This window comes from Fragaria vesca, linkage group LG2 (assembly GCF_000184155.1).
Source record: "Fragaria vesca subsp. vesca linkage group LG2, FraVesHawaii_1.0, whole genome shotgun sequence".
Taxonomy (NCBI): Eukaryota; Viridiplantae; Streptophyta; class Magnoliopsida; order Rosales; family Rosaceae; genus Fragaria; species Fragaria vesca.
In genome coordinates this window covers 9,152,256-9,203,468 of record NC_020492.1, presented here as the reverse complement: position 1 = coordinate 9,203,468, position 51,213 = coordinate 9,152,256, and the positions used below count along the sequence as shown (strand labels likewise).

The window sequence follows — 51,213 nt, the reverse complement described above, 5'->3', positions numbered from 1 at the left end:
AAAACACCCCGAAAAATAATACCCGAATAAAAATTACCTTTTTCTAGCTAAAATTTACTATTTTTACCGTCGTCGTATTTTCTTCATACTAATAATCCTCCGCACATAATCGTCCCCGAAACCCCTCTAGGGACCAATTAAACTATTTACTCAATGATCGAGACGGTAAAATTCTTATTATAATCACGCTAGTAAATAAGGTAAAAATATAAGGGTCGGGATGTGACAGCCGGTGACTGGAGAATGGTGAGGCTTCGACAAAGTCTTTTCTCTCTTGCATTTTCTCTCTCTCTCTCTCTCTCTCTATGCATATTTAAGAGATGAGTGTAAAATAGTCTTAAAATAATATAATTTGTTAAAACTTTAGTAAAGATTTATGCATTTGGGCATAAAAAATGTTACTTTATATTGGAATAGACTCATGAAAAATATTGTCATTGGAATGAGAAATAAAAGGTTTAAATTAGTACTAAATGGGCATTTTTCCTTATTTAAATTTCTTATCTGATAGTGTGCTAATTAGTTGTGTGGAGTATGATCAATGTGTTACGATGAAATGACCTTGGTGCGAAAAGTATTTATGGGATGAAACTGTATCAATGTCTCTAGAATTTATAATAAAAGGTGAGGTGTTGTTTGACTAAAGTTTCCAGCAATAGAGTTAAATTTATTGCTAAATTTGTCAACATTTAGATTTAAAATAACAATTTTTGAACTTTTGCTCCAGCAGTATTGCTAAATTGTATACATTAGCTAAGTTTTAGTTAATTGTTTCTCCAAGATTGATAAATTTATCAATTTTCTCTATAAATTTATCAACTTCTTAAGTATACTGTTGGAGTAAAAATTCATTTAAAAATTGATAAATCTCTAATTTTTTTTTAATTTATCAATGCTGCTGGAGATGTTCGTCTCAATGTTTCTTATAATTTGTCTATTTATTTGCTCTTTTCCTAAGTAGAATTGCTGCTTAACACGTAAATAGTTAAATACGGTTCCTAAAATAGTTAAAAAGTCAAAATAAATAGTCTGTTAAAAATGTTCTTAGTTTCTTTATTATTACCACATATTTTCATTACAGAACTCTTATATTTACTACCACTATATATAATTGAGCACTACTCGAGGATGAGTGCCACTCCATTAAATTTCGAGACAACTCGAAAGTTCACATTTATGAATGAATGCTTGGAAAATGGAGAATGAGTGAGCTAGTACACACAAAAAAGTCACATTTTGATTAGCATCTTTGAACCAAGTCCTATTGTATTAAGCCTCTTTTCAACCATGAAAAAGTCATATTTTCCATATAAACAAATGTCATCTTTTCTTGTCGGTGAGCCGTGACTTGGTTGGTTAAACCAATGTCATCTTTTCTTATACTTATATATGAGGAGTGCTTTGCTCGTGAAAAGAAAATTTGTTTTTTTACCATCAAATGACCTCGATTGTAAACTTAGTAAAACAAAGAGATTAGAAGGGACCTTGCATCACATATATTGCAATAAGAACGAAACACAAAAACGGTAGCATTTCTGCTGCAGACTGCACTGTAGTTTGAAGAGGGGTCTATTATATACCGGCAGCTAGCAGTTGCCCATGGTTAGTTTAAATCTCCATTTTCGCACATGTTATCCTGGTCTGCCTAGGAATAATCAACATACTTTGTAAAAGTAGAAGAAGAACCGAGCCATTTCGTATTGGTGATTGTAAGAAGAACCTCACGATCAAGCAGTGTTGATTACAAACCCCGTGAGGTTCATGTACTAATGTTGTTGTCATACAATGGACTTCTCTTTTGGTTAGCAGAATGTACCTTATTGTCTCATCGATTGCATGGCACACAATTACATATCGTAAGCTAATAACTCTTGGAGTCTAGAACGAGTGTCCAGCCCCTCTTTAACCAAGTACATTATAGTCTTATAGACTGCCTGTGAGTTTGTCTCTGCAACTACTGTGTATCATTACGATATAATAATATGTGTAACATTGCATGATTGAATTGAATTAGTTTTTCATGAGAGGGACCCTAGCTAATTGAAGGCATGATTAACATACCATTAACGTTACTATTAAAGCTAGCTAGCTCAACCACTGCACAAAGCATCCAAAGGGTTCTGTTAGCAGTGGAAGCCCTACATCACTACTTTACTAGAAAGGGTGATTCACTAGTCAAAACTCAAAACCCAAAAGCATATAAGAACGAAAGGTTGAATCTGCCAAATTGACTGTCGGTAAACATATATGATCATATCGGATCATTCATCATCATGAGTAGAAGAGAGTGACTACAGATAATAAAAGAAGGGTCCATTGGTTTGTAAGGTGAAAAAGCTAGAATACCAAGACTATACATGGCACATTGGCATGGCAAGCACTTGAGTATCCATGAGTGACTTCCCATGTGCACCCAAGCTTAGCTATCCCTTCCTTCCTAACCTCCCATATCACATATCAAACTCCTTTCATACAGATTGTTGATTTTATTTGTCCCCTCAGTGTGGCCTTTCCTAGATTGATTTCTATGACTTGGTTTTGAAGGAAGCTAGTAACTGTGGGAGTAAACACCAGTCGGTGGTGGGTTGGTGTTTGTTTGAGTTAATGAGTTTTACACAATGCTTTAATTTCCCGTGGGCATTTGGTTCTACATAATTCTTGATCTGTGCTAATTATTCTTTAATATGCATGATTAGCCTTAACAGATATATTGGTGAAATAGTTTTCTGGGGGGTAATGTTCTATCTCTTGCAAAAGATCTTGCATCCTAGCAGTCGAATAGTCATTAATTCTATTGATTTGCATTGAAATATCACCAACCTATAACTTCCCAATTTATGTCGTATAAATCTAGCTAGACAAAGAGCATTTCACTGTCTAAACCCTAATGCCAATTAAATTTTCATGTTATGACTACAGTTGGGTGGTTGATCAGTTACAGCGCTACCTTCATGATTCTACTAGTTCATGTTTAAAACATCGAAAATTATACAACGCACCCGGGTGAGTGGCGCACCCGTCATCTCCACCGTCTATTTTGAAAAAGTCAAAAGGCTCTGTTAAGTCCGCGTTAAAATCGACGGTGGAGATGACGGGTGCGCTGAATAGGCTCTCTTAAAACATCTCCAGGTTCTTTCTGCTTACCTCATTGGATACCGCTCGGTCTTTAGTTTTGGTGTAGCAACACCATGCATCAGTTAATTAGATATAAACACAGAGTAATAGATACCATCTACTTGCACATGAATAATTAGTCTTCAATGATCTGATGAGGGCTAAAGTTGCAGAGAGGGTCAGTTAGGTAAATCGGAATTAGAAAAGGAGCATCATTTGGTGGTTGTGGTTGTAGATGGGACAAGGAAAAGAGAAAGAAAAAGAAGAAAGTTTCCAAAACATGTTTTCTTCTTTTGGATTATTAATCCGAAGTAGCTTTTGTTGTAATCCTACATTGATACTTATTCAGTCAATTTCCTATATTCACGGCGCTCTCGCTTCCAATTTCACACTTTTCCTCTTCTGTTTGCTACAACAAACAGAGTAGAGCAAACCAACCTTCCCCCACCTCCATTCTTCTTGATCACTATCTCCACGTACCCTTTTCATTTCTCTTTAGACCCCCAAGAACATCAACATGTCTGAACTTTCTTTCTCCTCCAAGAACTCAAATTTCTCTAGCATTGATCTCCTAGCTGACTTCTTCCGTGTCTGTTTCTTCATTCTGTCCCATCCTTTGTACTTTTCTTACTTCATATTTTTCTCACCATACCTCCTCAAGCTTCTGTCTTTCCTATCTCCTCTGTTTGTCACCACTGCTCTACTTGTCCTAGCTTACCTCACTGTCTCTCCCAACTCCACTTCTGATTTGCCCAAGATCAAGGTGGGTACTTGTTGCCTTGTCACCACTTACCAAACTGTTGTAGCAAAATTGCAGTACCCTAAGGTGGATCACAGCAATGGTGATGATCATGAAGAGTTTGGATCTTTTGAGGAGCTTGAAGTGTATAAGATTGTGTTTGACACATCTAGCTTGGAAGTTAGGGAGAGCCCAGTTGAGGAAATGAGCTCAGAAGAAGCCTCTGATGCACCAATTGATCAAAGTTACAGTCTTGGAGGTAATGGCAGTATTGGTTATTTCTTGGAAGCTGCATGTGCAATTTTAGAAGAAATTAAAGAGATATCAGTTGAGGAAATGAGTTCAGAGCAAGCCTTTGATGCACCAATTGATGAAAGTTCCAGTCTTGAAGGAAGTAGCACAACTGGTCATATTTTGGAAGGTGCAAGTGCAATTTGGGAAGAAAAGGAAGAGAACCAAGATGAGAAAAACAGCTCAGCACAAGTGTTTGATGCATCATTTGATGAAAGATCCAGTCCTGAAAGCAGTGAAAGTTCTGGTTATTTCTCAGAAGCTTCAAGTGCAGCTGTGGAACAGAACCCAATTGAGAAAAAATGCTCCTCACAAGTCTCTGATGCACCAATTGATGGGAAGTCCAGCCCTGAAGGCAATGGCAGTACTGATTATTTCTTTGAAGCTTCAAGTGCAGTTTTAAAGGAAACTAGAGAGAACCTAGTTGAGAAACAATGCTCATCACAAGTCTCAGATGCACCAATTGATAAAAGTTCCAGTCTTGAAGGCAAAGGAAGTACTGGTAATGTGTTGGAAGCAGCTAGTGTAATTTTGATTCAAAAAGCAGTTGAGGAAGAGAAAGAGGTCAAGCCCCTGAGCGCATACTTCGATAAAGTTGAAGATGGAGAAGAAAAAAGATTAACTAGGAGAGAATCCAAGGATAGAGATTTGGGTGCTAATGATGGAGGATTTAGATCCAAATCCATGGTGATTAAGTCCCAATTTCTAGGATCAAACCTTGGAAGTCCTGGTGAGAAAGCTATGGAGGATTCTCAAATTATGGGTCCAAATCTTGGGAGTTTTGGTTCAATGAGAAAAGAAAAAGAGTGGAGGAGGACATTGGCATGCAAGCTTTTTGAGGAGAGGCATCATAATGTGGATGGAGGAGGTGAAGGAATGGACATGCTTTGGGAGACATATGATGAAACAGAATCAGGTAAAGCTCTGCAGGGAATCAAGAGCAAGTCAAAGAAGCAGGGGAAGAAGATCAATGGCAATAAGATTGACCACAATGAGGTGGATGGCGATGATGGTGAAGAGGAAGAAGATGAAGAATTGGATAACGGGCAACTGTGCTGCTTGCAGGCATTGAAGTTCTCAGCAGGGAAGATGAATTTGGGGCATATGGGAAGGCCAAATCTTGTCAAGATTACAAAGGCACTCAAAGGGTTTGGATGGTTGCACCATGTAACCAAGCATAGCAAGAAAGGGTACCATTGATTTACCTTTTTTCACCTTTTATAATGCTAAGTAGTAAAATTATGTGCACCGAGTAAAAATCATGCATAAGTAAATATGTCTTATTTGTTTTTACCACAAATGCATGTTTTTCATTCCACTCTAATTAAGATATAAACTGTCTTCATCTACATGTTAATTAATTAAGAAATAAGAATCTACTTTCCTGCTTCCATTCTCCATTTCTCCTTGATGCATTTGTACCGAATGAGTGACCGACTCCGTACCATGGCCTAATTCATTTATGAAGAGAGCTACTATGATCTAATTGGCATGATTGAAAGTCAACTGGTCTTCGCGCACCCAACTTTGTGCACGAGAAGGCATAACGATCCGAAAACTCGCTCGATGCATCTCTAGCAAAGTTGCCCTAATTTGTTAGAACAAATGGAGAATCGGAGAGTTAGTACTTTGTAAATTGGTGGTTAATAATGGCGAGTCCCCTTTGGATTACTAAGTCACATGGCGTGCCGTAGTTGTAGCTCGTTTGCGAGACAAACCAAATAGGAGTTGCACCCCACAATAATTTTATGTAACTTTAACCATACCTTATAGCTTGATGATCTTCTCACGGTGTGGGCATGAGCAAGCACGACAATGACATGCCCAGCCAGCCAAGGCTTTCAAGTAAATGAAGTAATTATGAAACCGACACTACGGACATGGTCAGTAAAACCAACACAGTAACAAATACCTGTTATTTTTCTTTTCTTTATTCTTTTTCATTAAGAAAAGACTAATACAAGAAGAAGAGAAGTTAAATACAAAAGCTTGTAGGACATTGTGTGTAAATCTCTAAAATAATATTAGACATGTCTATAGAATTTATGCATTTTAACACACACCATTTAGCACAAAGTGCATCATTGCTACTCCATTTGTTTAACTATTTTAGCGACATACCAGAAAGATAATGCTTATGCAGAGCCATAAATTACTATGTCTATGAGTTTTCCCACTATGTTGCCACATGAAAATATTACCGATGACACCAAGTTTTATCATACCACTAGGTGACTATGACCAATTGACGAAATAAGGAGCTCGTCATCTCATTAAGACAGACAAGACAGTGTTTGCACCTACACAGACATAGTCCAACCATCTCTACCCAAAGTTGGTACGGGTTTATTAAGAACCTAAGTGCAAAACAATTGTAAATCCAAAATAAAAGAAAATACAAAACATAAATTAAAGTCAGCCCGACAATGACCCAATGAAACGGACCAGAAAAATAAAACCAAAATTATAATTGTCCTATATGGATTTATTTCCTTAACCCAGGCCGAGCCCAAAAATAGGGCCCAAACCCAAAGTCTCACCCCATGAGAGAAGAGAAACAAGCTGGTCTAATCTGACCAGAGCCGTCGCCCTCCGCCGAAGAACCACCACACGAGACACACGATACCACCATGAGCATGTCGTCATCGAAGCACCATTGACCTGCTCCGCTGCTACAACTAGCAGCCCCCTTACTAGTGGGGGTATAACAAAACGCTAGTGCGTACCTCTTTTTAATAGCAGGTACTGTAACAATGAAAATGACCCCTTTTTAAGGAAAAAAGATCTCTGAGAGCTGTTTCCCGAATCCGATAGAGTCCTTGGGTTCTCCTAATAACTAAAAAGTGTATTTCCGAATAAACAGGAGTTACATCTCTTTTCCATTTTCATTCAAGAGTTCTCTATATTAGATTGTGACCATCCAAACCTGAGCAGATGCTGCAATTCCAACTTAAATCCCACAGTCACGGCTTCGGCACCACCACGCGACCTCCAGTCTTGCGCTTGCACTAATAAAATTCCGTTATCGACAACGCCAAAACTCGACCATCGTTGTGATCTCCCTTCTCCTCTCCTCAACTATCGCCATAGAAACCTCCCAGATTATGACATAGAGAAGATGATCCTTCTCACTCCAGTCCCACAAAGGACGTCAAATGCCCGTTCGACGACAGCAAAATTGCTCGTCGTCGGACTGGAATGTTTGTTCAATATCTCTCTTAGCCGCTCTAAGGTTTTTGGCTCTTTATCAGTGGTCCATTATTAGACAATATATCCCTCTTAAACTTGTTCACAAAGTCTCCCAATTTGCCGACAGCCACCACCACCACCACCACCTGCTCCGCTGCTCCTGCTTTAATAGACCGCCACCCATCTTCCGCCTCCATAGCCGCACCACCCCATGTCTAGTCCTCACCACCACCACAGATTTGCCCCATCTCGGATCTAGAAGCTCTACCCTAGATCTGGACAAAATCACGACGATAGATCAGACTCGCCGACGACACCACAACATCCTTTCCCGACCGCGTCCACGATCTCATCCATAGCCCACTCCGTCGACCAACCAGAGAGGAAATTCCTGAAATCCAACCATCGAACTGGTCTCCCTCTCCCTCTTCTCCTACCTTGCTATTCGCGACTCCTCGAAACTACTGAAGTGCCTCGTCGATGTCAGACCCACAGAGGAGTTGATTAGCACCCGTCCGACGACGGCAAAACGGCTCGCCGCCGGACATGATGAGGGCTTTGCTTGCGGCCGCTCTCGCTCTCGCTATAAGGTTTTAAATTAGTGTTTGCTAGTTTATATCCAATAATTTTCATATGTAGGTTTCTAGGAACCCTAGATAGGATTGTCAGCCTGCAAATTACGAATGTTTCCTTATATCTAAATAGTGAAAACTTCTGACGCACCGCAATTGAGCGTCTTGGCAACGGAAGTTTTCATGCAAAATTATCTCTATGTAGGGGTAAGATTATTGTTTTCTAGGCTCATCTTTGATGAGCGGAATTGCTTTAATGTAATGGTATGTGAATCACCCTTGGGGTCTGTATCGGTGCCATTCTGGCTTGCGACTATTAATACAACGGGTTTTAAACCCACCTTTGTTTCAAAAAAATAAAAAATAAAAATAAATAAATAAACTCTCCCAGTTCGATTCTCTACTCACTAACACCATCAACGATTGAGAACTTAAGATTAAGCACGCTATGATGTCAACTATTGCTATTAAATTTATTATTAGGTGACACAATTTTTGGATCACCAACTGCACACTACCAAATACAATAAATGACGTTGTCAGCAAAATATTCACCAGCTGACCAAATAACAATATACGTTAAAAGGTCGCAATGGTTTAGCTCCCGAAACCTACATGTGTGTGCTCGATGATCCAAATGCAGAGTCGAGGAACCCTCTCCGCACCTTGTTGTCTAATTTCTACTCTCCAACGCTGGCTTTTCCCGAAAGCCACCAAACAAGACCAAAGATTTGAAACTTTCATGGTCCTTAATCATTGCCGGATCGACTTCAATACAAATTGGCTGGTTAAGATCGGGTGTTTGAGGCCCCAAAGAGAGCAATTAAAACTATACATGTGGCTGAAGATATGGAGAGTGAGGATGAGCGAGACCTTTATTTGATGGGTTGGCGGTTTGGAAGGTCTGGTTGACCAGAAATGATGCGGGATACAAGGGGTTGGGAAAATTTGGCATAGCTTTGGAGGGGTTGAGTGTGGCAGCTTGAATGATCAACTTATAAGAACTGCTCCAGACTGGAAGCTCGACGAGCCATGTTGGTCTTGCGGATTGTGCTGCGACATATATGGCAGTTTTCTAAAATGAGGTGGGGGACATAATTGGTGTAGGTCAACTGGGGTTGGGTGTACTCATCAATTTTGAGGCCTAAGCATGGTTAGGATTAAAAGTCTTCCAAGAACCCAATAGAGATATAGACTAAAAGGGGAAGGCCTCAAAGCAGACTAATATTGAAAATTTAGTTAGAAATGTACTCTCTTGTGAGCCAAACTATTAAACTCTAGGCTGCAAGGGTTTTGCATTTGGGACCCTGAAGGTTTTGATTTATCAAAAAATGTTTACCACGACAAATTTCACATTATTGAATTGTCTAGACTCTAAAGTAGTTACTGAATCATGATTCATGTTATTAAGTAGCGGGGAATGAAATATGAGTGCACACCGAGACATTTAATATTGTGTGTACTACCGTAACGTCTTAATCTGCATGCAACATATGAGTATTTTATGGATGTCTGACCTTAGGCTAGCATACATTTCTCGTAATTCGACTACACTCCACCTATATTATCTGGATGTGTGATTAGGCTCTTTTAAGCTTTTATATATAAAGTTATAATATACCTGGAGCGTAACTCTAATTTATGATTACGCTCTTTTGAGCTTCTATCTAAGCACATATAAGAAACTAAAAATGTCATAGAAATATCTCTTTCCTTGTGAGTGCTTAATACCCTAAATTAGGGCTCCGCTTGCCTTAACCTGATCCCAAGCCCGTAAGCCCAAGTCAAAACCTACCTCCCATGCATCTCCTCCCTTTGATGCCCAAGATTGAGCCTAAGCTTCAAGACCTAGGCCTAACCTCAATTTCACAAGTGTCATTGTTGGTTGATCCTCCTAGGGCCTTCTCTTCTACTTCCTTGAGTGCCACCTACTGACCAAAACTTTGACAAAGACCATGTACCTAACGACTAGACGGTGACCCTGATGCCTTTACCTCGATGACCACTGCCTCCATCCCAACGACTCTCCCACATCTTCAAGACGACATAAGCTTGCTCCACATATTCACTTTGACGAGAGAAACTCTGCTGACACTACAACCAATGGCGAAAAGAAGCACCCATCCCACCGTGACACTATGCTCAAGCCATATGGCAGGGCAGAGCCTCTACCATATTTGATGAAGAGAGCTCCTCGTCGATTTATGTGCTCGTTATCCTAAACTCCTAAGTCGAAACCTTAAAGAAAGAAGAAAGAGCAAGTATATTTCAATACTAGATGTTGTATTGGCCTTGTTTGATTCAGAGAATGGAAAGGAAAATATATATATATTTTTTTTTACTTTTTATTTATTTTACAAATATACGGCATTACAATTAATGAAATCTCATAATATAAGATGAGGGGACATTGAACGTAAACCCCATAATCTAAGAACACCTAAAAACAATAAGAACCATTTAGCAAAGAGGGCATTATCTGGCAAGTCCATTTGATTTGACTAAGACATGACAGAAAGTTAATACTCATGTGGAGTCATAAAACTTTGTATATTTGCTTTCCAATTATGTTGAGATTTCACCCTTCATTTTCAAATAAATGTGGCGCCATAAATCTGTACCTGATGGCCGGTCAAATATTTGGACCCACTATCCAACTTACCTCACTATATATGTGTACAACATGTAAGTGTAGCAACAGTGTCCAAAAATGCCCTATCGCCTAGAAGCAGTGCCACTCCACAACCCACTCCACAAGGGATGTAAGACACTCTTCCGTCCATAGAGGCCCCTCCGGAGGTTTAGGGGATCGAACCCAAGGTAATCGATATGCTCCTCTCACTCTGAAGCCATCAACATCTCATAACACCGGTTATTATATTTTTATCGGATAACTAGATCATGCAATCTCAGATATGCATAAACATTTTATAAAATGAATAATCAAGGAAGTTCCGGGTCCCCTACCTGGAATCCGAGGCTTTCCTCACGAACTCCGAGAATCTCGAGCATTTAGCTCCTAGATAACTGGAGTCCCTAATGTCCAACATTTCAATAACAACTTAGGAAACAAGTATACGTAATCTCGATGACTAATTAATATTCGTCGAATCACCTTTCCATGTTTTGATCATTTTTACAATCCCAACTCAATTGGTTAAATTTCCAAACTTAATCTTAAAATCAAAGTCTCATTGAATTCTCATCCCTTTAGCATATCAACCAATTTATTTCACAATTTCGTCACATAGCAATGCAACACACTACTATGGACACCCATAGTGTTACTGAAGACCATTTCATAATCATGTAGTCATATTGGTCTTGATGAGCACCAATACACATACAATTCCAACTAAGACATATCCTTGCAATTGTCATATATCATCCCATCATTACATATATAACACCACAACAGGTCTATGGACATCTCACGTCCATACTATATTTTACTGTATAAACATAAAATTTCCTCTAGGACTTCAAGTCCTAACGTAGGCATACTTACCTACCAAATCAAAAATCAAGTCCTTCTAGACTTACCGACTCAACAAAGAATGAGTCAACGTCGTCGTCAATATTTCACAATTTTCGACGACCAATAAAAACAGAAGGAAATGCATCCCTCTATTAATCAAACAGTTGTAACCAACAAACGACTCACAAGCACAAAAGAATCACATCCTCGTAAAAGATCAACATACACAAAACAGGCTATACTTTCAGCCTTCCAAACCTCAAGTATGAGGAAAACACAATGGAACTCTACGATCATTTGACTGAGCAAGGAACTCGTTGTCTCAGTAAACCAGTCATAACACTTAGTGTGCACTTTCCAGGACATAGCCCACGTCGCCCTACAACATATGGGTTTATTGACCATATAAAGCCACAAACTAACCAACCCTAAACCCAAAATACATATATATATATATTGAACTAAAAACACAATTAAAAGTAAATAAAATAGCCTAAACACTTAGTGTGCACTTTCCAGGACATAGCCCACGTCGCCCTACAACATATGGGTTTATTGACCATATAAAGCCACAAACTAACCAACCCTAAACCCAAAATATATATATATATATATTGAACTAAAAACACAATTAAAAGTAAATAAAATAGCCTAAACTGGACCAAGAAAGAGGGCCCAAGCTCAAGCAACAAACCTAGGGAGAAGAGGATCACGTGCAACCAGCTACCATTGACCTGACCCTACTGTCTCCGCCGACAGCTTTACGCTTGTGCTGGGGACTTGGATCCTCTCCTCATGTTTGTGTGCTCATATTGCCTCATAAGACAGCCTCAGCAGTCCATTTTAAATATATGGTCAAGATGTCTTTATTTTAGGTTTCTTTCATCTCCTCTCTCTCTTCCCTCTCTTTCTAAAATCTCGTCTGATCTAAACTATATCGAACAAAAAAAAACATTTTCTCGTCTCTCTTCCTCACATCTATACCAGAACCCAGAAGCTCATGTCTTTTCTCAAAAATATAACTCGTGCCCCAATCGAGGCTAGAGCGGGACGGGCTTTGACAATTCAGTGTCGGAGAAGAAGAATCCAACTAAGAACCGGATAATATCATCTTAGACGACCGGAGCAAGACCCCAAAATTCGGCGTCGAGTCACCAATTAAGAACCACGCCTGATCTGAAGCCGAAATCGAACACGAAATCCTATCTCAGAGTGAGATTTCAAGTGGTTTTGGGGTTCCGAGTCATGCGAGCAGTCCTCCGATGAGAATTGTAGGGAAAGGACTAGCACTGAGGATGTGGACTTGAATTTGTCAATTTGATGTGGTGAGGGAGTAATGGGTTGTTTAATGGGTTTATGATGGGTGCTTTAATTTGAGGTCTGTGTGAATTGGCAACTCAAAAAGAAGAATCTGATTTTAAGCGAGGCTAGATAGAACTTCATTCTTATCCGCATAATGTTAGCAGTAAAACCATTTCAGCCTTTCAGGAGACTTTTTGAAGATAGTTGTTCGTGTAATTTTAACATCGGAGGACATGCATATGGAGATTATGTTCGAACATAATTGAAACTACAAATTCATTTTATGTAATTTCAAGGAGCTTGAGAATGTTGGATTGATAATTCGCTATGCTGAGTAAAAAGTACATATGAGCTCAGCCGCTCAGGTATGAATGAGAATAGGTTGTTCTTTTTCAATTAAGTATAGCTTCTCAGGAAAAAAAAAGTATAGATGAGAATGGGTTATCTCGGAAGAGATTTTGAGGAAGAGACAGAGGAGATGAGAAAAAATCATTCCAATCTAAAAATCATTCCAATCTGAAATAAAATCATCCCAAAACCATTTGAAATCTCACTCTGAGATAGGATTTCGTGTTCGATTTCTACTTCAGATTAGGCGTGGTTCTTAATTGGTGACTCGACAGCGAATTTTGGGGTCTTGCTCCGGTCGTCTAAGATGATATTATCCGGTTCTTAGTTGGATTCTTCTTCTCCGACACTGAATTGTCAAAGCCCGTCCCGCTCTAGCCTCGATTGGGGCACGAGTTATATTTTTGAGAAAAGACATGAGCTTCTGGGTTCTGGTATAGATGTGAGGAAGAGAGACGAGAAAATGTTTTTTTTTGTTCGATATAGTTTAGATCAGACGAGATTTTAGAAAGAGAGAGAAGAGAGAGAGGAGATGAAAGAAACCTAAAATAAAGACATCTTGACCATATATTTAAAATGGACGGCTGAGGCTGTCTTATGAGGCAATATGAGCACACAAACATGAGGAGAGGATCCAAGTCCCTTAGCCGGACCCCCTTCAACTAGAGCTTGTTAGCCACATCGGTCCTCAAGAAGGCCACAACATAAGTTGGGCTCGTGCCTATATCAGACGCAAAGAAACCAATCCAGATCGAAAATACCTAGTTCGATCCGTGCCAAGCCGTCCTGATCTCTTTCCCATCTGTCCATCTCCGGATTTGTGGTAGCCTACCAACCCGCCGACCAGCCCTGCATGTAGTGAGTGAAATCTAGCCGACCACCACAATCCCCATCTCCTTTACCTCACTTAACTCACTAGCAATTTCTTTCTCATGTAACAACTCATAGTCTCACAGTTACTCCTTGTTACTTGTTTACAATATCTCTATGCAAGTCTAGTTTTTCGTTATGATTTTTTTTTACTTAAGCGTAATTAACAGTATGATAATTAATATTTATTGACCTTTTACCATATAATTTGTTAAAGCCCTTATTGTCCGATCGTGTGATCGTGTGCTTTCTCTAAACTAAGAATTTCTAGTTAAAATTTACCAAAAAAAAGCAGCAAAAGATAACAAACTAACCAAAAACAAACCCAAATTTTCTAAACTTCATACTTCTACCTTAAATCCACAACCAAAAATCATATAAATAGTTAATGGCTTATAGTCTTTACCAACATTAAGGGAATACGATAGAACTGTGTATGTTATAGCCAAAAGAAAATTCATGGGGTTCTCAAACATGAAGTCAATGATCTTTTGTTTGCTCATAATTACTATGGTGGCGTTGAACCATGGAGTCGTTGCTGATAGGAAATTTCTTAACCCTGGAGTTCTTGATCCGTGCCAAAGACCCGGTGGTCCGCACCCAGGTTGTCAAACTAACAGTGAGCGTACGCCTGCTAATGAGTACAACCGCGGTTGCTCAAGAGCCAATCGTTGTCGAGAAGATAAACCGTGATGGTGAACATATAAATGTCTTGTCTAATGTTGCACTAGGTTATATGGAGTAAGATTGATGTTTTACAATAAACCATTTTTTTATTATTATTATTATTTTTTAGAATGGATGTTTTACAATAAACTGAAAGGTATATGTGTGATAAAAATAAAATTTCAAGAAGTAGTAGTTTTGAATCTTCTGAGTGAAGAATTATAGAGCACTAAAAGTCTAAAACTGTGTTCTGTCCTATTATTGACTTACGTTTTTAATTTTTTTATTTGACTATTTATTTATTTGTTTCCAATGTACAGTACATGTGTTATTACCATGTATTGTTGTATACAAGTCGTTGCTTTAATTTTTTTTATTTATATATTTTTTTCAATGAGAAGAAAACTAATTACAAAGAACCCCTAAAACAACCTAGGTTAAGAAAATCAAAATCTACAACATGAAGAACAAAAAGAGGTAGGCTGTTATGCCAACTAATAACATGTGAGGTGTATGCGTCCATGAGAAATGACCGCATTAGCTAAGAAGTTTGCTTCTCTCCAGATGTGTTGGAAATTAACACTTTGAAGTTGTGAAGCTTGCTAGTAGCTTGATGTCTTGAACAATAGTGTGTATATGCCAAGAAGTGTTTGATGCTTTAGTTTGTTTCTAGTCATTTATTTACTCTCTAGTTTATATATGGTTAGCTCTGCATTCTCTAGTTTGAAATTTTTAACACATTGCCAAATACATCAAAATCAAATTGGCAACAATCTTAGGATTACCTTCTAGATCTAATGCTAATGAGTGATGACAAAGAAAACTATGGTGTAACACAAAATATAGTCATCTAGTCTACATCTTGAAATCCACAATAAGCCTGTTTGTTGTCTATTATTAATTTGCATTTTTATTTTTTTTCCTGATCAAGGACGTCAAGCCTTATATTTTATGAAAAAAGTAGGAAAACAATATGAACATAGTCTACCCTCACAGGCCATGGTATAAGCAAACCATGCAAAATTACCTAGCAAACTTAGACAATTTCTATGTTAAACAAAATAGAATGTAACCTCAAATATCCAAGAAAAACAAGTAACTTGTTAGGAAATCTTAACTCTTATTCCATAAGCCGGAACCACCTTATATAGAAAGGGTCGAAGACGCAGTCACGTTCACATGATCCTCCATTGCTCCAGGTTGAGCCATACCTGATGTGTCTGCATATTGACCATCCACCATGTCAGTAGTGATCCAAAGGAGTCATACAGCACTAGAGACCTTATAGATCCAAAGTTCCTTTTCTTAGCTTTCTTAAGGCCTCCCGAGTTCAGCTTCCAAGGGTTTACGTATTAGCTTCTTCTTGTTCTTAGAACCGATAGGGCGCCCCACTTTCCTCTTCTTTACAAGTGATACCTTGATCTTCCAACTCTCAAATGGAAGAGACATCTCAGGTGCAAAGGCCGGATCATGTGGAATAACACCCAAAGGAGCTCCCTCACTTCGAGCATGAGTGATAGATTAGCATCTCGTTTCACTCCTGTTTTTGGTTCACAACTAATCACAACATTACTATTACCCATATTACCAATGCTAGTAAGGAGGAGACTTGAACTTGTCCATTTGCTTAGCAAGTTCAAATAGCAAAAGCCTAGGAATTGTGAACATGAATTCAGTGCTCCCTACCCTAGTTGAAGAAGACGCCGACGAGTAACCTTGGAAAGGATTAACCAGAGTAGGAGGAGAGAGCGCGTTTGTTGAGATTGGCCGCAAACTTGTCCTATAAACCACTAAAATTACCATCAAATCAATAAAGAGTCTTCATTTAGGCAATTAGCATGATTATAAACATTCTGCGTACTTGAAAATTGTTTTTCAACACATCAACAAGTTACCACTAACGAACAAGTGAACAAGTCAAAGAAAACACATATCTACTTGGGTCACCCCACTCGATTGAGATTATAATAAGCACCGCCAAATCTCGCACTCTCTCTAATCCGCGTTTTTACACTTCATAATTTGATTGATCATAGATACAAATTTCATGTCTTCTTCTTCGTCTGAGAGTGTGGAAGTGTGACAGCCAAACCCAAAACCCCGAAATATGGCGTACCCTCGACTCTCCGGCACCGCCACCAGAGGCGGAGCATCCTCCTCTTTCAGACTACTTGCCCTCGCCATTACCGCCTCCGCCGTCATCTTCTTCTTCTCCTCCCTCACTTTCGTCTTCACTCCCTCCACCGGCGACTCCTCCGATCTCGACTCCTTGGTAAGTCTCTTACTTCAACTGCTCTAATCGGATTTCAAGTTTGGTAGAATTTCGATTTTTCCGGTGAGCATTTCTGATTCCGGCGCTGTAATCAAAGTTTGATTCTTTTGTGGTTGGTTTGGGGATTTAGGGTTTCAATTCTGGTTCTTTTGGATTGGGATCGACAAGAAGGTCGGTGCTGGCTTTGAAATCCGACCCGTTAAAGCCCCGGCTGGACCAGATCCGGAAGCAGGCCGAGGATCATCGAACTCTAGCCCTAGCTTATGCCAGCTATGCTCGGAAGCTGAAGCTCGAGAACGCCAAGCTGGTCAGGATCTTCGCTGATCTCTCTCGGAACTACTCCGATCTCATGAACAAGCCGTCGTACCGGGCTCTTTTCGAGTCCGATGGGCTCTCCATTGATGAATCGGTGTTGCGGCAGTTCGAGAAGGAAGTGAAGGAGCGGATTAAGGTCACTAGGCAAGTGATCGCCGAGGCGAAAGAGTCTTTCGATAACCAGCTCAAGATTCAGAAGCTGAAAGATACTATTTTTCAAGTGAATGAGCAGCTGACCAAGGCCAAGAAGCAGGGGGCTTTCTCCAGCTTGATTGCCGCCAAGTCGATCCCCAAAAGCTTGCATTGTGTGGCAATGCGGTTGATGGAGGAGCGGATTGCGCATCCGGAGAAGTATACGGATGAAGGGAAGCCGACGCCGCCGGAGTTGGAGGATCCGAGTTTGTACCATTATGCTATATTTTCGGATAATGTAATTGCCGCGTCTGTGGTGGTGAATTCGGCAGTGAAAAATGCCAAGGAGCCTTGGAAGCATGTGTTCCATGTGGTGACTGATAAGATGAATCTTGGAGCGATGCAGGTTATGTTCAAGTTGAAGGAGTACAATGGGGCAAGAGTTGAGGTGAAGGCTGTGGAGGATTACAAGTTCTTGAATTCTTCGTATGTGCCGGTGCTTAAGCAATTAGAGAATGCAAAGTTGCAACAGTTTTACTTTGAGAATAAGCTCGAGAATGCAACCAAAGACACAACAAACATGAAGTTTAGGAACCCTAAGTATTTGTCCATATTGAACCACTTGAGGTTTTATTTGCCTGAAATGTATCCAAAGTTGAACAGAATTCTGTTTTTGGATGATGATATCGTGGTTCAAAAGGACTTAACTGGGTTGTGGAAGATTGATATGGATGGGAAGGTGAATGGGGCGGTTGAGACATGTTTTGGGTCCTTCCATCGTTATGCACAGTACATGAATTTCTCACACCCATTGATCAAGGAGAAGTTTAATCCCAATGCCTGCGCTTGGGCTTATGGAATGAATTTCTTTGATTTGGATGCTTGGCGAAGGGTGAACTGCACAGCGGATTATCACTACTGGCAGAATCTGGTACGTGATGATTTTCTTAGTTCTCTTGCCAAAATCCTGGCATTTTAAATCAATGTTTTGATATCTGTTTGGTATAGACGTATTTGTTTTATTCTGCAAATTAAGGTGCATTTGTTGGTTTTGCTGCTTTACAAATATGAACCAGTTTAGTATACCCAATGGAATGATGAAGAATGCTTCATTAGCTGTAATGGTAACACAAGGGAAAGTTATGCTTTGTTGATGATATGTGTCATTTGGTTATTTGTTTCAGGATATCTTTCAGTTGATTTTGTTTTCATTGCTTTAAATCTTTGGTGGTGCTGTACTGAGAAGATCTAACTATGGATGTTAATCTTTTTGCAGAACGAGAATCGTACCTTGTGGAAATTGGGGACTTTACCCCCAGGTTTGATCACATTTTACTCAACTACAAAGCCACTGGACAAGTCATGGCATGTTCTGGGACTTGGCTATAACCCAAGCATCAGCATGGATGAGATTCGCAATGCTGCAGTCGTGCACTTTAATGGGAATATGAAGCCTTGGCTTGATATTGCCATGAACCAGTTCAAGCCAATCTGGGAGAAACATGTGGATTATGATTTAGAGTTTGTTCAGGGCTGCAACTTCGGGATGTAAATGACTCAAGTTGCTGAAGCGCTAGTTAGAGGATATGCAAAAGCTATTCCTGAAGCTAGTAAGCTATTATCCCACTTTTGGGTTCTGTTGCTGCTCCTTGCAGGTCCAATTGTTCGTATTAGATATAGAAAAGATCGGCATCAATCTAAGTGTAGCATATACTTGTTTTCTATGTCAATCTTAGATTTATTTGGTGAATACAACCTAAAGCTTACTTGGGATACTAAATTATTCAATTGGTGATATTTATCAGTAAACTTCCTTGAATTGTTTCTCTTGGACCCTGAAGATGTAAATCTGCTTAGCGTCTCTTATTTCCAAATGTATCCACTAAAACATTGTAGTTAATAATATTATGCACTTTTGCTTGTCAAAAACGATTATGTACTTGCCAATGCATTTAGCGTCTCTTTTTCTAATGGACTTGCAAGCTCATTGCATTTCTACAATGCCGAACACATCATAACAATCACCAAGCTAATCTATTTCTTTCATTGAGCTCATTTGCTTGCTTGTTCCGAAAGAAATGTTAATAATTCGTTGAGATGTCTAGCTTCTTGTAATGGAGCAATGCATGGTGTTTCTGGTTGCTGCCTGTTGACATAGTTGGCCTTGTCATAGAGTCATACTTGATTTGATGCAATCTGACCAAACTCCTAAATCCCATTTAGGCAGATGTTCATGACAAGAAACGCGTGCGATGAATTGTTTCGAGTATTTTATTTCTTCTGTATCAGACAAAACACGTAAAAGAATCAGAATATTGTTTTGGAAAAGACCCAGAAGCAGGAAGAGAAGCACTTGAATTATTTGGAATATATTGTCGACGTTGACTTAGCTGTATACGAAGACGAAGACTTGCTGGTTTAAGTTCCTACTAGTTCCTGATTGAAAGGAAATCAAAGTAGAAGCTGAGTATTCACAAGTGTCGAGACCTTTGAAAATCCCATCACCAGTCGCATATTATTCTGCTGTGTTTCTAAGAAAATAGGAGAAAGAGATTCAACATGACTCGTAACCAGTAAGTAAATTCCATCTGTTATTTTGTTGGAATTTGTGAGCTTTCATTCTTCTACGTTTTTGACTTCTGTCCTTGATGATGGTAGATTCAGTAGCGGTTTAGAATCTGCAAACTTGGTGGTGACGTCTGATCCGGTACACCAAGCATGGAGTGCGATTGAGAAACAAAAGCAGATTAATCCAAATGCAGAACCAACTTTGTGCAATGTAATCCAAGAATCAAATCTTACCATCATAGCTTTTGGCAATCCACTTGACTCTCTTCAGGGACAAGAGAGCTTGGTTTCATCATCAACCCTGAAAGCCAGCAGTTTCACTGACTTTGAGTTTCTAAGCAACAAAAGCAACGAAAGTTTCTCAGTCAATCAAGCGGCAATGAAGCTCTTTCGCTCCAACTACGATGAGTTGAATCAGAAGAAAACTGAGGTTGGTTGTGAGAGCTAGTAACTAAATTTGTTATTGTTATAGAACTTGCTTGGACCTGTTAATTCTTTGTTATCATTTTGATTTTCAACTAGCTTTCTTGTAACATTGTCTAATATTGCAGCTGACAAAGCTTAGCGAGAGTTCACTAATAATCATCACCGGACAATCTATGGGAGGCACTGTGGCTACGCTCTTCACCTTATGGTTGTTGAAAGAGCCCGATTTATTGAAAACCAAACGTCCCCTTTGCATTACTTTTGGCTCACCCCTTGTTGGCGATGAACACCTCCGACAATGTGTGTTACAATTCACAACATTGAAATCTTGTTTCTTACATGTAGTCGTCTCTAACCAAGATCCTGCACGTAAACTTTTTGTAACCCAATATAGTGGTGCTTATAAGCCTATAGGGTCATTTCTATTATGCTCTTCATCCGGATGTGCTTGCTCTGAAGACCAAAATCTCATTTTGGAGCAGTTGATGACAATCAATCTTCAAAATGGAGAAAACCAAGACTCTAATTGTGAATGGCATTATGGTCAAATTTTGGAAGAACTCAAGCGTAAGGCGTTATTTAACCGCAGTACCAGGTTTATTGAAGGGGAAACAGATCCACTTCAAGCAAGCATTATCACACAACTACTTGCAATTGGAGTTCTCGCACAGGTACAAAGTTTCGTATGGTAATTTCATGCTCTAAGATATATGTTTGCAAATATTACCACTATGCTATGCTTTGTATAGTATTTTTTTAGTATTGACGATTAAAATCAACAATCAAACTAGACAAAATAATGTTGATATGAAAATGATCGTCTTGTACTCGTTCCTCAGCTTATTGAGTTGTGTTATTGTAACAGCAACAACCAGGTACAGAGATGAAGATTCTTATCGGAAGAATGAAAAAACATGAAACAGAGTTATTAATTCAGAAGAAGAAGAATTCGGGTTCAGACAGGAAACTAAATAAAATGAAAACGTGCTTGGCCTTATTCGAGTGGTACAGGAAGGAGTCGAATATTTTGAACGTCGGATACTATGACATGTACAAAAAGCAGTGCAATCCAAGCGACATCAATGTCAATGAGTACAAGAAAAGGCTTTGGAATTTCTGGGAGGACTCGGTTACAGAAGCAGAGAATAAGCCTCAGCTGGAAGGAGCTCCCTTTATGGTTCGTTGGCTTTGGGCAGGTACAAACTACAGAAGGATGGTTGAACCACTTCACATTGCAGAGTTCTACAAGAAAAGTGGTGCGAGAGATTACAAAAATGGTGGGAAAAGGCCTAAACATTTCATTTTGTTGGAGAAATGGCTTAAGAAGAAGGAAACAGAGAAACCAAAACCTAAAAGACAGATGCCTGCCACTGTAACCGAGGATTCTTGTTTCTGGGCAGAAGTAGAGGAGGCCATTATCTTATGCAACCTTTTGCAGAATGGAGAATCTATTACTGATGCAGAGAAAATAACATACAAGGAAGACTTGAAGAAGTTTGAGGACTATGTGTGGGATGTGATCGACAACTATACAGTGTGTCCCGATATTTTCCTGGCGAAGGGCACTTTTATGCGATGGTGGAAGGAGTACAAGGGAATTGTTGGAAGTTCTTACTCGTCACAGCTCGCCGACTACATGAATACTCGCACGTACCTCAAGTATACATAATGAAAGGAGCTTCCCTGGGTTCTCAATGAATTGTACCTTGCTTGGTGTTATCTTTCTTGTTGTTGTGTCCTTAACACTTGTATTTCTTTCTTTTTTTTCTTCGATAGAAAATTTCTCTGATTTCCTCTTATTACCATAGTGATGGTCTTAGAGCCTATTACTTTGTAGACTGCTTTTGTCCAAACGTAATATTTGCACCATTGGCTGAAAGAGAAAGCAAGGATATGTACTTAGCTTGAGTTGGTGTTGCAGATGATCAGATCCACTTAATAACCATTTTGGTTTATGTACTAGTGCCACCACCAATTTGACAGGAAAACCTGCGCTGCTCTTGATGTGTGCATATATATTTTTTCTCTTATCGAAGAAACTGTAATCATCCTCTTCTCTCAACAGTCGAATGTTGATTCACCTAGTATCGAAACTGTATCACCGAGGTGAGCAGAGTGCCGCTCTTCCTGCTTAAAACCCTCTGCTGAACAAGAATTGAGTCAAACACCTTCATTGTTCCATTTTGTGAAGCCTCATGATTAGGAGAATAAAAAAATTGAGTCACTCAAGTTGACAGAGAATGTGTAAACTCACGCAGGAATTAACTGCTTGTTTAGACATGGTCTGACACTAGAAGTGTGACACTAGAAGGTCTAGAAGTGAGACCAAACATTGGAATCAAGCTAGCGCAAGTTGTTCTGGTAGACCTTTCGGAAAGGAACAACACATTCAGGCTGATTCCATCAGTTCACTCAATAATTTTTCTTGAACACTTGAGCTTTATAAATTCCTTGACAATATAGCACCATCCACAGACATTAGACTTAAATGAACATAGAGACCTACAACACAGTACAGTAGAACCTAGAAAGGCAAACTGCTAACTAACCTAAATAATTCTCACTTCCTTCGCAAATAAAGGGAATAGAAACCCACAAGTAGTTCATAAGGGAACACTACTTGCAGAAATCTAAGGCCACTATCAAACCCAAAAAGCAGCTAAAATATGAAAACCGCAAACAAAAAATGGTCCAAGAAAATCCTATGGTTTTTACTAGGTGGTTCACTTCCCCCAAACGATCAGAAACAGCCCTCTTAATATGCTATCGAACAACTTGACCATTAACATACTTCCAAAAAATCATTTGTATCCCTCAGAGCAGAAGCCAACACTCAGGGGGGCTGAACTTCTTTCTCAAGCAGAAGCAGACACCCGGGGAGCTGAAGTTTTGGGTGCTGCATTAACAGCCGGTCCACCAGCACGATTCACACGACCACCATTCTCAGACCTCTGAAACCCATCACCTCCACGGCCCGATGATCCTCCCCTACCTGTATTCCTTCCTCCAAATTCGGACTTGAAATCGCTGCGGCCATAACCTCTACCACCTCCATAGCCTCCACGTCCTCTTGGTCCATCCCCCCGGTACCCATTAGGTGCATCATTCCGGTATCCAACATTAGGTCCATCATTCCTGTACCCATTAGGTCCCTCATTCCTGTACCCATTAGATCCTTCGTTCCTGTATCCAGTCCCCCTTCCAGATGAAAATCTTCCCCTACTCCCCCCTACATAAAATAAATAAATAAATACACATATTAAGAAGAGAAAGGAAAAGTGAAAAGATTGTCAGATCTCAATAAAACTTTATTACAAAAGAGTAATTCCCTATTAATGCTCAAATTAGAAATTAGCATGCGTGCCAGAAAATTGGACAGCTTCCATCAGCGTCCATGAAACCAATGAATAACACAGAGAACTAGTGTGTAAGAGGAGCCATGGGACTGATTTGTGTAACTCTGACTGTGATCATGTCAATGCAACTCACAATATATATAAACATATGCACTACCAAAAGAGAGATATACTCACCACCTTGTTCTCATACTCAGAACCCTATACTAGTAGAGACATTAGTCAAACAAAGATGTTCATGTCTATTCAACTCACCTCGACTTGTAGATCTCTTTTCCTCGACAACAACTTGACGTCCATTAATCATGATGGGTGAAGCCTAAAACACAATTCACATCAAAAGTTAAAAATAACAGAACAGATGCAAAACCAAGGCATTTGACTATCAACTACATTCTAATTGCTTTTCTTGGTGAGGAGGGAAACATGGCCAAGTATACCAAGAGCACAGTAAAAAAGAACAGATTGGTAGAATCATTTTTTGTTAGAAAGATCACAGTATGAAAAAAGAAAGAGTCAGCACACCAAACTAGTCAAGTACCTCTAGTGCACTTTGTACAGCACTTGCATTCTCGAATTCCACAAAGCCAAAACCAAAGCCCTGTAATGTGAAGGTTATCAGATGATAAACATATGTTTCTGGATATCACCAATCAGAAGATAAGAAAAGTTGATTGAGAACAAACCTTTTGACTTCTAACTTGTATTCCGCCGTTCTTGATGGATCCAAACTTTTTAAATTCATTCTCTATTATATCATGTGTGGCATTATAAGGCAGACCTTTGATGTAGATAGAGTGCCCTTCAACTGTTCACAATAGCAATCATATTGTTGGACAAGCATGACAATACACAGCAAACAATAGAAGTGAGATGAACGAATTGCACACCTTCGGCCTCTAGTTGGTTCCCATCTTCTTTAGCATTTGTGCTGGAAACTACTGTTTCGGTAACTGGAGCAGGTTGTGGAGCAGCAACGGCCCGCGGCTCTTGGGACTTTGAAATGGCTCTCACAGTAGCATGTGCAGGAGCAGAAAATGGTAGAGCACTCTCCTTCATAACCTTTACCTGAAACAAGCAGTTAATAAGAGCCCAACACAGGACAAATGAACAATAAAGAAGTGTTTCTTTTTCTTTTTCTTTTTTGGACACACTTATCATCCAATTAACCACATATGGAATACCATAGCTGCATCTAATGACAGAAACATCACTGATTTAAAATATTTTCAAGGATAATATACTGCATAACAGCCACTTACAATTGAGGCATATGACTTCTTAGGCACTTCTTCAGATTTAGGAATAGCTCTGACCACCACCGGTGCCGAAAGTACAGATTCCGCCACCACCGGCACAGACTGTTCAGCTTCAGCGACCACAGTTGCTGAGTATTTAGCATCGTCCACCACCGATGCGGGTTTGTCAGATTCCACCATGACCACAACTGGTTCCGAGTATCCAGATTCAGGCACAACCTCTGAATCATCTGGGATTTCATCGACGATTTCAGGTATTTCCTCTACTTCAATTGGGACTTCTCTCTTCTCCTCGGTGACATCTTCAGGAACAGCAGTTACAGGCTCAGAAACATGACTGTCTGGCAAAGAAGGTTCTGCGAGGGAATTACTCTTGACATCAATAAGAGCACACAAAAGCTGTAAATTTCACATAGGAATCATTATAATACACACCTTGCTCCGAATTAAGAGGAGCTTCAACATCGGCAACTGATCCATGGTCTGTATCTTGGTTAACAGAATCATCCACATATCTGAAGACATCATTCAGAACATAGAAGCCGCCTTTGTCTTGTGGTGCCAAGAAAAAGCTTTGGGTAAATTTCTTCTTCAAACTGTCCATTCCAATTATAAACCCAGTCACAAGGACAAATACACCCCGATTAAAAGATTCTTGAGCATCCACAGTTACAACATTTGCACTGAGCTTCCCATTCTCAACTATTTTCCTGTTGATTATCTGACAAATAAAATCAGAACCCACAGGAGTCAGATTCTCTGAAGTTAATATGTTCCACTGAAAATACATATTTCATATTGTTCAGTAGTTGATGAAAAGTCTCAAATCTTCCACTTTAGAAATACTAAAGAAACAATAAGCCACAATCTCCTGGCTCTAACAAATAAATGGTCTAAAAATTGCTGAATTTCCCAGCTACTCAATCAAGATACCAAAAGAAATTATATGCACATGTTTCTGTTTTCTCTATGTTTCCAGATAGGACATCAGTATAGCTCAGCACTGCACAAAAGAGAATTTAAAAATGCACCGTCTTTAGCCTTCTAGGTCCCAAATAGGAGGACCCTTTGATAATATTGTGATCTTACATAGCACAAAGGTTAACACTAAAAAGAAATCAAGGATAAAAGATGAGCTTACATCCATGGTGGTTACAGTATTCATCATCCCATTACCCTCGGGGCGACCAAACTTGCTATCATCTTGATAAAATCGGTAAACGTGCTCTGGAGACTTCTCCAAGATATGGTAGTACTGAAGGACAAATGCATTGCCAACCTATAGGTAACCGAATGTTTCATTCAAACATTAGCAACCTCGAGTGACTCCAACATAAAAACAGGTAATAAAAATTAAAGAAAAGAATATAAACTACAATATCAATACATACCACATCGGCGCTAGGGGCTACTTGCTGCGGAGACGCCATCTCTGTTCAACCTCCAGAATCCAAAACAAAACCATTAACCACAACAAACAGTAAATTAAAAACCAACAATTGTACAAAGATGAACACTAAATTCCAAAACTCTCACATTTCAATCGAAACTTCCGAGCATTTTTCTGACATAATTTAACTGAATTTCAATAAAGATGACACCTTTTTTCTCCGACTAACTAAAACACTAAATATTTCACAAAAAGAAAACTCTTTTGAAGCTAAAATTTTCAGTACAACTCGAGGCAGTGATTTCAGATTTCGGCGAAACCAAGCGAGATCTGGAGGAACCAGAAATTGCAACAACAAATTTGAAAAAATTGAGAAGCGCATGAAGGGGTAATGTGTGTGTGTGTGTGTGTGTGAGAGAGAGAGAGAGAGAGAGAGAGAGAGAGAGAGAGAGAGGACGACCTGAGTGGGTGGGTGGATCGGAGGGTAGAGAGGTGAGAGAAGAGGAGAAGATTGGTGGTTGAAAGTGACTTCTCTCACCTCCTGTAGAGATCCGGCGGTGGTGTCTAGGGTTTTGCTGGATCTTCAAGAGGCGCGAGAGCGGTTGGTTTAGGGAGGAGTAGAGTGGAGGACAGAGAGAGCATAAAAGAAAGGGTTTTGGCCTATTTATATTATCAACAATTATGTTTTTTCGTTTATTAGAAAATTCCAGAAGGTTATTTTTTCTTTTTCCTTTTTTTCCAAATTCTCTGGTTGAGTTTTTTTGTTCTTTTTTACATAAAATATTTGTTGTTGTTTCCTTTTCAAGTTTGTAAGTTGGCGTTCGGTAACGCTTTTATATTTTCGTATTTCAAGATGAAAATAGTTTCAAAATGTGTTCGTTAGTTTGTTTTTAAAAGTGATCAAAATAAAACTTAAAATTTGATTTTCTATTTTACATGTAAAATGGGCACATTTTCATATTTTTAAACACATGAAAATTATTTTCCAAAATAAAGACAAAGTATGTGTCGTTTTAGTCGATTCATACTCGTTAGCATCGTTTTGCTAAGGTGTGGTTTTTAGGTACACTAAAATATTGAAAATTGAGACTTTGAAAATATTGTACCTGAATACATTTGCAGTGTTCTTTGCATTTTAATGTGGTACTATCGTACGCGTTTTGTCATTTTCGGTTTCAAAATTGTTTTCTAACTAATCTACCAAACACATTTTCAGATCTAAAAGATACAACTTTATTTTCTCGTTTTCATTTTAAGAATTTGTTGTTGAAAAATTATTTATTAAAACGTTACCGGACATGATTTAATATTCTTCTAAACTATCATTCTTTCTTTAGAGTACTGACTTTAAAATGCCCCTCACGCGCAGTAGCAAATGAAATTAAGGTTTCCTGCAAGCGGCAGGATTTGCTTCTCGGTTGCGTCGACTTCTCGTACTTCTTGGCAACTTCATTAATGATCTAAGTTTGGTTCGGCTTTGTGGTATCCAGCTTTAGGTGTTTGCTTTTTGGTGTTGGATTGTTGGTCTGTGGCGATGATGGTGGCTATGAATGACGAGCATCAGTGGTAAACAAGTGAAGGCGTGCGTCTTGCCGCAATGAGTCGGTCAATGGCGCGAGTCCGGCTTGCAAGAGATGGTGGGTTATTGATCTCGCTTGTGGTTTTATGTTGATTGTCATGGACACCCGGTATAGATGACTGGTGGACGAATTTGATGGTGATCACAACTTTAGCAGCTTTGCTAGGTTTCATAGACCGGTGTCAAGCTGAGGGTTGTGAGTGTGGGTTGGGCAAATATTAATTACTTCAAGCCCAATCCCTCTTCTCTTTGGATTGAGCTAGAGTTGGTGTTGGGTTCATTAGTGCTAAATTTCATAATCACGATAACAAAATTTGATGTGGTAATGAGTCTTGATAAAAGAAAACAAAACTTACACAAAAATGGAACATGCAGTCTAGAAAACAAGAAAGAGCAGAGAGTTTTGTGAAGAAGTAATTGAGAATTGAAGGTGAAGAAGAAAAGCACAACTTGTATTAATAGAAAAAGTAATTATACAGATGATGATGATTCTCAGACAAAGTTGTAGTACACAAAAATATATAAAGGATATGCAAGAGAGGTTGCATCAAAAATATCTTCTGTAATAGAGAAAGGTTGGACACGTGTATGGCTAAGATCGTTCCCTCTTGGTCACGATATCACCTCAAAGAAGGTTGTTATGAGACACTGAGATTGCAACAGACTAGTCCTCCAAAACACACATATGAGTGAAGAACACGTGCCAATTATTCCTTGCATTCTACATCATTCAGTTAACAACCCCCTCAAACTAGTGCTAGGTTCACCAACCACTAGGTTGCTGCATTAGTGTTTGTACTGTTTTGTGCTCTTAAAACATGGTGAAGGAGTGGACATAGGTAAGGCTGGAAGGACTGTGGCTTTATCAACTATAGAGTGAGAGTGTTCTTCAACAGTTTTATTTGACAAGCTTTTACCAATTTGAACAGATGCATTATTAGTGTATACATCCATTAATAGTGCTCTCATTTTTATCATGGCATAATTGTTAATTTGCTATCCTAATTTTCACTTTAGTGCCAATTTGCCACTCTAGCTTTTCTAAATTAGCTAATTCGTTATACTCAAGCTTTTATTTCAGCCAATTTGCTACTCTTCCATCAAATTTGTTATTTTAGGCTTTCAAAATTAACCAATTTACTTATCAAAATTTCAATATCAACCAACTTTAGCCTTCGATTTTCAGAATTAATTCATATTTGAATGAAGAAATGAACAAATTAAATGACAAAAATGTAGCAAATTGGCTAATTTTGAAAATATAAGATAGCAAATTGGCATAAATAATAGTTAGGGTAACAAATTGGCTAATTGAAGCTAGGGTAACAAATTGACTGAAATGAAACCTAGGATAGCAAATTGATACTAAAATGAAAGGTAGGGTAGCAAATTAGCAATTTGGCTAAAAAGTCTTTTATCATCAAACATGTACTTGCACCCTTTTCTAGCATGGGCTTGTTTCTTGCAAATAAGACATTTAACAGTAGTGTTAGAACCTTTACATTGTTGTGGATTTTTCTGATAACATATGTGAGCTCCATGTACTAGTTTTTCACACATTTGGCAAATGATTGATCCTCCATATGTTTGATTTGTACTAAGTTTAGGCTCTGGATTGTTACTCTTGTCATTGTTGCCTGCACTACTGTTGTTGTTGGGAAACTGAGAATACATACTCTGAGCTGAATCATCAAAGTAGCTCATATTGTCACCATCATTAGAGCAGAAAATGATACTGAAAATTCTTTTGTTTTGTTGTTGTGGCACTAACACAGTAACAAGGTTTGTTGTGGCAATGAGTCTTGATAAACAAGAAAATAAAATTTACACGAAAATGGAAGATGCAGGCTAGAAAACAAGAAAGAGCTGAGAAAGTTTGTAACAAATAATTGAGAATTGAAGGTGAAGAAGAAAAGCACAGCTTGTATTAATAGACTAAGTAATTATACTAATGATGATGATTCTCATACAAAGTTGCAGTACACATAAATATATAAAGGACAAGAGAGGCTGCATCAAAAATATCTTCTGTAAGAGAGAGAAGGGGTGTGCACATGTATGGTTAAGATTGTTCCCTCTTGGCCACGATATCACCTTAAAGAAGGTTGTTATGAGACACTGTGAGACTGCAACAAACTAGTCCTCCATAACACACATATGAGTGAAGCACACGCGCCAATTATTTCTTACATTCTACATCATTCAATTAACAATTAGTAGGCTATTATGGGTTGGTCTCACCACCTAGTCTCATTCTTGTGTGGCAAACATTAGTGGTGTTTGTTTTATTCATTGTGATGTATCCCCATATGAGTTTTTGGGCGACAAGATAAGTGAAGGAGTCCAATGGAGATCTTGCTAGGAATTTCCTTTTTTGGCTATTTATTTTTAGACACTAATTTCGGATTTTTGAAAGCCCGAGTGGAGGAAGCCAAGACCGATGTTAATGAGTTGAAGCGGGTGCTGCAATATAAGGATGAATAGTTGAGCTCCAGTGACGCTGAGGTGGCCCGGCTTACACCATTCAAGGCTAAGGTGGAGAGGCTTCAAAAAGTGATGTCAGATGGGGAGCAACAACATGTTATGGCCTTACAAGCGGCCAAAGTCCAAGGAAATATAGAGTTCCAAGCTAGTGAGGAGTACAACAAGAAGCAGCTTAAGGTGGTCAAGGACCATGGGAGATGAGAGTGCTGAAATCAGCTCGGAATGGTTGGATAATGGTTGGGTGGAGAAGGCCAAGATGGACATCTACTATGCTACTAAGTTGGACCGGCAGTAGTAGCTGCAACAACAACAAAGGCAATCCCAGTCCCAGAATTAGTCCCCACCCAAACATTCTCCTATGCCCATCATGTTCAGCCTGGCTGGGAGGTTCTTAATTGATGCGGACTTGAAGCAGGTGGAGCAAGGTCTTGCCAAGCAAGACAAAGAGTGGGAGAGGAAAAGATAACAAGCGAGTGGGGTTTTACCTCTATGTAACCATCTAGGTATCTATATCAATTGTTCCCACAACTTTTGTAACCAATGCATACTTAGCCCAAAAGAAATTCTTCTCCTTTCACTGTCAACCTCCATTAGGGCCTCTTTGCCTGCGATGATAAAATGCATGACACTTACCTAGACGAGTATTGATGCTAACACATGGTTTAGCACCCCTTTAATTCAACATTGTTATGGTTGTCATTATATGCTCAGGGGTTCTTGGTCTGCTGTCAGCAGCCAATAAGACCCTTTTTTTTGTTTTGGTCTCGATTGTGGACAATATAGTGCTATTTAAGAGCTCTTCGCCCATTGGTTGTTATGACTTTTATCTTGGGATTTGATTGAAATAAGTTATCCAGCATGCAACAACTTGAGTATTTGTTATCGATGACACATCGACGACTCTGCATGGTCGGCGGCACAAGGTATTAATTCTACACTTTACAGTAATTACATATTTTGTATTGAATTGGGCTTATTCTTTGAGCTTATTTAGTTGTTTTGGCCTAGTAAAATTACGTTTGCATTATGTTTTATTGTATGTTTGAGATGCTTCAGGTGCTAAAGTGGGATCTCGAGGTTCAGGAAACTCTCAAAAGTAGTTAATCCAAGCATAAAGATCGTGAGGGTGAACCTGTTGTATTTACGGCAAGGGTTGATTTATGCAACCTTGAGCCTGGTGTATTTACGGCTCACTGGTTAGATATAATTTCATCCCTTTGGACCGGTTTTGAGAGAGCTGAATTTGTCCCTTTTAAAGAAAAAGAAGAAGAAGAAAACTTATTGCTTCACTTGATAACTTATTGCTTCGCTTATTGATAACTTATTGCTCACTACGAAACCCTTGATAACTTATTGCTTCGCTTGTTAATAAATACCATTTGCTAATATTGCACATATGCTAATTTACATGTTTATTATTTATTTATTTTTACGAGATTAACTTACTCATCAAATATGATTTAAAATCACACTTGCTTTTATCGAGCTAGTAACACCTCGACATCTACAAGAGCGATCTCGAGCAACGAAAACCATCAAGGGTTTCGTAGTGGCTTTCAATCCAAGCAAAGAGGACAGCGAGGGTCGGGGTGGGAACCCTCTATGAGTTGCTGCTTTGGGAGAGTATCCAACCAGGGATTGTAGTTGGAGTTTGTTGACTGTTCAGGTTTGTGTGGAGTTTGTGACGGGTCAGTTGACATCAGAGCGGGTTTTGTCAAAGGCAATTGTCACCAGCAGCTTGAGAATGGATTGCTAGGATGATCGGCAAAGCGAAGAGATATTATTCGAGTCCAATCAGTTTTGGAGTTTGCTTAATCAATGGCATATCTCGTCATGTCTAACAGTAGCTATAATGGATCAGGGTCACACATGTTAGGCAGGGTATGTGAAATCCCGAACCTGCTTCAAATAATTTACCTAAACTATATGTTAATATATATATATATGTGTATATATATATAAGTCCTTGTTCAATGTAAAGTGATAAGCCTAAAATAGACTTATAAATAACCCTGCAATCACAATCAAGTTATCAATGGTAGTATAGAAAAGTAGGGTGTCTCCCGCAGAGGATTGTGACTCAACAATTGCAAATATGACTCTGAAAAACTGAACAGACACTAGACAAAGACGAAAACAAAACTATAGCTAGACCCAACGAAAAATTACGAAATTAAATCCAGAGAAACTAGACACACTGACGAAGACACACAAAATTTGGGGGAAAACTGTGTAGTTTTGCTATGCTAACAAAATTCAGAAATATGACAGACAGAATGATCAAAAACAGAAAACTAAATCTGGGGATTTTGGTTTTGGAAATCAAATAACAAAAACTAGTTAGGAACTACTCCTCACCACTAGACAATTATTACACCTATGAAGTGTCTACTAACATGTTCAGTTCATTCGGATATCCTTACTCAAGCTAAGCCAATAATGTGTTGAACTTAACGTATCAATCTTTCTTACTTGGTATGTTAAGAGAATGATGTTTTCAACTTAACTTAGCATCTAGAATGGAGCCTAGAGTGATGTTCTCGCACAGCTCTCACCTAGAAGTCATTAAGGTCTAAAAGATTATGAATAAGGCTAGACAATGTCGGTACTGATGTTGTCCTAATCTATCTAGACATCGATTTATGTGAATGAGCTCAAGTCACTCACTCGCTACTCTAGAATGCAAATAGACATGATGATCATACAAAACATTCATAGCTTTACAACCTAGCATGCATACTAATGTTGGCCACCACCAATAAACATACAAAGTTGATCATTGATATAATGATAAACCAATGAATATCCGAAATCCATGAAACAAATTAAATAAACGCCAACTTTATAGTTACACCATGTCTAGGGCTTGGAAACAGCCCCTAACTAAGGGAAAATTAGTTACTCATCATCTTTGAAAACACACAAAAGAATTTCATAAGGTTCGGAAAGAAAAGAGAATACTAAAGATGAAGAACAGGGAAAAAGATCGATTTTCTGAGTCGAGAGATTGATCTCTTCTGGGCTCTGAACTTTACTTCTTCTCCTTGAGTTCTTGACGGCTCCCTCTTCTCTTGTGTGTTTCTTCTCCTCTAGTATGACGGCTTAGAGTCGTTCTGGTATTAGGGTTCTGCCTTAAGTAGTCTCCAAGTCTTCGAAGCTTCCTTTTCAGACTATGTTTCCTTCTTTGAGTAGGATCAATGTTTGGGCTATTTGACTGTCTTCCACATATAATCTGGGCTTGGATTTTAGGAAAATTATGGTACTGATGTCACTCTTCAAAATCATGCAAAAGTCCCCAAGAAAGTTTCTCAGAATCCAGCCCAAACACTGCCTCGAACTTGACTGCTGCACAGCTTTCCCGGAACTGCTGATTTTCTGTTCAACTTCGACGCTTCATAACTCCTAGATGCCATCACCGATTTGGATGATTCTTGACTCCAAATTGATCTACAAATGCACCTCTACAAATCTGGGCAGTCATCTTGGTGAAATCGTTCTCGGAACTTCATGGAAATAGGCCTTGAAAACCGGAGAAAATAAGCAGAAACCAGTTTTCAGCTTTTTGTGTTTGCAGCTTCTGTTTTGGTGAAGTGGTTCCATTGCCTTTCCTTGATATTTTTGACCATGTGAATGATCAAACTCCATCCTTGACATTTCTACTTCGTATTGGAAGGCTTGCTTGCATCACTTGAACACATATTTGCATTATCTTGCGCCACGAAGTACCTATGAAAATAACAAAGTTAAAACAATCTTTTTAAAGAAAAATAGCCAAGTTAAATGCAAAGGTTAAACTATAAAATCATCGCATTTTACGCTCCTACCATAAATACATAACTTACACAACTTGGTTTAAACAAAAGCACTTACTGTGCTTAGTTACAAAAGCTAAATACACATATATGTCTCTATTTACAAAAGTATAGTTCATAAACAGAAAGAAGAATTATACACTAGCTACAGTACTGTACATCACCTATACTTGACATGTTGCATAACACACTATACTTCAATTTAGTTACAGTACATAAGAGATAGTTACATCGCTTAATTTTAATTGCAAAATTCAATAGTAACTACATTGACATGCTTGCTATTATTTTCCAGCAAAAGCTTCTAAGTTCCATGCTTCCAGCTACATGTACTCTTTCCCCCTTGAAGTTGTTCTAAGTTCCACGCTTCCAGCTACATGTACTCTTTCCCCCACTACAAAAAATAATTGTATTAGCCACCACGGCTTGCGACGGCGCGCAAATACCGTGGCTAATAGTTATTCTTTTGCGACGGCAAACATGGGGTAGCAAAAAAAAAAAATTTAGCGACGGCAATGACTCGCCGTGGTAAAATATGAATTATTTGCCACGGCCATATCATGCCGTGGCATGAAAACGAAGAATTTGCAACGGTATTTAATGCCGTCGTACACATTTAATTTTTTTTTTTAAATTAAAATTTCAAATTTTAATTTCTAACTTTTAATCTCAGCCTTCCATTCCCATTCTCTAATCTGGGCCGTTGGTCCTGGTTATATAGGGTGAAAACCCTAATCTCTCTTTTTTCTTTGTTTTCTGTCGAGAGAGAGAGGGAGAGACTTGCAGCAGAGGGAGGAGGAGTGATGCCGCTCCGTCCAGCCGCGCCTCCGCCGTCTTCAGGCCGTCGTTGGGCTATCGGCGACCACCATTCAGCTCGCCTCTCTCTCCTCTACCTCCTCCTACCCACCAATTCCACATACAAACATAGATTTTTCATATTGAAATCCAAACCCTAAATTCCCAAATCCAATTTCTGGCCGAATTTCTCCCTCTCTGGCGAACTCATGCTCCGGGAAGGTAAACTCATCATTTCCCTCTCGTTTTCACTCCTTGAGCTTTGATTTTGATTTCCATAAATAAAGCCCTGATCCGATTTTCTTTTCCACTGTATTTCTGGGTTTTGGTCGAAGTTTTCCGGCGACTGTGTTCTTGGGTACCAAGCGACCTTGTGAGATGTAACTTTAGGCAAAGATAGAAACTGTAGCCCAATTTGGACGCTAACTTTTAGTTTGATATCTATGCAGGGTGAGGTGGAATTCAGGAGTGTTCTTTATATTCATGGGATGGCGCCAATGAACAATGAGGATCTAGCAAATCCAAAAACAAAGAACATACGATTGTATGTGAAGAGGGTCTTTATCTCAGATGATTTTGATGGTGAACTAGTAAGTTTTTCCATACTAGAAACTGTACTAATTTGATAATCCATTAAGTCGATTCTTTCTTTTTGTTTCATGGTCATAATGTTCTTTGTTAAGCATTTATGTCCATGTTGTGATGGAATTCATGGAATAACAATTGGTATATCATTCAGTTGCTTGTGTTGGAAATATGAAATTTTTGTTGGTTATTGTTTTTTATCCATCATTAATAGATTATGATAAGATGTCCGTTGATGTTGTTTGATAGTCTATTTTTTTATTTTATAAAATGTACATGTTTCAAATATATTGTAAATGATATGGACGTCATATGCTTATTTGCTTAAAAAAAAAAAAAAAAAAAACTGTTTGCCAAGTTACTATAATTGATATCCTTTTCGTAGTTTTCAAGATACCTGAGCTTTGTAAAGGGTGTGGTGGATTCAAATGATCTTCCTCTTAACGTTTCTCGAGAGATTCTTCAAGAAAGCCGAATTGTAAGTCTACTATTTTTATCTTTATCACCAAATCATACTGTTTGTCAGAATGTGTTTAGATTTTTATTAGGAAACATGACGTAAGTTCATACTATATGCCTACTGATTTCAGGTATGAATTATGAGAAAGAGACTAGTTAGGAAAACATTTGACATGATTCAAGAAGTCTCTGAAAGTGAAAATAAAGAGGTGGGTGGAAGCTAGCTATATATTTGTTTGATCTTTTTGTTCCAGCTTGAAATTGATTTTGACTTGGAAAGTTGTTGAACATGTGCCCAGGATTACAAGAAACTGTGCGAGAACTTTGACAGGTTTCTAAAGCTGGGTTGTATTGAGGACACTGGAAATCACAAGCACATAACACCTGTGTTACAGTTTTACACTTCAAAAAGTGAGGAAGAACTGACAAGTTTAGATGAATATGTTGATAACATGCCTGAGACCCAGAAGGCCATCTATTACTTGGCAACAGACAGTCTGAAAAGTGCAAGAAGTGCTCCATTTTGGTAGTTGGATGCCCTTATACAGGTACTTAATGTTGCACCACATAAATAATGTTGTTTGTCTTATGACTACTTCTTGGTTGGGTCGACTATGATTTCCTGTTACAGAGTTGATATTTGCATGTTCTTGCTATTATTCATATTCCACTAGCAGTACACTAATTACAATGTCCCTGCCCTGAAACTTTACAGATTTGGCTTAGGACTCATGATATATGAAACTAATTACAATGTCCCTGCTCTGAAACTTTACGGATTTGGTTTAGGACTCATGATCTAATTACCTCTTTTTTCTTTCGACATATTATGTTGTGTTATAATTTTTGAATATATCTAATCTTTTCACACTTTCAGCCATCCAACTGTAATAGTTTGGTTAAACTATAACTTGTGTCATGCCATGAGTCTCATTTTTGGCATGGTTTTCCATCTCTTCCCTTGTTTCCTGAAATGTAAACCCTGAAATGTAACTCGGTCAATAGTTCAGGTGGCTCAATTTGCTAAAGTTTTCTGTGTTACTATGTGTTTATCATACCTGAGTTACTATGTTGGTTGTTATGCGTTGGGCTGTTGTAATTTCCTGTGTTGGCTTTCATTATCAGATGGTGCCAAAAATCTAGTTTGAAAGATGCTGACACAGAACTCAAAAAAGAGAACTACTTCATTGAAAGTTCTTGGTAAGACATTTCCTAAAATTACAACTAAGTAGTATGTAGAATATTTTCTTGGTATGATTTAGTGGCTCATTTTATTCAAACGTTTCTTTGTTTGAAACTTTGACATGATTTTAGTTGCATTGTCTTGTTACAGCTAGAACTTGTTTCATGATTCTGCTGGAAATATTGCTTCAGGCGTAACTAAGGTACGAATAACAAGTATACCTTTAGTCATGTCACTTTCACTTTTTGAGTTACTGTTTAAGTGTAAATTATGGCAGATTCATATACCTATTGTACCATTTGAAAATACAAGTTCTGTGTTTGGTTATGGCAGATATCACTTTTCGTGCAACAAAGAGAAGACAACTTTCAAAAGTTATAACATGGCATGCTTATCTTACCAAGCAAATTGCACAATAGAAATATTGTTGCAGAAAGAAATATTATCATTTGGCTGGGCACTTTCTAACTTGGAGGAGAGACATATTTTTTTGAGAGTCAGATAACTATCTTGAAGTCTTGAAGCTTCATGATTTTGTAAACTTGCTTCATTTTCTTGTGAACTTGCTAGGTTTAAGATTAAAACGTACCATTCCAAGCTTAGGCTTCTTCCTATTTGTATGGTTTTATGCAAATAAAAAAATATAGATTTTACTGTGTTTATTTGTATTGCAGATTTTTTTATATTCATAAATAACTCTTTTGCCACGGCATTGTTACCGTCGCAAAACATTTGTCGCAAATACTGGCGTCGCCAATGTTGTTTGCGACGGCAATTACACCGTCGCATCTTCTTGCGACGGCATCTGTTTGCCGTCGCTAATGCTCTTGCGACGGCGTAAATGCCGTCGCAAAGAGCATTGACGCCGTCGCAAAGAGCATTGACGACGCCACTATTTGCGACGGATGCTTTGCCGTAGCAGTGCCGTCGCGAATGCTGTTTTGCGACGGCAAAAGGGCTATTGGCGACTGTTTTGTGCCGTCGCTAAAATACTTTTTTTTTTGTAGTGCCCCTTGAGGTTGTCTTGTACCTTTAGTATACCTGAAACAAACACGTAAACAATTTAGAAAATTATTTTGATTGTTGCTTTGACTTATTCTAACTTGTTGATTCACCTGGTAGCTAGCTTATGTGTGACATAAAGTTACACACAGCCAATCAAAGCTAAAGTATGGAAATTACAATCAGTTTTATGGGTTGCATGTAACTGTTGAATGAGCAGCTTAAAACTTGGGCTCCAAGTACAAAGCAACTGCTGACATGTAAAGATAAGCTTCTGGTGTTTTTACAGTAGCAACTGGCAGGTAATTAAGGGTCAGATAGATAGACGTCTAAATAGGATAGGCTAGGCAAGCTCGTGGTGGCTAGTCTATAGTTGTAGACCTAATGATTACCTATTCTAGTACAAATATAGGTTCTCACCTGAGGTAATTACAAGTAAAGAAGTTCAGAAGTTAGAAAAGAAACTCAGAGAAAAGTTAGAGGAAGAAAGAGACTAGTAAAGGTTTACAGCGAGTGCTAGAAGTCTAGTTTCAGCTTTATTAAAACAGGTTTGAGGTAGGGGGAGTTATGAGAAATCTCAAGTTTTGTTTTATAAACTTGTTATCTTACTTTTGAGTTATATATGTTGCTGGTAAAAATGGTTGTCATGTCTTTAACTCATTATGATATTGCGTTATCTGATCTCATGCTAAATAAGGAATGAAGATGTTGATGGTTGAGACTATTACTTGAAAGGGACGAGCTATGTCAGCCTATGTATACAAATAGGGAGAGAAGCCCTTTCAATTTCATATTGATAAAATGATCTCTATTATGACAATAAGACACTGGTGACCCGTGCAAGAGTACCAATAATAGAATTTAATTTATATGTGCATATAGTTTTAGTTTATTGAATTACCATGAGATTTGCTCTACTAAGTTTTTGGCTCACCCCTTTATGAATTTGTGTAGATGTTACACTTGAGGGATATGACTTAATATCTAAAAGAGTCTAAAGTCTCAGAGGAGGAATAAACCAATAGCTTGCTATTTTTGTGTAATAAAGCTTATTCTATAAGCTTACTTTTCTGTATGTGTACTAAGGCTTATTTTATAAGATTAGTTCATGTTCTTGTAAGAACAATATTTATGAAATAAAGTTATATTTCAATAAGTCACATTTAATTCTAAGTTTTTCATATAACTTCTGCTTATCAAATGTTTCCTTATCTTTGACATGTCGAAGTTATTCATGTCCTTACCCAGAATTTTTTTTTTTTTTTTGATTTTCTGGGTTATAGTGTGACAAGGTATCATGTGCTGGTTGGGTAGGTCACCGGAGAAAAGAGCGATTGCGGCGCTGAAAATCTAAGGTTTCTACATTTTTTGCTTGGGTTTGAGGTTGGACTTAGGCATTTAGGCCTAGGCTCAAACTTGAGATGATGGCCCATTCTTGTAGGCACTGTTTGCTAGGAAGTGACTGCCTGCCAGTAGTCTGGTACCATATGTGCGTGATTGGCTGATGGGGTGTTTGGAAATGATTTCGCCTTAGAAGACATTGAATTTTCTTTGTTTATAAGGGCATCTCCAACAACAGTTGCTATATCCATACTCAAAACCCATAAAAACCCATCTCCAACAATCAAAACATATACCCAATTATGGGTTCCTACCAGACCCACGACCCATTTTGGGTCGAGTTGCAAGGAGGAAACCCAAATTACTTGGCGCGGGACCCAGAAGGCAGCAACGCGCCAGAAGGTGAAGACGCATGCAGACGCGTCCTACAGACAAAAAAAACGGACAAAAGCGGGACGACACGCTAATGATGGGTTGAAGGGAGCTGGGACAGAGTGACAGATCCCACGTGAGCTCGGTCTTGGGCTTCCAACGGTAACAAAATGGATGGCCCAGATTTTCTCTCATTCAAAATTAAAGGTCCAGATAAATTCAATTCGAAAAAGAAGAAATGATATAGAAAATTATATTAATGTGATTATGGGTATGAGTGTGGGTTTTTAGATAATGGTTGGAAATGAAATATGAGTTTGAATAGTAATGGGTTTGGATGAGTCAAAATAGAAATTTGAGTATGTGTATAGAATGAATTGTTAGAGATGCTCTGAGGTGACGGAAGTATCAAAGTTGAAATGAGTTTGTCTTGCTTAGAATAAGGTTTCCGAATTTTATTGACGGCAATCTTGTTCTATGTGTAGATAGCTCTACCCATCGGTGGTTCGCCGACCGGTCAAGCTAAGGCAATGAACTTCTATTTCAAAACAAAAAAAAAAAAAGTTACCATTTGCTAAACAATCCATTGTAGAACAAAATCATAGCGGACAGACCGACAGAGTCAAGTCCACGACGAACATGTTGCCGGAAAGCTGAAGTGCTATAGAACTCTTGGTCATTTACCTTCCCCCTTTCGTTGGGGGTACCAGAGAAGTCAGGCCATCTACGTCACTAGTGATCATCATTTCCACCAGGCCCATGTCCGCGCCTCCTGGATCATCATCATCCTACCTAGGCTTGAGTAGGCCGGATTCCGCTCAAAGTGCACCAACTCCAGCTCTACCGCGTTCTTTGATCTAGCTGCTAAGATGCGGATCACCATTCCCCTCTTCTCTTCCTCAAAGAACTTCATATATTAATATCATGGACAAGGAGAGAGTCGGTACCGATCTTAAAATTGGTAAATTCACTAAATTGCATACCTTACTATTTAGGTGTAGTATTCACAAGGTCTACAAAATTTAGACCACCACAATGATTCTGGGGCGCTGATATGAAATCATCATAACAAGTTAAGAGCGAAATAGATAATAAAAACAAAAATTAGTTTAAGGAATCTAGTAACAGCGGGTACTCTGTAAGCAAATTGTTAAACTTCAGGTCAGATTTAAATACAGGAGAGCATCTGATCTAAGAACCTAAGAGATTGTTAACTGTATGTAGATGACAGTTAGCTGAGGCTTTACAAAGACAAATGCCGAAACCAAAAGATGAAGAACAAAGAACAATCTTCGTCTCTCCAACCCCATTAGTTTTGCCAGGAATAAAATAACCAAGCAACCCCAATGGGCCAAACAAGAGAAATAAAAACCAAAAGCTAACAGCATCAGCATCATCCAAAAGCAGATGGGATTACTGTAATGTGCCTGAGAGGCTGTGAAACATCGGCGCCGCCGGCATGCTGCACAAACTCAGCCGGGGAGAATGTGCTTCCATGGCAGACGCATACGATGCTGATATCAGACTTCGAGTATCTATACAAGAACCCATGAACCGTTTTCCCATTTGGTCCATTTCCGGTGGTGGACACATACGGCATTTGTGGCATCGAAGGAGTCTTCTCTCTGTTTTTAATATTTTCGGTTTTGGGTTTTGGAGGTTCCATCTTGGTTTCTTTCAATGGAGGAGGAGGGCATTCTTCATTAGATGAGATGGGTTTCGCAATCGGAACCGGTTCTGTAATTTCCGGTGCGGGTTCTTCTTTGGTGGGTCGAATCACCAAATAATGATTAGATTCGATGGAGTGAGAGGTTGCTGTATGGTCAGACCCAATTGAACCACTCAAACGGCTTGAATGGCTTTTTGCATCACTGCTTCCACCTAGAAATTTTGAAAACCCAAAATAATCAGAACCTGAATTTTGAGGATTAAACAAAATTATCAAAATTTGGCTTACACAACAATTAGATATGTTCCTTACCTTCATGAGAAGCTGCGCTGTAATGTTCTGAAACGGTAGAGGAGCTACAAATCGGAGACCCATTATTCAACGACGCCGTTTTGCCATTCTGCTCCGGGTTGCACCCGTTATTCCCCAAATCCTGAAACTGCCTGAAACCACCACCGCCGCCGCCGTTGGGCGCCCAACAAGGCACCACACACGGATAAGCGAACCCGTTTGAGTACGGGATGAACTGAACCGGCGCGTACGGGTACTGCACCGGTCCAACTGGGTAATGGTGGTGCTCAACGTTTCCGGCGTTATCGTCCTGAGATAACACACCATTCTTTTTCGCCGGCGGTTGTTGCTGTTCTCCGATTAGTGCTCTCGTCTTCTTCTCCTCTCGCTTCCTCTTGGCCTCTTGCCTCCGCAGCGCCTGTATCTCCCTTCTCGCCAGCGGATCCAGAACGTCGCTTTCCGCCTCGGACAACGTCATCGGCGGCGACACCGTGCTGCTCGATCTCACAACCGCAACCGTTTGATATTCATTCTCCCTCGTATCTCCTCCGTCGAGTTTCGGTTTCTCAGATCTTCTAAAACTGGCGCTTCCGATCGACAAGCCTAAATCCAGCTCAATCTCCTCCTCCTTCACCCCTCGTTCAGAAACCTCCACCATTGTTGCAAAAGCTCAGTAATCCAATTCGTTAATATCGAAAGAAAAAATGGGAAATCTGAAGCTCGGAAATAGTCGCAGTGAAATCTTGAAGAAGATTCGTTGCTTATTCGTTTCAAAATTCATTAGGGTTTGGTATCAGATCTTTTGTAGGGGAAGAGGAAACAACGAAGGGATGCGGACGCCACGTGTCGGCACAGCATTAGGGAGAGGAGCGGTGGCTAAACACGTAAGACGTTCCGGGATATAATTAGCGAATGGGATTATCACTAATCCTGATTAATCGCGGCTTAAAACCCTGTTAATTCGTTGATTTAGCGGGAAACAAATTCGTTTTAAGTGCACCGCGGCCCACGCTCGTACGTTGAGAGCGCGCCACGTGGGACAGGTGCATGAAGGGGGGCCAGGAGATGGACACGTTCGTTATACAGACTGGCGAACGGGTACGGACGCCTGGCGACGGGACTTCGCTGTTTAACCCGCGAATCTCTACCGTCGTTTTCAAGTTTACGAATCTCGAGCCGCGAACGATACGTAGCCGGCTTTGAATGGCGACACGTGGGAAGGCGTGAGCAAGGGTGGGGCCTGCTTTCGCGGGAAGGGAAATGGGAAAATGGGAATGGTAGGATGAAACGTGGCGAGCTGGTTGAGCCTGACAGGTCATCGTTCGGTGTGCAGCTTTTACGGAGGGGCTTGATTTGACGTGTCGACGTGTCTTTGGGAAGGTGGTCTGGGACACGTGGTGAGAGGAGTATGGATAAGATATTGGGTGAAGCTTTAGCAGGTGGGGGGCACGTGGAGGTGTTTCGGGAGGGCGCATTATGCGAAGGGTAGGAGGATACGGCTCTGGCGCATGGACCAAGTTTGAAAGGGTTGTGACTTGTGGCCGATGAAAGTAGCTATTCGTGGGATGCATGGCTGACACGTGTTGGTTATTAGGGTGTAGATGGGACTGTGGATGATGATGGATTTTGCGATGTGAATCTCCCACATATGAGTGGAATTAATCAACACTTTGCTGCTGGATTAAGGTCATGTCACTTTTCCATACGAGTCTTCTTTGTGGTTAAATCAGTGTGGTTTAGAAACCTTAAAAGATTCTACTTTTCATGAGTCACAAGTCGCAGCATATTAGAAAGGGTTTGGGAGGTGGTCGAAGGTAGTTTTGATTATTTCATACATGCAATTATGCAAATAGCATTAGAAGACGTACTCTGAACCATAAGGCGGACTTAATATACATAGGTTGCACCAATGTCGCAGAAGTTCGATCGGGCTGCTTCATATGAGTTACGGTTTCATCTTTTGGCCAAGATATGTAATTACGATTCCCTCTCCACTCCAAGTGAAAGAAAAAGTTCATCGACAGAGCTAGCTGATAAAGCAGATTTTGAACTAATCCCTAGCTAATAGCTATAACCAAGAAGATAATTTCTTTGTATCGTTGCTTAAATTGGTGATCGACACGTACTTAAGAATGTAAAATGCTGCACTGTCTGACTCTTTGTACCAGCTGGCCTGAAGCTTGTTCCGGCCCTCATCATTCACCATGCAGTAGTTTGCTTCAGCAGGTTATTAGTGAAACAAGGTGGGGCGGACACATCATCTGTTCTGCATGCGTTGAGGTTTATCTCTTGCTTGTGTGGATCACTGAGATTGTGATTGTTTAGCTTTGTTCATAAATATCAGGAAGACAGCGACTCTACAGTAAATTTCATCTCAGAATGAAAAAGTGAAAGAAAAAGTGCAGTAGAAGTAATCACGATTCCCTCTCCACTCCAAGAGAAAGAAGAAGTGCACCAACAATGGAGCAGACTTGAACTAATCCTTAATTGCTAAAACGAAGAAGATATTTCTCTGTATCGATTCCTAGCCTCTCTTGATTTTTACAATTTACTATAGTAGTACTTTATATACAATACAGGAGGGGTTGAAGCGTAGAAGTTAGAAGTGAATAACACTATAGCCAAATCCCCGTTGCTTTAACTGGTGATACATTAAGGATCGATGTAAAATCCTGCACACTGTTTTTGTACGTACCAGGCCCTGAGAAGCTTGTTCCCTCATCATTCACTATGCAGTTGTTTGCTTTCAGCAGGTTATTAGTGGAGCAAGGGGCCCCTGTGGATAGCTCATCTATTCTGCATGAGTCGAGGTTTGTCTCTTGCTTGTGTGGATCACTGAGATTGGGATTGTTTAACTTTGTTCATATATATCAGCAAGACAGCAACTCTACACAGTAACTTCAAGTGACTTGTGTTTTGTTCTTGGTGCTTGAACTCGACGGTAGCTTTGATCACTAATGCTTTCATTCCTTAAATATATCAAGTATCCCCGGCCAATACAACTATTGAGAGTTAGAGATTAGTTCTAATTGAACTAATCTAGTTCACTTTAGAAGCTACAGCTGTGCTACCATGTACTGCTGGTGTGCTACCAAGTACTGTTGGTCTCCTAGTCTCCTTTTTCTAAAACAACAAGTTGATTGTTGCTGCTTGTCTCTCTGTTGCTGCAACAAGTTGGAGACCAAGTTGGTGACCTCGATTTTGGTGCCACAGTTGTGGCTGTGGCTGAGTTTGCTTTAGCTTCTCTTATACGATTCTTATTGTATCTATATATACTTGTTATTAATCCTTGTAAAGTTTTATCAAGAAATATAGAAGAAAAGCTTCCGTAATCTTTGTGTTAGATTTCTTTATGGTATCAGAGCAGGAACTTCAGTGTCCTGGCTCTGTTGCTCTTATTCTTGTTCTTCCAAGAGAAAGTTCTCTTTGGTTTCTCAAGCTATAGATGGCTGAGATCAGTTCAAGTATTAATCTTGTTGGTGATAATATCAATTCAAACACTTCAAGTGTTTCTGATGTTGAGATAAATCCAAATCAACATCTTAGTTCTGTTTTGTTGAATGAATTCAACTACCCTGGTTGGGCTAGAGCAACTACTCTTGCTCTTGGAGGAAAGTCCAAGTTAGGCTATGTTAATGGATCCATACAGAAGCCAGATGTTGGTTCTTCCTCTTATGATTCTTGGCTTTCCAAGGATCAACTGGTTATGTCTTGGTTGCTCAATTCTATGGAGAGCAAACTTTCAGAAATTTTCAGTTTCTCTGAGTCTTCTAGGCATCTTTGGGATCAACTTAAAAAGATGTATGGGAATCAAAATAATGCTGCTTGAGTGTTTCAACTCAAGCGAGACATTTCAGATTTACAACAAGAGGGTAAATCCTTTGTACAACATCTTGGTGGTCTCACAAGCATGTGGAATGAGCTTGATGTTTATAGACCTCATACTACAGATGCTGCTACCTTATTGAAAAGAGCTGAGGAAGACAAGATATTTTAGCTTCTTGCTAGTCTAAGTTCAGACTATGAAGATTTGAGAAGTCATATTCTTATGAATGCAGAGCTGCCAACTTTCACATGTGTATGTGCAACAATTCAAAGAGAAGAGGTTTGAAGAAAGGTGATGAACATAGATACCAAGCCAACTCTTTCGAAAACTAGAGCCTATGTTTCAGATAGTAGGCAGGTTGAAGAAAAGACTTACAAAGGGAGGAGGCATGTTTCGAAATGTAGTTACTGTAAAGGTATGGGACATATCAGGGATAGATGTTGGATCCTCCATCCTTAGCTAAAGCCAAAGCATTTAAAAGAGAACAAAGGTGGTCACAAAAGTTGGAATGGTCCATCACACAGAGCAAATCTTGCAACCTCTTCCTCTGAGGGCATGCTTGACTTCACTTCCAATAATCCATCTACCTTGATAAATGAGTTCGCTGCTTTTCTCAACAAAAAACATACGCATAGTGGAAGTGAAGAAGCTTATGAATCAGGGATAGGAGACCACACTGCTCTCCTTGGGAAGTTTGCTGTGTTCCTTGCAGAAGCTGATTGTGTTCCACAAGAAGATGCTTCAGGTATCTTAAAATCATTCTCTACTGCCTTAAATGTTTGTTCTATGAATGATTATTGGATTATAGACTCAGGGGCCACGGATCACATGACAAACAAAATTCAAAATTTGCATGATTTCAAAAAATTGTCCATTCCTTCCAAAGTTTCTGTAGCAAATAGCAAAAGGGTCTCTATTTTAGGAAAAGAAAAAATCAAAATTTTGTCTGATCATACTGGGTCAGTTGCTCTTTATGTTCCTTCTTTTCCTTTTCAACTTCTTTTTGTTGGAAAGATCATTCATACTCTAAGATGTCTAGTAATCTTCTCTCCTCACAATGTTATATTTCAGGATCTCATTACCAAGAGGACGATTGGTGAAGGTTTCTTTTTAAATGGACTTTGCTATCTGCTAAAGGTCTTTCACTACTGAAAAATAGCACTTAAGCGTGGTACTTAAGCGACGAAATTTTCTACTTAGGCGACGAAACAGTTTTCGTCTCCTAAGTTGTTTTTAGGAGACGAAATCTTTCGTCTCATAAGAATGACTTAGGCGACGAAATTTCATTCAATCGCTTAAATACTACTTAGGAGACGGAATATTTTTACTTAGACGATGGCATTTTGAAAAAATAAAATAAATTTTTTATATGAATCACTTAGGAGACGGAACTACATTCCGTAGCCTAAATAGAATTTAGGAGACGGAAATGTTTACTTAGGAGACGGAATATTTTTCTAAAAAAAAATTAATGAATCAATTAGACGACAGAAATAGAACATTCATTCGCTTAAGTTCTAAAAAATTTCAGCGCCCATCTCCCTGCGTAAAATTTCATGAAAATTCAAACCAAAATTTTTAAAAACATATCAATTATTTTAAATCCTTATCAATAGAAGGAAACCCATCTTTTCCCTACGAGCTCTCTCTCTCTCTCTCTCTCTCTCTAGACCATCACTCTCATGCCAGCGCTCTCTCCATTCTCATCGCTCCTTCCTCCGCCGCCACCTTCAACTGCACCACCCCCACCAACGCCACCTCCAACTGCCACGTGTTCATCGACTTCGTCCCCACAAACGCCACCACTCTCAACACCGTCAAGACCCTCTTCAACATCACCCGGCCACCTCTGCACCCTCCTCGGAGCCAACAACCTCCCCCTCTCGACCCGACCTGACTCGACTCACCCGTCCCCGCCGCCAGCAAGCTCCTCGTCCCTTTCTCTTGCACCAAGTCTCAGATCTGGGTGACCACAGACGCCACCTTTCTCTCTCTACCAAGCCTTCTCGCCGACCCACCACCGTCCCTTGAAATTTCAAAGAGGTAAGAAATCAAGGTAAGTTCTTTAATTTTTCTGGTTTAATTAGCTTTGATGATAGATTTATGTGTTTTTGTTTAATTTGATTTTGATTTTAATTTTGGTTCGGATGTGATTGGTATGATGGTGGTGGCATATATGGTGGTTATTTGGTACGATGGTGGTGGTGGTATATTTGGGACAGATTGTTGGCATGAAATTGAAAGGGAAATACTGTATTGAAGTTTATTGACCCCCAGTAGAAGTTTACTGGGGGGCAGTAAACTTCCACTGGGTTTACTAGGAGGTAATAAATTTGTTTATTACGGCAAGAATGAGTATCTGTTGTGTATAATTGGCATGAAATTGAAAGGGAGATATTGTATTGAATTTTATTGACCCCCAGTAGAAGTTTACTGGGGGGCAGTAAACTTCTACTAGGTTCACTAAGAGCAAATAAAGTTGTTTATTAAGGTAAGAATTGGTATCTGTTGTGTGTTGTGCCCCTGAAATTGAAAGGGAGTTATTTTTTACAAGTTTACTGATCCCCAGTAGAAGTTTACTAGGGGGCAGTAAATTTTATTTTTTCCATATGCAGTTTATAAATGCAATTTTTTACTACTTATATGCAGGATGAGAATAAGTTCAAGACATTTAGTTGTGACTTCTGAAATCTGCGGTGGTGGTGGTATTTGGGGCAGTCGGAGTGAGTGGATAAAAAACCTGCAGTGGCGTTTTTATTTTTATTTTTATTTTTTATAATTTTTCTTCAACCTTTAGCGACGGAATTCAACTATTCTGTCTCCTACGTGGATAATTTTTTTTATTATAAAATAACGTTCGTCGCCTAAGTGCTTAGGAGACGAAAATATTTTGTCGCCTAAGAACCACTTAGGCGACGGATCTTAACCGACGGACGTTCCGTCTCCTAAGTACTTAGGAGACGAAATCTGTCACTTAGGAGACGAAATAATTCCGTCTCCTAAGTACTTTTTTCCAGTAGTGTTTTTTGCTTCCAAAGTCTTCCAAGTCAGCTCAAGCTTAGTTCAAGATCAACATCTATGGCATAAGCGTTTGGCTCATCCATCAGAAAAGGTGATGTCTGTTTTGTTTCCAAATATGTGTAAGACAAATGATCAATGTGATGTGTGTCATTTGTCTAAGTCTTCTAGGTTGCCTTTCTCTTCTTCCTTATCTAGGTCTAGTAATCATTTCGAAATCGTCCATTCAGACATTTGGGGTCCAGTTCTTGAGTCCTATGATGGATTCAAATATTTTGTAACTTTTGTTGACGATTTTACAAGGATTACTTGGTTGCATCTTCTTAAATTCAAAAGTGAAGTTCTTAATGTCTTCAAAGACTTTCATAAACTTGTCAACACCCAATTTCATCTCACATTCAAATTTTAAGATCTGATAATGGCTCTGAGTAAATGTCCAATAACATGTCACAATACTTGAGCACAAATGGAATTTTACATCAGACTAGTTGTGTTGGTATACCTCAGCAAAATGGCATTGCTGAGAGAAAGAATCGGGATCTTTTGGAGAAAACAAGAGCTCTGATGTTCTAAATGAATGTGCCTAAGAAGTTTTGGTCTCAAAGTGTGCTCACTGCCACTTATCTCATCAATCGGTTGCCCAGTAGAGTGCTTGGTGGTAAATCTCCTCTTGAAGTGTTGAAAGGAAGGAATATCGACATTTCTCACTTGAAAGTGTTTGGCTGCGTGTGCTTCATTCACATACAAGCTAATAAAAGAGGGAAACTTGATCCTCGAGCTTAAAAATGTGTGTTTTTTGGGTATTCATCCACTCAAAAAGGATACAAATGCTACAGCCCCTCCTCTAACAAGATCATTGTTTCCAGGGATGTTAGATTTGATGAGAATAGTCCTGTCTTTGCTGGGAAATCAGATGGTTATAGTCAGGGGAGTCTCTGTTTGATTTGTTTCCAACTCCTAGCATTCCAGTTTATGAGGATAGCAATGTGCTTTCCAATCCTCTTACTGCAGTTCAAGAAGCACAGGACGCAAATCTTGATCCTGTGTGTGATCAAGCTGATGTGCAACATGTTGTTGACCAAGTTCAACCTAGCTAGTCTAATGGCCATTCGAAGGAATCCCTCAAGAGCAAGAGGACCTCCAGCAAAGCTTAAGGATTATGTGACTTACACAGCAAGGTATCCAATGACAACCTTTATTTCTTACAAGAAATTTTCTGCTTCTCATGCTACATTTCTTAGCACTCTTGATGCTGCTCATGAACCTCAAAGTTTTGATGAAGTAAATCAGTATGAAATGTGGAAACAAGCTATGGCAGATGAAATTCAAGCTCTTAATGAGAATAAAACATGGAGTGTGGTTAAGATTCCTCAAGGGAAGAAGGCAGTAGGCAATAGATGGGTTTATAAGACCAAGTTTCACTCAGATGGTACTGTAGAAAGACATAAGGCTCGATTGGTAGCTCGGGGATTCACTCAAACATATGGAGTTGATTACAAAGAAACCTTTGCTCCTGTTGCAAAAATGAGTACTGTTAGAGTTCTTCTTTCAGTTGCTGTGAATCATGGTTGGCCTATCTTTCAAATGGATGTGAAGAATGCTTTTCTACATGGTGATCTTGAAGACGAAGTTTATATGAAATTGTCTCCCGGTCATTCTCAGTTTTCTGATCCTAGTATGGTATGCAAACTTCCCAAAGCCATTTATGGCTTGAAACAATCCCCTCGGGCTTGGTATGCCAAGCTCAGTTTTGTTCTTGAAGAAGTTGGTTTTCATAGTAGCAATGCAGATTCCTCATTATTTGTTCGAATTGGTTCAACAAGTAAGCTTATGGTGCTTATCTATGTTGATGATTTACTTGTGACAGGTGATAACCTAGAAGAGATTAATGTTCTCAAGCAATCTCTTCGTAGCAAGTTTGCAATTAAGGATTTGGGGCGTCTTTAGTACTTCCTTGGTATAGAAATGGCTACTTCTCACAAAGGGTTGTTTCTAAATCAAAGAAAGTATGTTCTTGATCTGTTGAAAGAGTCAGAATTTTGGGATAGCAAACCAGCTAGCACTCCCCTGGATAGCAAGCTTCAGTTTGAAACTTCAAGTGCTTTTCTCTCTGATGTGACATCTTATCAAAGGTTGGTTAGTAAGTTAATCTATCTTACAATTACTCGTCCAGACATTACCTATGCTGTGAGTATTGTTAGCCAGTTTATGCAAGCTCCTACTCAAGCTCATCTTCACATTGTTAAGAGGATTCTTCGCTATCTTAAAGGCTCTGCTGGTAGAGGTATTTTGTTGAAAAACAATGGCAATACTAACATCATAGGGTATACTGATGCTGATTGGGTTGGTAACTCCCTTGATCGAAAGTCTACTACTGGTTTTTGCACCTTTGTTGGGGGAAATCTAGTTACCTGGAAGAGTAAGAAGCAAACGGTTGTGGCTCGTTCTAGCACTACCAGAAGAAAGACTTTAGCCGACGAAAAAAAAAAACAGGCCGACGAAACAATTTT

General features: G+C 39.2%; 5 protein-coding genes across 5 annotated transcripts; 3 read left to right on the top strand and 2 right to left on the bottom strand.

The window, feature by feature from the left end:
- Positions 1-3,547: 3,547 nt before the first annotated feature.
- On the top strand, positions 3,548-5,344 carry LOC101302725. Its single transcript, XM_004292309.1, has one exon. It carries the CDS (start codon positions 3,632-3,634, stop codon positions 5,342-5,344), a length of 1,713 nt encoding a protein of 570 aa, XP_004292357.1. The 5' UTR covers positions 3,548-3,631.
- An 11,239-nt stretch (positions 5,345-16,583) lies between these two features.
- On the top strand, positions 16,584-19,212 carry LOC101310365 (galacturonosyltransferase 8-like). The gene is made up of 3 exons (XM_004290130.1): positions 16,584-16,841; positions 16,972-18,219; positions 18,565-19,212. The coding sequence occupies exons 1-3, from the start codon at positions 16,677-16,679 to the stop codon at positions 18,838-18,840; spliced, it is 1,689 nt and encodes a 562-aa protein (XP_004290178.1). The 5' UTR covers positions 16,584-16,676; the 3' UTR covers positions 18,841-19,212.
- Positions 19,213-19,823: 611 nt separating this feature from the next.
- Positions 19,824-22,117, top strand: LOC101310073. Its single transcript, XM_004290129.1, has 4 exons — positions 19,824-19,861; positions 19,947-20,286; positions 20,408-20,953; positions 21,148-22,117. Exons 1-4 carry the CDS (start codon positions 19,848-19,850, stop codon positions 21,949-21,951), a joined length of 1,704 nt encoding a protein of 567 aa, XP_004290177.1. The 5' UTR covers positions 19,824-19,847; the 3' UTR covers positions 21,952-22,117.
- Positions 22,118-22,751: 634 nt separating this feature from the next.
- On the bottom strand, positions 22,752-26,753 carry LOC101309784 (ras GTPase-activating protein-binding protein 1-like). The gene is made up of 10 exons (XM_004290128.1): positions 26,748-26,753; positions 26,289-26,329; positions 26,039-26,176; positions 25,333-25,618; positions 24,901-25,253; positions 24,529-24,706; positions 24,325-24,446; positions 24,180-24,239; positions 23,894-23,957; positions 22,752-23,511 (listed from the first exon to the last, which is right to left on the bottom strand). The coding sequence occupies exons 2-10, from the start codon at positions 26,325-26,327 to the stop codon at positions 23,138-23,140; spliced, it is 1,614 nt and encodes a 537-aa protein (XP_004290176.1). The 5' UTR covers positions 26,328-26,329; positions 26,748-26,753; the 3' UTR covers positions 22,752-23,137.
- A 14,403-nt stretch (positions 26,754-41,156) lies between these two features.
- On the bottom strand, positions 41,157-42,631 carry LOC101309497. The gene is made up of 2 exons (XM_004290127.1): positions 41,881-42,631; positions 41,157-41,780 (listed from the first exon to the last, which is right to left on the bottom strand). Exons 1-2 carry the CDS (start codon positions 42,515-42,517, stop codon positions 41,293-41,295), a joined length of 1,125 nt encoding a protein of 374 aa, XP_004290175.1. The 5' UTR covers positions 42,518-42,631; the 3' UTR covers positions 41,157-41,292.
- Between the last annotated feature and the right edge of the window lie 8,582 nt (positions 42,632-51,213).

Bases quoted from the DNA above. Each gene is read 5' to 3' on its own strand.
- LOC101302725 (XM_004292309.1), top strand. From the start codon at position 3,632: ATGTCTGAACTTTCTTTCTCCTCCAAGAACTCAAATTTCTCTAGCATT.
- LOC101310365 (XM_004290130.1), top strand. From the start codon at position 16,677: ATGGCGTACCCTCGACTCTCCGGCACCGCCACCAGAGGCGGAGCATCC. The intron at 16,842-16,971 runs GTAAGTCTCTTA...TTGGGGATTTAG, and splicing joins CCTCCGATCTCGACTCCTTG to GGTTTCAATTCTGGTTCTTT. The intron at 18,220-18,564 runs GTACGTGATGAT...ATCTTTTTGCAG, and splicing joins ATCACTACTGGCAGAATCTG to AACGAGAATCGTACCTTGTG.
- LOC101310073 (XM_004290129.1), top strand. The intron at 20,287-20,407 runs GTTGGTTGTGAG...CTAATATTGCAG, and splicing joins TGAATCAGAAGAAAACTGAG to CTGACAAAGCTTAGCGAGAG. The intron at 20,954-21,147 runs GTACAAAGTTTC...TTATTGTAACAG, and splicing joins CAATTGGAGTTCTCGCACAG to CAACAACCAGGTACAGAGAT.
- LOC101309784 (XM_004290128.1), bottom strand. From the start codon at position 26,327: ATGGCGTCTCCGCAGCAAGTAGCCCCTAGCGCCGATGTG. The intron at 26,177-26,288 runs GTATGTATTGAT...GGTTACCTATAG, and splicing joins TAGCCCCTAGCGCCGATGTG to GTTGGCAATGCATTTGTCCT. The intron at 24,447-24,528 runs GTGTGCAATTCG...TATTGTGAACAG, and splicing joins GAACCAACTAGAGGCCGAAG to TTGAAGGGCACTCTATCTAC.
- LOC101309497 (XM_004290127.1), bottom strand. From the start codon at position 42,517: ATGGTGGAGGTTTCTGAACGAGGGGTGAAGGAGGAGGAGATTGAGCTG. The intron at 41,781-41,880 runs GTAAGGAACATA...CAAAATTTCTAG, and splicing joins CAGCGCAGCTTCTCATGAAG to GTGGAAGCAGTGATGCAAAA.